This window comes from Zalophus californianus, chromosome 8 (genome assembly GCF_009762305.2).
Source record: "Zalophus californianus isolate mZalCal1 chromosome 8, mZalCal1.pri.v2, whole genome shotgun sequence".
NCBI lineage: Eukaryota > Metazoa > Chordata > Mammalia > Carnivora > Otariidae > Zalophus > Zalophus californianus.
The window spans coordinates 14,744,566-14,816,654 of record NC_045602.1 but is presented as its reverse complement, the minus strand read 5'-3'; the positions used below and the strand labels follow the sequence as shown (position 1 = coordinate 14,816,654).

Genomic DNA, 72,089 nt, shown 5'->3' with positions numbered 1-72,089 from the left:
GTGGCCTCAAGATTTCCTGCTCCAGTGGATGCCACAGACTGGGCCACCATTAGCTCTGTCCAGCTCATTGGAGAAAACAAGGCCAAAATTTTTACAATCTAATAGGCAGGGTTTATTAACTGGTTAAAATCACATAATATTGAAAATGCCTCATCACTGCCTGATTATTTTAAATATTCACTGGCATACAGAAATAAGAGTATATTCATTCGGCAGGATCATAAATGATCATACACTTGGTCAACAAGTAATTATTAGGCACCTACTATACATCAAGCACTGTGTCAGGCATTGGGATACAGTAGTAAACAAGATAGAGTCCATGACCATAGACACTTTAAAATTTAGCAGGGATGGGCGCCTGGGTGGCTCAGTTGGTTGAGCGACTGCCTTCGGCTCAGGTCATGATCCTGGAGTCCCGGGATCGAGTCCCACATCGGGCTCCCTGCTCAGCGGGGAGTCTGCTTCTCCCTCTGACCCTCTTCCCTCTCATGCTCTCTATCTCTCATTCTCTCTCTCTCAAATAAAAAAAAAAAAAAAAATTAGCAGGGATGAACTTTTGACCAGTAATTGTGAGATGGAGGTTATGAAGTAGAGGTGTAAATGCTATAGAAATGTATAAAAAAGGAGGCCTAACTTATTTTGGGATGTCAAAGAAATTTCGGTGAGGAAGTGAGTCAGGGAAAGGACTTTATACATTATTCTACCTAAACCCTCAATTACAAATAAAGCCATTTCAAGCTAGAAAGAGGAAAGGATCAGTTTGCCCCATGAATTAAAGGCTGAATGGGTAGTGGCTGACTCTATATATACTTCTCTCTCCATCTTGCTACCTATTCTCTAAATAGAATCTTCCAAAATAAGTAATGAGTTAAAAAGACTACAATAGAGGACAGGGGTGCTATAGGCAAGCCATCAAAATTGTTATGGTAAATAAATATTTGAGAACATTTAATTCAATTCAATGAAAATATAAGCAAAAGTAGACAGCATGAAGTAAAATAAATGTTAGTATACACTGACAGCACAAGTATTCCCTTTGACAGTTTAAATTCAGCTCATCTTTAAAGGCCCAGTCACTTTTTATGTTCTCCAAGAAGCCTTAGTCTGGCCATAGGCAGCTCCTCAGAACTCCAGGCACACCTGACTCTCTGCACCACTCCTATGGCATTAATTTTTATTGCATTGCCATCTTTTCATTTTCACACTGTTTTAAGCGTGAGTACAGCAGGAACTACACATCAAAGCCTTGTGCATAACCTTTAGTGCTGAGTAATAACCAAGGACTCATATCATATTATGGTAAGCAGAAATCTAAGATGGCCTTCCAAGATTCTAACCCGTAGTATATACACCATGTGTAATTCCCTCCCCTTGAGTTTGAGCAGGACTTTTGCATATGATGGGTCCCAAAGCTGAAGGGAGTTTTGCAGATGTAATTAAGGACCTTAACCAGTAGACTATGAATCAATCAAAATCAAGATTATACTAGGTGGGCCTGATCTAATCAGATTAGCTCTTTAAACAAGACTGGAAAGTTCAGAGTTTCTTCTGCTGCATTTGAAAGAGCCACCGTGTGTATATATATACCACATCTTCTAAAACTAATGACAATGTATGGTGATTAACATGACATAAAAAGAGCAATTAAAAAAAAAAGGAATGAAAGCACCACCGTGAGTTCTACAGCTGCGAGGAAATGAATTCTGCCAAAAATCATGCGAGCATGAAAGAGCACTCTTAACCTCCGATGCAACTACCATGCCAGCCAACATCTTAACTGCAGCTTCTAAGACTCTGAGCAGAGAACCCCACACAGGGTATCCACCCTACTGACCCATGGGAAATATATAAAAAGTGAGTGTTGTTTTAAGCCACTAAGTTTGTGGTAAATTATTACGCAGCAATAGAAAACTAATTCAGTATTATAATGTCTGTGCTCGTTGTGCATACCTGTGCAAGATGGTCTGGAAAGAGAAAAGCTCGTCCCTCCAAGAAAAGAGTGACAAATAGTGTATTAGTCAGTTTGGGCTGCCAAGACAAAATACAACAGACTGGGTGGCTTAAACAATAGGAATCTATTTTCTCACAGGTCTACTGATTGGAAGTCTAAGCTCAAGGTAGCAGCAGGGTTGGTTTCTGGTGAGGGTTCTCTCCTCGGTTTGTGGATGGCCTCCCCTCTCCCTGTGTCCTCTCTTGGCCTTCCCTCTGTGCAGGTGAAGGGAGAAACAGAGAGTGTCTCTCCCTCTTCTTATAAGAATACCAGTCCTATCAGATTAGGGCCCCACCCTTTATTACCTCATCTAATCTTAATTATGTCTTTAAAGGTCCTGTCTCCAAAAAGTCACAGAGAGGGCTAGGACTTTAACATATGAATGGGGGGGCAGTTCAGTCCAAAACAAAGAGGAAATGCAAATGGATGGCGGAGGTACCAGTGAGTGGCAGTGGAAAAGGAGGAAAAGGGACAGAAAACTTATAAAGGAATAAGGGCCTGATGTTTACTTGGATGTTGAAGAATAAGGAGCAACCCAAGCTAAAGCAAGATTTTCTGTCTTGGAGAGATGCAACAGGAGGGATGTAACTGGCATAAAGGAAATCATTGTTCCTTGGAGGACTGCTGTCCTTTTGTTTTGGTTTTGGAGGGAGTAATCAGGAAAAGAGGGGCAGAAACAGGGCAAGGAGTTCTGTTGAAATTAAGGAATCAGCAAGTCACACAAACAGTTGTACCTACTAGACAAGAAATACAGTCTAAAAAAAGTAAATATAAAGTTCGCATTTTAGCCAAAAAAATTGTTGATGTGCAAATAGTTACAGAACATCTTAACTGAAATTAATGAAGAACTTATGGATTTTTCTATCTTTTAAAATGTAGTTCTGGGGCCGCCTGGGTGGCTCAGTCGTTAGGCGTCTGCCTTCGGCTCAGGTCATGGTCCCAGGGTCCTGGGATCGAGCCCCGCATCGGGCTCCCTGCTCCGCGGGAAGACTGCTTCTCCCTCACCCACTCTCCCTGCTTGTGTTCCCTCTCTCGCTGTGTCTCTCTGTGTCAAATAAATAAATAAATCTTAAAAAAAAAATTCTTAAAAAAAATAAATAATAAAAAAATAAATAAAATGTAGTTCTATTTGTTTCATTTCCCAATAAAGAATCAACATATTTTAGGGGCACCTGGGTGGCTCAGTTGGTTAAGCATCTGCCTTCAGCTCAGGTCATGATCCCAGGGTCCTGGGATTGAGCCCCGTGTTGGGCCCCCTGCTTGGTGGGAGTCTGCTTCTCCCTCTCCCTCTGTACCTCCCCCCACTTGCCCTCTCTCTCTCAAATAAATAAATAAAATCTTAAAAAAAAAAAGAATCAACCTATTTTATGTTGTTCAATCCAGTTATATGTGAAAAAGTGATCAAATATAAGTTTATCAAAACTGGAAATATTTCATACAGCAGTTCTAAAGCATGTTTTATAAAACATAAACCTCACAAGGCAATCTATTATAGAGTTTTATGGTAATAAAAAATGTACATCTAGGGGTGCCTGGGCAGTGCAATCAGTTAAGCATCCGACTCGGTTTTAGCTCAAGTCATGATCTCAGGGCCCTGATCTCAGGGTCTTGAGATCGAGCTCTGCATCAGGCTCAAGATCAGGGCAGAGTCTGCTAAAATTTCTCTCTCCCTCTCCCTCTGATCCTCCCCTCTGCTCTCTCTCTCTCTAAAATAAAACAAATAAATATTTTTGAAGACGTACATCTAAGTCACTACCTGAGAGCCATAATGCCCATTACCTTACAAAAGATTCTGATCTTTTGTATCAATGAGGATAGTCTAGATCAGTGGTTCCCAAATTTGGTTGTATATTAGCGTCACTGACGGAGATTTACAAAAAACACAGATAAACAGGGTTCACCCTAGGTTAACTGAGTCCGATCCTGGTGCTGGGCCTAGATGCTTCTAAATTCAAATTATCCTCAGATAAATCTGATACATGGCTACAGTGTTGGTCTGGAACAGGTTAGTAAGACGTTTATGCTAATCTTGTGATTTGTCCTTCCGTCATCGTGAACAATTAAGTAATTCCTATTAGATGTTGCTGTTAGCCTCATAAGACAAAGGATGAAAATAAGACTTTTAAAAGTTAAGAAGTCCCTTCCTATTTACTGGCACCAATGGTGTAACCCAATCCAGGACCATCCAACTCCAAGGCATGTCCTTTCCACTATCCTGAGCTTCCTTCCAGGGTTTTAGAAACCTCATATTTCGTTCAGAAATCTCTGACTGCATTCAATGAGTATTTTCTTAGTATCTATCCATTCACAACATAAACAGACGTGAAAGCACAGTCTCTGCCTCTAAGAAGCTTAGACGTCAGTTCAGAGAAGGAGAGGAGGAGTGAGCACAGGACAGAAGCAGAGGGAGGGAACGGGGACAAACACTGGTAGGACTCTGATAAATGTGGTGACTGGTTTGAGAGAGTTTCTAGGAAAATGCCTGGGGAGGAGGGTGGGAACAAGGCTAAGGAGTAGGGCAGGGGCAGGGTCTTAGTATATCTGAATAAGGGAGAAGATAAGGAATGGCTTCCTGGAGAAAGGGAAGGGGTGTTTATAACCTGGTTCTTACAGGCAAACGCACTCCTACCACTTACGGAACAAGAACAAGAAGCAGTATGGTTAGCGTACCTTCTCTTCATCTGCCAGGATGTGCCCTCCAGCCGCACGGTCCACCCTCTGAAGGACTGGCCTGGGAAGGCTCCCCAAAGAGGTCATGGAAAAATGCTTGGAACATTTTAGGTGGAGAATTCTGGAGTCCCAGTTACGTGGAGCATGGGGTAGAATACAGAAAGGGTCAATGTGTAGGCTCTGGAAGGACAGAGGCCTTTGGCCTTAATGATTTTGTACCTCATAGTGAGAAATATGGCTAAGCAAGGCCAGAGTGGGCTCCCTAAAGCCCAGGTTGTCCAGAAGGTAGTACCTCCTCAAGTCATAATTAGATAGGATTCAGGAGACAGTGCTGGAGGAGGGAGGAAGAGGCAGGGAGAAAGGAGAGAGTAGGGGCGCCTGGGTGGCTCAGTCCGTTAAGCGGCTGCCTTTGGCTCAGGTCATGATCCCAGGGTCCTGGGATCGAGCCCATATCGGGCTCCTTGCTCAGCAGACAGCCTTCTTCTCCCTCTCCCTCTGCCTGTCTTCTACTCCCCCTGCTTGTGCTCTCTCTCTCACTCTCTCTCTCTGTGTCAAATAAATAAATAAAATCTTAAAAAAAAACAAAGAAAGAAAGGAGAGAGTTATTGGTAGAGAGAATTAACCAAAAGGCTAAAAGAGGGGTAGCAAAGAGAACGGTCATGGAGTGAGTATTCAAACTTTATTAGAAGCAGAAGATATTCATTGTTCTTGCTTCCAAGAGGGTCTTCCCTCTTATTCTCCTCCTATAACCTCTATCTCCTGAAAACCTTAACTAGTAAGTGTTTTATTGTGTCCCCACAAAATTTGTATGTTGAAGTTCTAACACCTAGCACCTCAGATTGTGGAATATTTGGAAACAGGGTTATTTCAGATGTAATCAGTTAAAATGAGGTCATATTGGAGTAAAGTTAGTCCCTAAACCAATAGGACTGTCATCCCTTGGACACAGAGACACGTGCACGGAGAGAACACAACACAAGGATGAAGGCAGAGATCGGATATTGTCAGCAAACCCCCAAAAGCTAGGCAAGGGAAGTAGAAGAGATTCTCTTCACAGCCCTGAAAGGCACCATGCCTGCCAACACCTTGATCTCAGGCTTTTAGTCTCCATAACCGTGAGACAATAAATAATTTCTGTTGTTTAAGCCACTCAGTTTGTGGTATTTTGTTACAGCAGCCCTAGCAAACTAATATACTACCCACACACCCATGTGGATGTCACCTTCTCCTGGAAGCTTTTCTCTTTCAGCCCCTCCTAAAACATCTTAATCCCACCTTCTCCCCTTTGGGCCCTGAGAGCACGGTCCTCTTAGAACAGGCACCGTATTCACTTGTGCTACAGTTACGCGTGCACCTGTCTTCTCTCTCTGATGCACTGGAAACTCTGGTCCAATTCATCATTGTATTCCTGAAATTAACACAGTGCTTGGTACAGGACAGGCATTCAACCCATGTTTGTTGGATAGAAATAATTAAAGGGAAAACTTATAAAAGAACAAAGCCTATAGGAAAATGCTCGTGGTCAGTGCTACATAAAAATCATTTTTCTTTCATATGAAGAGCTGCCTTGAGTCTCAATTATTTAGCACCTACTTTCTGAAAGGCATTGTGATAGCCCCCAGTAATGCAAAGATGAATCAGATATAGCCCACAGTTAAAAGAACTTACAGGCTGTTAAAGGACATATTCAAGTAAACAGTCACACTGTAATGTGATAGTAGTAGGTTAGAATGCAGCATAGGGTTAATTCTATGGGAATTCCAAAGCAGAAGTGCCTGACTGGTCTGAGGATCAGGATGAGGGGGGATGGGAAAGCAGTGGATGGTCAGCGACAGTGACAGCTGAGCTGGGACCAGGACTGGGCCTCCCCACTCTTTTGGGGGTGACTGTGAACACACAGGCCTCGATGGTGGATCTTAGTTCTCCCAGCAATGTTTATTTGAACAATGCAGCATTTCACTGAATAGCAGGTGATTGAGCATGAATTTACAGAGAAAGGATTGGTAGGTGGCACCTTTAAAAAACAGCCACCTCCTGCAGTCAGTGGTTACCCCAACCAGGAATGAGATCTGAAAAGGAAGCAGCAGGAGGGATGGTTACCATGAGTTTGCAACAGACTGGAATGCAGGTCAAGAAAGTGCAAGACAGAAGACAAGGAGCTGCCACTGAGAAAAGTTCATAAGGAATCGACCCAGTTCTTCAGAAAGGGTTCCTTGGGGCACATTGCTCTGCCGGCTCCTGACACTCAAGAATGACCATTCCTCCCTCATGCTTGCAATCTTGGAAGCTACGCCATTTAGCAGATAATCACACCATGAAGCAATGGCCCCTCCTTTTGCCTCTATCCCACTGGACTCACTTGTTAGGGGAGCTATAACAAAGTACCACGGACAGGGGGCTTAAACACCAGAAATTTATTTTCTCACAGTTTCAGAGGCTGGAAGTCCAAGACCAAGGTGTTGGCAGTGTTGGCTCCTTTTGAGGCCTGTCTCTTTGGCTTGTAGATGGCCTTTTGCCTGTGTCTTCACATTGTCTTCCCTCTATGTCTGTCTGTGTCCTAATCTGTTCTTCTTACAAGGACACTGGTCATATTGGGTTAGGGCCCACCCACATGACCTCATTTTATATTAATTACCTTTCTAAAGCCCCCATCTCAGATTCTGGGGTACTAGGGGTAAGGACTTCAATGTATGAATGGAGAAAGGGACATGATTCAGCCTATAGCATTAACTGAAACGGGCACTTTTGTTCTGTGTTAGACTAAGTTTTGTGTTCATGAGGAATTTCAGAATTCTGAGTGGGGAAAATTATCTCCCTGAGGCATGCTAGTGTTCCTTGGGAAGAGGTAAATGCTCCCTCAGCTAACAAATGGAGCCTGGAAGGACAGGTCCTGAAGAAGGCAGACATAGATTGATGAAGTTTAATAAGGCGTGAGCATCAAGGTCTGCCACTATGAGTCCTAGGAGCTATAGACTATTTAAAGGAGAGAAGATGCATGACTGCTATCAAGAAGCATTTCTAGATAAGTATTTCCAATAAATTGGCAAATAGATTTCAAGTAAAGAAATCTGAATATCCAGGTCTCCTGTAATGTGTTGCGATTACAGTTAATGATCTTGATAAGTATTTACTTTTATACCTAATTGTTGTATTCACAATTTTGTATTCTTTCTCTCAAGCTTCAGGCTCCCCCTCAAAACTAGATCTGCCCCATAGAAGGAGACGAAACAGATGAAATTCTTTCTCATAGCTTGGACATTGAACTGTCCAAAAATCTAGGGTGGATGGGCAGAGTTGGGGTGTCAGATATGCCATCTAAGGAGACGCAGGACAGGGTTGGAAAATGGCGAACTCAGGCAATATGTGCTCCACCTCTGGGGTCAGCCGCAGTAAGGCAGACTAGACAGCACCTCCACACTGGTGCCGTCTGTTCTTCAGGGAACTTATCTGCCTTTGAAGTATGCAGTCTGGGCCTGATAGTCACACTAAAAATTTCCACTGTAAAGACACAGAGGAAAAAAAAAAAAAAGCTTTCACTGGAAAATAGTTAAAAAGCCTATATATTGGCTCTAAAATTATTTTTCACGAGAACTAAGAGACTCTTTTTCCCGGAAACTGAATTCCCAACTCATCCAACCCAGACCTTTGTAAAATCAGACAAAGGTGACACACAGAGGACCATACAACTCATGTTTACCAAAACTGGCCTGGCCTATGCCAGGGAATAATCCCAGCTGCACAATATGCACCATGCCAAGTGCCAGGCTTAGGGGCCCCAGACCACAAGACCTATGCAAAGGAAGCTGTACCGCCTTACATCAAGGCTACTGGGATGCAAAAATCTCCTTCTCCTCACGTGATTCTGCATTCTAAATGCCCGTCCCTCTAGCGACGGCTCCATTATTCCTGGACAATGAGTTTACATTGGGAGTTTTAACTTGTGGTAATTACATCTCACCCCTCAATTTCAGCTTGGGGACTAGTTGAGAGTCAGAAATGGCTGTCAGAGAGATGAAGACCAAACATCAGATGTATTACTTAAAATAACTAGATAGGAGGAGGTGAATAAGATGGATAGTCATGGTGAACTATCTAATATTTCCTCCAAACTTCAATTTACCCATAAGCAGAGTAGACAACTCACGCCCAGCCAACCAAGTCGCCCTGGTAATCTGACCACACAGCAAAGAGAAGACCCAGAGATACTCTCTTTGTGGGTGGACACATCTGAAAGAATTGAATTTAGGAGGAGCTGAACCAAACTGTCTGCTTCCAAACTCACCCATTAGATAAATCATGTCCCTATGGGAAGAAGTGAGTAGAGACAGGAGGGCAAGAAAAGCCCAGGAGGGCCCCTCTGGCCAGAACAATGGACCCAGGGAGTGGAGGCTTCCATCATACAGTATGGGCAACAAATATCTCATGTTTAAAAAAAATGTTTTGATCTTTAGATCAAGTAACTGAATGTTCAAAAATATATCAAAAGAAGATAATCAGCGATACAAAGAGTTATGTACCAATATCCTCATTTTAACATTAGAGCAGGACAAAAGTCAAAACAATAAGGAAAAGAATATGTCTCTATTAAAATGTTTTCTAAATGTTTTTAATAAAATGAAAGACATTCGTGCTGTAATGGTGAATTTTTTAAGAGGCAACAAAAGTGTACTGCAACATAATCTCAACGCATGTTTTTTAAGTGTTTCCACAAAAAAATAAAATGGATAAAAAAATTACATAGGTGTATTTTTCTTATATTATTACATATTTTTCAAATGTTCTACAAAGAGCAAATATTATTAATATAATCAGAACAAGATTATTTCTTCAACTTGCCCAGTGTATCCAATCCACGATGTTTACTATGTGTATAAATTTCATAAAATAAAGGAATATCATACTTAAGTATCACTCTTCAGTCATGGGTTATACAAAAAGAAACCTAAACCTGTAGAGCACATTATTATATAGACAACAAATATCAACAAAAAGCCAAAAAAAAAAAAAAACCCAACAAAACAACAAACAAAAAACAAAAAAATAGCACATTACCATAAAGACAACTAATACCCATATTTCTACAATATAAAATAGAAAACATATGTTTTATCCTACTGTTGTAATCTACCTAAAAAGATGAGGATAAATATTTAATATACCTATTGATTCTAGCAAAACTAATCAATGATCAAATAAAATACTGTCTGTGAGCAAAAGCAGTATCAACATTTTTTAAAGATTTTATTTTATTTTATTTTATTTACTTATTTTATTTATTTAGAGAGAGCGTGAATAGGAGGGGCAGAGGGAGAGGGAGAGAGAGAACTTCCAGCCTACTCCAGGCTGAATGCAGCCCAACGCAGGGCTCAATCCCACAACCCCGAGATCATGACCTGAGCCAAAATCAAGAGTCGGATGCTTAACTGAATGAGCCACCCAGGAGCCCTTCAACATTTGTTTGTTTGTTTGTTTCATTTAAACTCAATTAATTAATATATAGTGTTATTATTAGTTTCAGAGGTAGAGTTCAGGGATTCATCAGTCTTATATAACACACAGTGTTTATTACATCACATGCCCTCCTTAATGCCCATCACTCAATTACCCCATCCCCCCACCCACCTCCACATAAACCACCCTCAGTTTGTTTCCTATGATTAAGAGTCTCTTATGGTTTGTCTCCCTCTCTGATTTCATCTTGTTTTATTTTTCCCTCAACATTTAATTATACATGATTAGGGTTGCCAGATAAAATAAAGTCTGTTCAATCAAATTTGAATTTCAAATAAATAACTTTTTTATTACAAGTATGTCCTTTGCAATATTTGAGAGCCCATGCAATATTTGGAACATACTTACACTAAGAAATTATTCATTATTTATCTAGAATAACAATTTAATTGGCCACCCTGAATTTTTATTTGCTCAATCTGGCAATGTTGTTCATTAAGTCATTTCAGAAAGCCACATTCTCTCCCCTAAATATCCATTACTCCAGTTCCAGCAGGGGCTAGAACAATTGAATTGACCAGAAAGCACTCATCAAACGAAAATTAGAGCTTTCTAATTCAGAGGGAAACCCTCTTAGGAAAGACACCTGAACGGATTCCATGCTTCTAAAACTTGCTGTGTATACAGCACTATAATTGCCTTTGCAAACTTCTCGCCATCCCCATTCTTGTTGCAAGTCCCAGGGAAACAAGAGCAGCAGGGAATCCAAGTGCCCTCATTTCCCAACTAAATACTAAATGGAATATGTGAGAGCCAGCCATCCTCCCCCAGCCTGAGAGCCACCCCGCTGCATTGCTGCTCCATACAACAGCTGCAGGAGGGTGGTCTGCACCAGGAGTGGTTCCTCTGCAAAGCACAGACACCAGAGAAGCCAGGGACTGCCAGGGCAATAGCTGTCATCATTGGAAGAAACAAGGAAGACACTGTCTGACTTCCCTCTTATTCCAGATATGGTTATATATTGTGATCAGAGTAAAATGGAGGCTGAACAGGACAGGAAGGGCACTTGGACAACTGATGTATTATTATCCTGTGGCTCTTATTCCATCGTATGAACAATAAATACAAATATGGAGCAAAAGATGCAGTTATTCAAACCCTCTCTATCTCACCTATAGATAAGAACTCAATCTCCAAGAAGACTTTGGTAGCCAGGTGGCTCTCTGGATCCTTTATTAAATGCTGACCCCCAAACCCCAAAAGATTTCTACCCATTGTTTGGTGCATTACTTCTAGGAAAGTTGTTTTAGAGGAAGATCAGCAACAATACTGAACTCTGAGAACCACATCAGCAGGAGCAGGAAGGAATCCAGCAAAGGACCTCCAAAGAGGACAAGTTCTGCTGTCTGACCTTTTAACTAGACGATCCACCATGCCAACAGGGACTCACAAGGGCAGCTGCAGGTTCCTCCCTGGACAATCTGCCCTCTTAATTCTCTGAGACCTGCCCCACCCCAGCAAGGAGGTTTTATAGCCTAGTGTAGAAAGTGACAAGTAGACAAGTAGACAGCAGCTTGGTTAACTCCTGCTGTTCAATCACAAAAATGGCCCTAAGACTCAAGCTAATAAATGATACATTTATAACCCTGCAATTATACATTTATTCACCCTGCAACTGTCCTATTCACCTACAATTGTCCAGCACATACAAAGTGAGGATAAGCACCAATGTCCAACAGTTTGAAATCTATACTATTAACCCAGTGCTGTTTGGATGCAAACCAAGAAATAAAAATCATGCTTTTTGTATTCTAATTCTTGTAACTTAAATATTGTTTGCTTTCAAAACGATTTGTGTATATGTGTGTGAAATTCGCATTTTGCTGCCAAGCCAACGTTATCCGCATGTGTGCATAGCATATTTTCTTTTAGCTCTTTCCTCTGTAATACTATATACTTTAGTTATATGTCATTTGCCTTAAGACCCTGTGAAAACCCTGTTTCCAGTCCTCTTCACCTAATCTGGCTTCTCAGTTGAAATTTGCTTACCTATCTAGGTTGATTGTCTCCAAATGTCCTGTGGCTGGAAGCTTCCATTCAGCCAGCCCCATACCATACCCAAAGAAGCAGAATGCTAAAGGAAATCATTCTTTGCCATTAAGAATAAATTCTATTTTCATCTTCCCAATCTTTTTTCACCGATACCAGCAAAAAAAAGAGAGGCATTATTCCATAAAGGACAATAACCAGCTGGCTTTGAAAATCCTTAAGACATTGAAAGAACATTGACATTGAAGACAGTGACATAAGACATTGAAGTGTTCTCAGCAGAACACTTCTAATAACCATTTGCAAATCAGCCTTGTTCTTAGAGACCCTAAATGTCCAGGCTCTCCAACAACACAGGCACCCACAACAGTTTGCTTCTTCCTCTCTGAATCTATGTGAGTATGAGGTGGCAAAGAATCTTTAATTCATCTTGGTTATCACTCTGTAATGTGAACGGACAGCATCTAAAGTAAGATGACTCTAACAGGCTGCTTTTCCTTCACAGAAATGAAAGTGGGGTTAATCTACTATATATCTGTACCAGGAAAATAAAACTCTATTGATATGCATTGTGAAAGGACCACCTCCCTCCTTCAGTACCCTGTTGGGGTGGGGAGTGGTCTAGAGAGAGAAAGCCTGGTTGAGTCCCTGGCTTCTACTTGCCAGAAGGACCGAAAGGGACTTTGCCTAGTGTGCGTGTCAGCTTTCTCATCTATAACACAGGAATGAAACCCTGCCTACCTCCTAGGCCCATTGTAGGAAATGAGTGAGATCATGTGAGCAAAAATATTCTACAAACTGTAATGACCCCAATAACTGCAAGTTCACAACATTTGAGCTCTAGCTACAGAGGAGTCAGTCTCTAAGGATTCGTCTCAAAGTAAAGGGCAGAAATGGTGACTTGAAAATAATGCTTTTATTTTAATCTAAGTGTTTTAAACAATGTATATCTGGACCAAGCAGATATGTTACTCTGGGGAAAAAAATAGCATGCTGGTATTTTCAGTTTGTTTATTTTATGCCACTCCTACAGAATAACACAGCCCTTCTCTCCATAAAAGCCTTTCTGGATCAATAATGTGTTTAACCTCAATGTTAAAGAGGTGTTTAAATTAGCACGTGATTCTCAAGTTCCTTCTCCCAGAGAAGTTCCACAGAGTAACCTTCTAAATATTGCTTTTGTCTGGGCCAAATCAACTTGAGATGCCAGAAATACATTACCCCAAAGCTGCATTATAAGACAGTGCCATCATAACAAAATGGTGAAAACCAGAGCAGTTTTTATTAATAACAGCAGAACCTAATTTCATTGGTTTTAATTTACCATTTTTACATTTTACTATGACATTATCCAGATATAAATTGTTATGATGAGAAGTTATTCACTAGGGACAAAAAAAAATTACAACTCTGCTTTTAAAAAAAGACTTTGCATATTATCAGTGAAGGACACACTAATAAAGATTGGTCTGGAACATTTCTCTTTATGACGATTGACTTATCAGCAATAGTTACTGCCTCAGAGTTGGAAATTACATAATTGCAAGAAACTGTAGATATTTGACTTGGCAAGAACCCTAGGTTTATCTGATTTATTTTTGTAAGAATTGGGCCCCGTGGATATTTAGAAATGTTTAATGAAAGAACAGTAGAATATAAATGAAACAAGCAAAAATCCTCTTTTCAAAGGCTTCATTTAACTCCATCGTCACTGTTGTGATAACACAAATAAACCAAAGACAAACCTTTGGTGATGGCATTGGGGAAAAGCACTGGTTTAAATTAAAACATTATGAGCTACTAACATCTGGACAGTTTCTCCCTCTTCATAATCATTCTCATCCATTCTCTGCCTACTATTTATCAGTGGGCAATGCATAATGTGACACTGAGCTTTCGAACACATGCACAGTAATGAGCACAAAACACGACGGGGCCATATTCATGTGCAGGCATGTTCTGACCTCTGCACTTGGGAAAGAGGCCATCTCTTGGAGACAGAGACAGCGAGAGAGATGGAGAGAGAGACAGAGAGATTGAGAGACAAAGAGAGACATGGAGAGACAAAGGCAAGTGTTTTGTTAACCCCAGGCTGTTCTCCTGCCTTTGGACCTCCAGTGACTGGTCAATGCTTATTACAAAGCTAATTCTCACAGAGTGCTTTGTTGTAGAATTGAAGCAAATGAGTTACATGGATGGACTAGCTGGATATAGTAAGAAAAATCAGAACACAAAGACCTGAGTTTTCACTCTGGCTGTGTCATCAACACTGTGTGACTTTAAATAAGTCCTTTCTTCTTTTTAGGCCTTGATTTCCTCATCTGTAAATTGAGTTCATTTTGCTTGATGGTATCTGAAATATCTCAAATATCATCTACTCTATTAACCCGATTTTTTTTCAGAAGCTTACTGTCCCACCAGAAATGTCATACTTCCTCCCCAATACAACAAACTATTTGTATTCACCACTATATTTACTCACTAAGTTGACTTATTTTGGCAATGCCGCCAAATAGAACTTCATCAGTAGCTAATTTTTCTGTTCTGTTCTTCTTGATTTCCCCACCTAGCATAGCTCTGAAGCATCCAAGTGTTGGTGGGCAGAGTCACATAGCAAAAGACGTTCACATTTTGGAGTCAGACCAATAAGAGTTTAGGTTTTGGTCCCTTCATTTTCTCAGAAAGTTATTTAGCTCCCATGAAACTTGAACCTACAAAGTGAGATTCCTATTTCCTTCATCACAGAGTTGTAAGGCTAAAATAAGAAAACACATAAAGCAGTCATTTGGACCTAGCAGTTTCTCAATATTATGTTTTTGTTTATAATCCACCTGCTACCTTGCAGATCCATTTTAGAAATGTCTGTATGTCCCCTCTTTCCCATCCCACAGCTTCACATTGTGAGATCAGGCCCAGCAGTGAATGGGTTAAGCAGACTCTAAAGGAAGGGAAAGCTACCCATTTCAGAAGTTAGTCATTTATCCTTCAGTCCTTCAGAAACATTTATTGAGGACCATGATGAAGCAGGACAATACCATGCATCAGAATACAAAATATAATCGAAGTGTTGTAGGAGAGACAACATATAAATGACAATTAAAGTGTCATGTAATATGTTTGATAACAGAGGGATGTACATGATGATACAGAAGCACGAAGGAGCATCTGAATCTGGTTAGAGTTGCCACTGGCTTGGTAGTTTCAAATTTCTCTTGTTTCCATTAGTAAAAGAGGAATATAGTGCTGGGTTAAATACTCTCCCTCTTGAGGCTATTTTTTAAAGCAGGGTAAAACATTATAAAAAATTGACTCCCTCCATAGGAATATAAGTAATGGGATTTTAGTTTAATACTTATTTCACAGATACCTATGCATATAAAAGGATTATTGTAAGATCCATCTGTACATTAAAACATATCAAGCTTGTGGTTTTCTCATCACTATAAAAACGTTCATGTACACAAATACTTCAAATGTCCTTAACATCTTTATATACTCAAAGTCATAAGAGTAGCAAAGTTTCTCACATCAGAATATTATTCAGATTTAATAATGAATAACTATCACATAGAACAAATCTCTTCAATGATCCAGTTGCTAACTGGCAAAATGAGCAGAACTCTAATATAATACTTAATATAAACACAGTAAATGTTGACTCTGTTTTTTAAATATTTTTTCAATAAAAAAGACCCAAGTTATTTTTAGATCCTTTGTATTTTATCTTTCATTATCTCTTGAGTAGTAAAATAATGGTTGTAGCATGTCAAAAGTTTAAAATTTTGTGTGGAAGCTATGTGGAGGTAAGAAATTGGGGCAAGAAACACTAGAGGCAGGGAGACAAGGAAGAAGGCTCTTAATTTATTTAACAAAACTATACTTGCACAGTGTTATGAGTTAGCAGTTCTAAAGCTATCTCATGTATACTTCAAAGTTGAGGAATAAATATGCTGGGGGAAGCCAAAAGAAGGAAGTTACAAGTATGAATGGAAGGTTAGACTGAACCCTGCAGAGCTGGATTGTGATTGGAGATATCAATATCAATTCATGGTTTTTAATACCATAGACAGGTAGGTAGACAAATAGATGTGTAAATAAACTTAGGTGTGTGCATGTGCTTCTGTGTGTGTGTGTGTGTGTGTGTGTGGCGTAGCCCATCCATTGGAAGGGCCTAGCAGCAATGACATACTAGAGGCAACAAGCCACTTAATGCCTACATATTGGTTTCTATATACTATAGTCCACTAAAAGGAAATAAAACTCTAGAGAAATAGCTGATTCCAGGGATGGAAGAGAAAAAGTACAAGGTAAGTCTACAGAATTCTGTTATTCTCAAAAGTAAGAAAGTGCTGAAGAATCATGGGGACATTTCAAAGGTATATAGGAACCCACTTGGATGAGTTCCAACCAGCCAAAATCTGAGCACCTAAAAAATATGATAACAAGGAATTACATCGATTGAATAAAATAAAAATATGAGTCCATACATACAGAAATGAGTAAATGCATGAAAACAGAATGCACTTTATTAAAGTAGAATGCCATCTAATAAGTAAAGAAGGAATGGAGCTAGAAAATCATCAGTGAAGCTAAAACTAGAGGTGAAAGTTGGTGAGGATGGGATATTTGCAGTCTCTCAATGTATCTTCTTGCAATTACACATTACACACAAAGGGGTGATTAACTTCACTATAAGGAAACCTGGAAGACACAAATTCAACCAAATCTTCAAACTAAAATCACCAATACTGGGACAAACTGACATTGTGATCCTTCTAATGAGATGCACTTAGAAGTACACAATACTGTGTCAGTGACATTATTCCAAAAATAAGCGACCTGAATCTAATAAAAAGGAACTGTCAGGAAAACCCAAACTGATAAGCATTTCAAAGAATATTTTGCAGGGCGCCTGGGTGGCTCAGTCGTTAAGCATCTGCCTTTGGCTCAGGTCAGGATCCCAGGGTCCTGGGATCGAGCCCTACATCGGGCTCTTTGCTCGGCGGGAAGCCTACTCCTCCCTCTCCCACTCCTCCTGCTTGTGTTCCTTCTCTCACTGTGTCTCTCTCTGTCAAATAAATAAGTAAAATTCTTTAAAAAATTAAAAATAAAAAATAAAGAATATTTTGCTAATAATTTTCAAAATGCAAGGTCGAAAACAAAACAAAACAAAGGAGAAAGGCTGAAGAATTGTACCAGAAATAGAAGATTAAAAAAGACATAAAAACTAATGTAACATGTGATTCCGGATTAGATCCTGAACAAGAAAAACGATAATTATAAGAAACATTATATTGTGACAGTTGCCAGACAGGAATAGAAACTCAGGATTAGATAATAATATTATATAAATGTTAACTTTCCTGATTTTAATAACTACATTATAGTTATGCAAGAGACCATCCTATCTTAGTAAATGCACACTGAAGTATTTAGGGGCATAAGGGACACCGTTTCTCCAACTCTGAAATTGTCAAAAAAATATTATCTATCTATCTAACTATCTATCTATCTATCATCTATCTATCATCTCTCTCTCTCTCTCTCTATCCATCCAGAAAGAATGAGGAGAAAGGGAGAAAGAATTAAATGGGATAAAGTATAAACAATCAGTGAATCTGAATAAAAGGAATTCAAGAGTCCCTTTTACTATTTACTTGTCTGTAAATTTCAAATGACAATGAAATCACCTATATCATGCATTTACTCAATGAACATAATTCTGGATCTCAATCAGTTCCAGACTGAGTAAAGAATTTATACCACTACACGAAACACCTTATGCGGGTAGAGATATTTACTGGCACTATGGTGACCCAAAAGAAGAAGTGGTCACTTCTGCTTGGGGAAATCAGTGGACCTAGTTCAGAAGTTCCTCTCAGAAGTGTTGAGGGCTGGAACTAGAGGAGGGGACAGATTCAAGAGATATTATAGAGTGGAATCAATAGAACTCAGTGACCGGATGAATGGCAGGATGGGGGAACTAGGAGAAGCTTTGCATGCCTTTTGCGTTCCTGCTCAGGTAACAGAGCTCACTGGGATAAGAAACACAGGAGAAGAAAAGATTTGAGAGGGAGAGAATTAATCCAATTTTGAACACAATGAATCATCAGGCATGATCATCAGGCAGGAATGACACCTCTGTTTACTTAGAATAGTCTCTGTCAAGATATCAAGTAGACTAACTAATCACTGAGGACATTTGGCTGAGAGTTGGAAAACCCCAAATAAGTACAATGTCATTCAAGCCTCCCATTGGTGGAAATAGGATCGGGGTCTAATTTTAGGGTCATAGAAAGCGCCTCCTCAAACCTTAGTCTGACCTCTGACACAGAAAGTCTTTCCAAGGGACACAAAGTCTTTATACTTGTGTTGTTGTTGTTGTTTTAATTCATCCAGGAAACATTTACTTCAAACATTGTACAAGGCACTGGAGATACAGAGATGATTAATTCATAGGCCCTGTCCCCCAGGGTTTATCATGGACTAGTGAAAAAGAAAAATAATTACAAATTGGTGTGCTTAGGATAAAGCCTGCACAGGATGGTGTGGAAGGGACCAGAGTATGACAGTGAACATGCAATTGGGAGCATGGCTGCTTTTGAAGATATTAAGGAAGTCAAGCTAAAAGATGCTAAGAGGTGACCCGACCAAATGTGACAGGGAAGAAGGGGTAGGGGTCTAGGATAAGTTCAGGATGGATTTTACCTGAGCTACCAGAAGGATGGTGGTGCCATCCACCGGAATAAGAACACAGGAGTAGAAGCAAGTTTTTTTGTTTTAATGGGGAGGAGGAAGCAGCCAGGAGAGGGGACTAACTGGAAAAGAAAGGAGAGGCTATTAATCTCAAAGTCAAACTCCAAAAAAACTGAAAAAAATGTCACGAATGCCAATTTTGTCCCTATGCATTACCAAAAATACCGAATGCAAGCTGGACTGGACTTGGGACTCTACTCTGAGCTGCGCAGCACAGATGGACATTCATCACTGACCTATATTTTGCAATATCGAGGGGGAGCACCTCTAGAAACAAGCTGCTTGCTCCTTAAATAGCAAACATGGATATTTTCTCACCAGGAAATCACATAGACCCCAAATCTAAAACAAGCCAAAGGAAAACAAAGAGAAAAGCCTCCTAGTCTTCTGTTCATGAGACCCTGAAGTTCAGGGCAAGGCCTTCTCTAGGTGGTCATGGGGTCCAGATAAAATCCTCCCAGAGCCCTGAAATTTGTTTATGCAGGTGAATCAGGAGGCAGGGGCCCTGGGGAGAGGATGGTTACTGAGTGCCTGCTCGGTGCCAGGCACTGTGCTTCACCCTTCATGTTCCTTGTTTCCTGTCTCTCTAGGAGGTCAGTATTATTATCATTCCTATTTCACAAATGAGGAAACAGGCTGTGAGGTTAAGCAACTTGCAGAGGCCCCTGGGCAGTGGCAACACTAATGTTCAAAGCCAAGACTGCAGATGACAAAGCTGTTTCTTTTCTCAGCAATGTGTTGCCTGTCTCATGGTGGTAAGCGTACTTGCTGGGAGCTCCTGGTGGCTGGAAGGAAGCAGGTAGGACTGCAGCCTCTGATGTGGGAAACAAAGGCAGAAGGAAATGGAGATAACATTAAATGTCCTTATAAGCTGCAGCCCATTGACAAATACCTGAGGCCGGCAGAGTATAATGCTCCTCCAGAAAGCTCCCAACTGTCTTAATTTTAATGCCTTGCTAGAGGCTAAAATAAGCTTGATCTGAGAATAGCAAGGTCTTCAGTATCCTGTGAGTCTTCTTTAGCACATGAAATTCCTTTTGGAACTTCCCTTACTTTTACTTCCCCCAACCCCGAAGTATATAATCAGTTGTTCCTCACAATCCCGGGGCAGCGGCTCTTTCTGCCCATGGGTCCCCATGCTTTAATAAAACCATCTTTTTGCACCAAAGATGTCTCAAGAATTCTTTCTTGGTGGTCAGCTCCTGACCCCAAGAACACTACTCCAAAAACTCCATCACCTCCTCACAGGAAATCACTTGAGGACAATGTAGGGGCAGTATGATGAACGTGTGTCTGGGTAGGCGTCTCATCCATCCCTTTTTTGTTGTTATTTTTTTCCTTTCTTTCTTTCTTTCTTTCTTTCTTTCTTTCTTTCTTTCTTTCTTCTTTCTTTCTTTCTTTCTTTCTTTCTTTCTTTCTTTCTTTCTTTCTTTCTTTCTTTCTTTCTTTTCTTCCTTCCTTCCTTTCTTTCTTTCTTTCTTTCTTTCTTTCTTTCTTTCTTTCTTTCTTTCTTTCTTTCTTTCTTTCTTTCTTTTCTTCCTTTCTTTTTCTTTCTCTCTTTTCTTTCTTCCTTCCTCCCTTCTTTTCTTTCTTTTTCTTTTTCTTTCTTTCTTTCTTTCTTTCTTTCTTTCTTTCTTTCTTTCTTTCTTTCTCTCTCTCTCTCTCTCTCTCTCTCTCTCTCTCTCTCTCTTTCTTTCTTTCCTTTCTTTTTCTTTCTTTCTTTCAGATAATCTAATACAGAAAACCCCTTAGTCCCTATGGTTCCTCTCAGCTGATAAAGTCCCGAAGGTTTCAGGCTTTGTTCTACTCAAAACTTGTCTCTGGAAAACAGAAGCATCATAACATCACACAGAACTGGACAGCCCAGACAGCTGCTGTGAAATCCGGTACACGTCCTCCTTCCCACACGGCAGTTCCAGGTGCAGCACTTATGTGCCATGAACATGAGGAGGGCACATACTGAAGTCCTATTTAGCACTTGGTTCATCTGACCGGCATGCAACAGGAAACTGGGTAATTTTTTTTTTTCCCTTGGATGAGGCATAGCAAGCTGATTAATGATGTGAGGGAGAGTGGGCTAAGGAGGGGAGTTCTACAAATGTTCCCTTTCTGAGAGCCATAGCAGGCATGGGAAAAGAAAGGTGTGCATTGTAAGGGGGTGGCAGGCAGCATTTGGCTAATTAGGGTTTGGTTAATGCTGGTGAGTGTCGAACATTCCTGCTAATGGCTGTTACTAATGGGAGAAATGGGATCATTTGTTAACTTTACTTAGGAAAGTGAGTGTTGAAGGCAGGATGGAGAAAAAAAGGTGAGCATGGCCCATTCTGGCTAAGCCAAATGAAAAGTGGAAAAAACTCCTCATGATTTTCTTTAAAAAAGCGAGACCCTGATTTCACACGGGTACCAAGCTCCCTCACCTTTATAAGAAAGTGGTCACCAATTTCTACTTCACCTGCCTGCTTTTCAGGCCCTTTGGCCATTTTCCAATTGACCTTTTCTCCCTGTTCAACATGCAGATTTTTAAATGGAAGCTGTCTTGGAAGCATGTGTTATTAAGACCTTACTGTGAACTGTGCTCTGTGCTTTGACTTGCATGATTTCATTCAAGTTTTACAACACAATTGTGAGATGTATATATGCATCTAATTCCTATTTTACAGATGAAAAGATTGAAGCCCAAAGCCCTAATCTACACAACTAAGTGGCACTTTTATTCTTTAAGGCTTTATGTTTTATAGAGCATCTTTACCTTTAAGACTCCCCCAGGATAATCTTTAAAACTTATTTTCTAAAGTACAAGTGTTTTTCTTCTTTTTTAAGTCTTTCCCAATCCATCTGACACATTCCATTCCAGTGTCCCACAGAAAGAGCTTCTCTGGCCTTTTGAATTCACAGCAACCCCTGAGTCATGTGGGTAATCAAGATGGACTGACCCAAGAAATATGAACTTGAAAAACAGCTTATTCTTCACTAATGAATCTGATTGGCATACTCTCTTCCCTGTATAGCCTTCCCAGAACTTGTACGTTGTAGCCAGGACCTACGTAGGTGGAAGGCTGACATAAAAGTCATCTGAGCAGAGCCTAGTATATATGCACATTGGCCTCCAGTCAATTTTTGAACAAGGAATTTCCACTTATCAGCTTTCAGCAAGAGTACTCTGCATATGCACTATGAATAGGGTTGATATGATGAGAAGCTGCTCCTTAATCATGCTCTCAGACCTGTAAAGACACGGTCTCATCCAATAGGGTTTATATTTAGAAATATGAAGACTCATTCTTTAGACCACTGAATTAACTGCATAGGATTTCAGATTGACCTGCTGTTAACCTGGGTATTGGAGAAGTTTCCTAGAGGCAGGTAGGACTGAGAATCTTGATTCTACCAATTGTCAGTTTTGTGACTTTGGACAAGTTACTTCATTCTGTCTGCTTCGTGGTTGAAAAGTAGTAAATAGTATAAAATGTGTAAAGTGTCTTTTAATTCCTAAAGATTTCAAACCATCCCTATGGCAGCAGCGTCCCAAAAGGGGAAAGAAAAAAAGTAGTCACTGCCAACCTTTGAAGACCTAAACACTTACACAGTGTTACTTCCCCAGAATTATATTAGATAAAGCAAGTCATGGACAGGCCTGAATTCAAGGGGTGGGAAACAGACTCTACTTCCTGCTGGGAATGGCTGCAAAAGAATGTGCAAAACTCAGTCAGACACAGAACCAGGTACTCTGAGCCAAACATACTATAGGTATTGCCCATGTATTTCTCCCTAAAAAACGCTCAAACTAGGTGTTATACACCTATTTTATAGACATGAAAAACAAGGCTTAGAGACAGTAAGAACTTATCTGAGATTAACCAAGTGGTTACTAGCAGATATGGATTTTAATTAGAGGTTTTACTCCAAAACCAACACTGATAACTTAGATACATACTTCAAAGGCCAATAATGAGCAATGCCTCCATTTCTATAGGAAGGAGCTAAGAAAAATATATTACTTTATCTTTACATTTATTTTTTAGGACTATTCCAAAGAAAACATCTTGAGTATATAAACTCTCTATTTAGGTGTCAAGGTGCTCCCAAGTCTGTTCAATGCCAGCCTCAACAATCTATAGAGGAGTGTCCACCACTCCTCCAAAAATGTCCAAAGACATGAATCCAAGGAACTTAGAAACAGGCTCAAACAACTCTTCATATATTACTTTTCCCAGACCATATTCTCAAAAAGTAGGAAATGTCTTTAAATCAAGTGCCAAGAGCAGCCCTAGTTAGGCCATGTTCCCAGAGATAGGTTATATCAGTTAAAGGAGTGTTGCAGGAGATTCTAAGATGACTCCTCCACAAAAAAAAGAAAAAAAAAAGCAAACAAACAAAAAAACCCTCACCTTTAAATAATTCCCTTCCCTGTGAGTACAATGGGACATTACTCCCATGACTATGTTATTGTACATGGCAAAAGGGATTTTATAGCTATAATTAAGGTTACTCATCAGTTGACTCTGAGTTAATTGAAAAGGAGATTTTCCAGGTGGGCATAACCTAATCATGTGAGTTCTTTAGAGAAAGGCAGAGAGATTCAAAACATGAGAGGAATTCAACCAAAGCAGGTTCTCCATTAATGAGATGGAGAATGTGGGGCAAGAATCTGAGAATGGCCTCTAGGAGCTGAGAGTAACCCTTGACCAAAATCCAACAACTTGGACTTCAGTCCCACAATAACAAGATACTAGATTCTGCCAACAACATAAATGGGTTTGGAAGCAGATTTTTCTCCAGAGCTTCCAGATAAGAGCCCAGCCTGGCTGACACCTTAATTTCAGCCTTAGGAGATCTTGAGCTGAGAACCCAGATGAGCCTATCTAGATTCCTGTTTTGCAAAACAGTGAGATAATAAATTGACATTGTTTTAAGCTGCTAAATGAGTATTTGTCATATAGCAGTAGAAAATGAAAACAGAAAGCTGATCCAAGTGGCAGATGGAGGCAATAGGAAAACCTGAATCTTTCCCTTTCTCCACAACACCCCTCTGTCATCTCAGACAAGGCATACCTATGTTGACTTATCTTAGGCCTGATAATCCCCAAACTATTTACTCTGTGATATGGACAGTATCCATGGCTTACTATATTAAATTTTCTATTATAGTCTTGATTTGAAATATATCATTAGGCCACATATTCCACATATTTTCATTTTCAATACCTTGCCTTATTTAGGTAGTAGAGCATTGGTCATAGGATCACAGCAATGCTCTATGCAATATTCTGTTCATAATTCACCAAAACAAAATGATAATTAACACCCATTATCATAATTCACCAAAACAAAATGATAATTAACACCCATTATCATAATTCACCAAAACAAAATGATAATTAACACCCATTATTGCTAGACACCTTATTATACTATCAGTAATCTTCACAACCTCTCTGACAGATAGATATTATTCCAATTTGGAGGTCAACAGAACTAAAGTTTGAATGGAGTTAAGTGGCCCAAAGATATTGACTAGCCGAAGTAGGATTTGAACCCAGCACAGTCTTACTCCTAAGTTCAGAACTCTATTGGAGAGTGGTGCATAGATCTATAAAATGGGCTGTGAAGAAAGAGGATTAGTGATTACTTCATGCTGGAAATGGGCAGATGGGGGATGATATCTCAAGGGTGCTAGTTTATTTTTGAAATGATGACAATATTCTAAAATTGATTGTAGTAATGGTTGTACAATTCTGTGAATACACTAAAAACCAATGAATTATACACACTTTAATTGGATGAATTTATGGTATGTTAATTATATCTAAATAAATCAGTTTTCTAAAAAGAAAACCGAGAAGGATCTTGTAGGAGAAGTTGAGGTATATAAGGCAAGGGAAGTAGATGAGGCACAGGTGTGGGCTAAATTATGGAAAGCCTTGCATATCAGGCTAATCTGACTGAAATCTGTCCATTCAAAAACAACGGTTCCCCACAAAAGGTTTTTTTTTTTTTTTAAGATTTTATTTATTTATTTGACAGGTGGGTGGAGAGAGAGAGAGAGCACGAGCAGGGGGAGTGGAAGAGGGAGAAGTAGACTCCCTGCTGAGCAGGGAGCCCAATGCAGGGCTAGATCCCAGGACCCTGGGATTATGACCTGAGCCGAAGGCAGTTGTATAACCAACTGAGCCACCCAGGCATCCCCCCACAAAGGGTTTTAAATAAGGGAGTGAAAAATCTATTAGTGTTTTAGAAAGATACCTCCAGTGGTTACATAGATGAATTTGAGAAGAGGGATGCAATACTGTAGACTAGGAGGTTGATAAAAAGACTCTTGCTTAACTCACTGAAAAGATGGACTTGACCTAAAGGTAATGGAATAGAAGGCCTAGTGTTTGAGAAACAATGCAGAGAGAAAAGAGATGTAACTTTTTAAGAGCCTGAGATAAGGAAGAAGGAGAAGTCAAAGACAACTGGGCTTTCTAGTTTGAGAGGCCAGGTTTGTAAGGATGCTGCTGCCTGGCCTTTTGTAGAGCCTGGGGGCACTGGACAGTGGAATTTTTAAGAGCTCCTAAGTCATTCTAACATGCAGCCAAGCATGTGAACCTCTGGCTTGGATTGTTCCTTTCCGGCTGAGGCTGGCAGAGGAAGGCACAGCTATTGCTTGCCAAATGCTTGTAGCCTAGCCAACAAAACATGGCTCTGCTGAACAGAGGTGAAGCCCCATCATGAGTAACTTGGGGTCTGATGGGCTGATCCAAGTTGCAGTTTCACTGATGGTGGGTTTTAATAAAACAGATAAAATTTAAGGTAAGGAGAAGACTATTTGAACTATTTGAATTCCATGGTTAACATGGAATCAGTGGGCTAGCTAGAGCTGTACTCTGAGTAGTAAAAATTCCTAACTATTCTAGTGCACTGATTATCAAAGTGTGGTTCTCACACCAGTAACATCAACTTATCTAGGTACTCTTTAGAAATTCTTGGGCTCTAATCCCAACCCAATGATCACAAACCCTGGAAATGAGGCCCAACAATCTGTGAATATTTTTTTAATTAAGTAAACTTCTTAAAAATTTTGAAATAATTATAGATTCATAGGCAATTTTAAGAAATAATACAGAACAATCCCATCACCCTTTGCCCAATAGATCCCAATGGCAACATCTTGCAAAACTGTAGTACAGTATCACAGCCAGGATATCAACATTGATACAACCAAGTTAAAAATACAGAGTTCAACTGGGTTCAACTTACACCAGAGATACAAATGTAGTGATCCAAAGGGGCATGTGCACCCCAATTATAGCAGCAATGTCCACAATAGACAAACTATGGAAAGAGCCTAAATGTCCATCAACAGATGAATGAATAAAGAAGATGTGGTATACACACACACACACACACACACACACACACACACACACACACACACACACAATGGAATATTATGCAGCCATCAAAAAATTGAAATCTTGCCATTTGCAACAACGTGGATGGAACTAGAGGGTATTATGCTAAGTGAAATAAGTCAATCAGAGAAAGACAATTATCATATGATCTCAGTAATGTGTGGAATTTGAGAAACAAGGCAAAGGATCATAGGGGAAGGGAGGGAGAAATGAAACAAGACGAAACCAGAGAGTGAGACAAACCATAAGAGACTCAATCTCAGGAAACAAACTGAGGGTTGCTGGATTTGAGGGGGCTGGGAGGGATGGGGTAGCTGGGTGATGGAATTGGGGAAGGTATGTGTTATGGTGAGCGCTGTGAATTGTGTAAGACTGATGAATCATAGACCTGTTACCCTGAAACAGACATTATATGTTAATAAAAAACACACAGAGTTCTTCCACCATCATAAGGATCTCTCATGTTGCCCTTTTGTAACCATATCCAATTCCCTCTTGCCCTCATCTGCTTCTGAAACCCTGGCCACTACTGTCCCCATTTCTATAACTTTATCATTCAACAATGTTATATAAATGGAATCAAACAGAATATAACTTTTGGGGATTGGCTTTTTTCACTCAGTATAATTCTCTGGAGAGTCATCCAGGTTGTGTGAATCAACCATTTGTTTCTTTGTATTGCTGAGTAGTAGGGATGTTTGTGTAACCATTCACCTTCAACAAGCCATCCAGGCAATTCTGATGCATGTTTGTTTTTGAGAACCACTGATCTCTAGACAAAGAACTTAAAAAGATAGGGAAGAAAAAAGGCATTTTTCTACTTCCACTTCTTACTCACTGATCTTATGGGTCTTCTCAGAGGTATGGGAAACCACTTTCTTTCATCTTCACCACTACTGTTAACACACTACTCTGTATCCTGCTTATGGTTGCTATACATTTCTTAAGGGATTGATGTATTTATTTAAGAAATATTTATTACGGTACCTCCTAGTAACTGTTCTAGGCACCATGAAGACAGCATTGGAAAAGGTATACAGGTCCCTCCTCATGAATAACTTTCAGGACAGTGAGGCCACAGGAGACAATAAACAAAGTCAGGTCAAAATAAATACCATCTGATTCCAGCCCAGCCAACCTGATGTGGCCCTCTTGAACACAGCTCCAACATGAGCACTTGGATTCTGATAGGCCCATCCAACTACATGTTTGAATCTACTGGTCACTGTGGAAAGATTTTATACTAAGGAACCTTACTTTAGCTGAGAAAGAAGATACTCAGGAAAATATTATTCATAAGAGAAAAATCCTGGAGATACTCCAAATATTCAATAGTAGGGAAATACTTATGTAAATTGCAGCAGACCCAATCTAGAGCATATGGAGTCATTAAATTAATGATTACTCAGACCAAGTAATAGCATGAAAATACCTGTGTCTAATATTATATAGAAAAAAAATCAAGATACTGAGTTATATATACTATAAAATTCTAATAATATTTTACAAAGGAAGAAAAATTAAACTTCAAACAAATGGATGAGAAAACTTTGGAAGAATATAATTGTAATTATGACTATCAGGATACTGAGTTCACAGATGCCTTCTTTTTCTGAACTTCCTAATTTTCACTAAATTTCATTATCTTTGAACCTACCTATCTACATACATATAAACATTTTAAAATATCAGTAAATGTTGACATTCTGACATGTTAGTGACTTTTGTGTCTTCACCCTCAGAGAAGAAAAGCTATGAAGGCAATAGAGCCACTTTCCACAATATTAATTTCAATAGATCAGGGTGGACATGGTGAAGATAGTCTTCCCCGTATACTGGTGCCTAGTTGTATTACTCAATATGCATCCTACATTATGAAAATCTGGCTAAAGGAGAGTTTACTAGTGTCCCCAGAAATTTTGCATAATATCACAATCTCACAAGAAAATAAGAAATAGCAGAAGGATGACCAAGTAGGAACCATGTCCCACAAATGACTCTGCAATGTCCTCTTAGCTCTGTCAAGGGAATAGGTATATTCCTCTCAGTAACCATGGCAAGAATCAAAACACATTTGCCAAAAATAGGTGAGAATGCCTATTTAGACATGTTTGTGGTATTCTACAATGTCTTTTAAGTCTTTTATGGAGCTCTTTTTAAAACAAAAATTTTATCCACAGCTAGAACTGACAATGAAAATTTCATTATAAAAACCAATTTTGGGTGATCTGGGAAAGGTACATGACAATGTCAGAACTTTGCAGTGTCTTCGCTTTATTACCAAGGTTGAATTCATGGAGAAACAAATCCAAGACAACAGAAGATATGTTGCTGTGATGGTTAATTTTATGTAACAACTGGACTGGGCTAAGGGATGCTCAGACAGCTGGTTAAACATTATTTGAGGTGTGTATATGAGGATGTTTCTGGAAGAGATTAGCATCTGAATCAGTAGACTGGTAAAGAAGATCAACCCTCACCAAGCTGGACAGACATCATCCAACCCACTGAGCGTTCAAACAGAGCAAAAAAGGTGGAGGAAAGGGGAATTCTCTCTCTCTTCTTGAGATAAAACATCCATCTTCTCCTCATGCCCTCAGACATCAGAGGTCTTCATACTCAGACCTTCAGACCCTGGGGTATAAACCAGTGGTCCCTCGGGTTTTCAGGCCTTTGACCTTGGATTGGGAGTTCACCATTGGCTCTCCTAGTTTTCAGGCCTTCAGACTCAGACTGACTCATATCACTGGTTTTCCTGGTTCTTCAGCTGACTTAGGGCATATTGTGTGACTTCCTAGCCTTCACAATCACATGAATCAGTTCCCATAATAAATGACTTCTTATATAGCTATACATCTCCTATTGGTTCTGTTTCTCTAGAGAACCCTAACACAGCAGCCTACATGTATGTGTAGTTTTCAGTGCTCAACAACAAAGTTAATAATTAGAAGGTAATGAAGAAAAACAAATCAGGAAATCTGAAAAAAATACAAATTTAATATCAACCTCAGCGCTCAGAACAAAATGGTATATTTAAATGTCAGTACATAAAATAATTCAAAACACTCATGAGGCTCATATTCTATCCTAGGCTGTGTGTTATGGGAAAAAAACAATAATCAAGGAACTTATTGAATATATGGATGCTGATTTACATGGAAGAGTCATGGAAAGACCAGAAGCAAAAGCCAAACTTGGCTGTAGACTAGAAGGACCAGTCAGAAACCAAAGACCCTTTCATTCCCTCATCTCTACAGAATCTTCTTCCTGTATTTTATAGAACACAAGTCGCAGAGCTCTCCAGCTTTTGTTGCTAACTGCTACTCTAACTTCCCACTTCCATTCTGCCCTCCTTGCTCTTTCTCCACAAGTAGGCCTAGAGTTTAGGATATGGGAAGAATCACCAAACTGACATTTGATTGATTATATATGTATATGAACAATAAGTATTTTTAAACTTCTGTTCCTACAACCAGATTGCATTGGAGATTGGAAATTTCTATTTGAACTCTCTAGTATAGATACAGCAGAATTATGAATAAAACAGTAATAGCTAGTATTTATTAATCACTTACAAATACCAGGCATTGTCTTAAGTACTTCATACTAGTTCAACTATCACAACTACCATTTGATGCCGATACCATCATTTTTCTCCATGTTGTAAATATGGAAATTGAGATTTAGGAAGATTAAACACACTTGTTCAGGATCACAGTGAGATATTGGCAGGGGTTGGATGCAGGGGACCAGTGGAGAAAGAATTCAAACCCAGGTCCTCTAAACTTGAGCCTGCATGTTTCACTTTCTGGAAGACCCCTTGGAGAACTTTGCTTAAAGCTGTCAAAAACTTCTGATTTTCAAACAAAGTTATCAACTCCAATTAAGAGAGGTAGAAATCTGCCTTAGTTTGTGATGGTTTGACCAACTCAGGCTTGTATGTGAGTCTGTTATCTAAAGCTTGGGTGAAGATAAAATCAGAGCCATAAAATGTATTACATTAATAGACCCTGTAAATCAGAGTTGGGGGCTGGATTTTACATATTTTCTGTGTGTATAGAAGAGGGACAAATGTGTGTTTAAAAGTTCAAGGATGGGGCAAATGGCAAGAAAGGCAGTGAAAGTATCATTCATACATACACTGTATCTGGCCATAGGGAGAATGCTTTGAATTTGTGACATAGAAATGGCCTTGGCATTGTGAAAGAAACATCCAACGTTAAAACTAAAAACAAGTCTAAACTTCATGTCTAGAATGAAATCTCAGCTGTCAAAAATAGTCCGCAGATTGCAAAAAGTTCTCCAAAATCTGTCGAGATGAACAATAATAAATGATTGGGTCCAGAAATGAGTTTACCATTCATTTTGGCACTGCCAGAAGATGTACAGCCACAGTGGGGTTTATATAATGAGTAATATAGTAATGTTTAAAAAGAAAGAAGCAGTAATATCGATATTGCTTCATATTAAACATTTTAACATTGTTTAGACATCATTTCCTAAAAACTCTAAGAATGGTTATGAGTGGATATACTCAAATATGAAGAAATACTATTGCTTTTTTTTATAGTCACATATTCAGAGTCAGTTTGTTACTATGGAATCACATATGATGTCATAAATTTGACATTCTAAATGCAAACCTAGGCAGAGCAACAGAAACAACAGGAAATGGAGCTGGGGAGAGGAAAACCTGCATAACAACAAAAGAAATTCAGGACTTAAAAGAAATGAGTCAAACATCTTTGAAACAGAAAAAGAAGGTGAGTGAATTAAATGTCCTAGAATCTTGCCAAAGAGCTAAGGAAATGTAGACATCAACAAATGTAGATATCATTACCTCTGGGAATGTTCTGCAATAATTAAATCACTTCAGATAATGACTACATGTGGAGTAAAGGGAAGGAAAATAAAGAATATGAAGAATGGAGAAAAATGAGATTAAAGCATTCAGAATCAGTCAATCTAATAATTCAGCATTTGTATGCTCGTATGTTAGTGGCAAGAGGTGAAAACACTCTTGCTATCTTTGGAGAATGCACAACCTAGTAGGAAAGAGAATACATAAAGTACAATTCAGGGCTCAGTAAAAAGTATGTACAAAAGACACAGGCAACACAAAGGAATGTTTAACTCTGGGAACTTCTCCCAGGTCATACTGAGCTGGATTTTGAAGAACATTAAAGAGAAGAGGAGGTTAGAAGGAAATAGGGTGATATGTAGGCAAATACAGGCATTTAGCACAAGCGAACATAGAGATAAAAGTGTACTGTGGAGGGCAAGTTGGGGGTAGACAGGATACACCATGAGACCCTTGGTCTGTAAAACCAGTACCCAGAAATGAAGCATAATTATATTTATGTTTTATAAATATCACTTTAAATAGATGGGGTTGATGGATCTAGAAGTTGGGAGGATATGAGGTTATGAAATCTAATCAAAAGTCTACAATTCTAAGAATGCAGGCCCATAATGATCTGAGATCTGGAACAAGGCAATGATAATAGGGATGGAGAAAAGGGATTGAGTTTCAAATCTCTTTTGCAGTTATAAGTGACAGGATTTTATGGTTAGGGATGTAGGGAGTGGCTGGAAGGATTTTAGGATCTAGTTCTAGGACCACACAGCTCTGCAGTCATAGACTCAATCATCCAGGAAACACTAATACAAAAAGAGTATTATGCACAGACTGCTCCTGAGCACATTGGTCTAAGCGAGAAGATGAGTTCTTAAAACAGAGAAATAACACTAATCTTGATCGCAATACAGCTACCGAATTAGCATGAAACAATACAAATTGTTTTTCCCACAATCGAAAATGAACGTATTTGAATACTGTCCATGACAAGAATCATCTCCCTGTGCCCTCCTACATAGTCTTCCCTATTAGTTTATTCATGAGAAACCTCCTTTCACTCTAGCTGGTATGAATAATTAGAAAATATGTACAGAAGGCAGGACTGTCAATGGATCTGCACAGGATTAAGAACCTTGATTTTAAAAATCAAGCTAATATTGGTGAGACTTAGATCCACAGAAGATTGGAGTTAGGGTTTATTGAGTAAACAAACAAAAAAAGTTTCAACTCTACATGGCCAAAGGAAAAGTTCCTTAAGTATCAACCTTCAGAGCAGTAGAGAAAATAAAAGTTATTCTGTGTGAGCAATTTCACATTTAAATCAAAATCCTGCTGAGCTCTGGAAAATTTTCCAATTGCATTTCGCCTGATATCGTTTTTTTTAATGATAGATGCCTCATGACTTAAATCTATAAACCAACAAATTTCTATATTAAAAATTATTTAGGGGCACCTGGGTGGCTCAGTCGTTAAGCGTCTGCCTTCGGCTCAGGTCATGATCCCAGCATCCTGGGATCGAGCTCCGCATTAGGCTCCCTGCTCCGCGGGAAGCCTGCTTCTCCCTCTCCCACTCCCCCTGCTTGTGTTCCCTCTCTCACTGTGTCTCTCTCTCTGTCAAATAAATAAATAAAATCTTTAAAAAAACTGTTTATATAGTTCTCTGATATGTGTTATTTTTATTAATGTCTGTAGAACAAAGGGAAATGTCTAGAATTTATATATATATATATATATATATATATTTTATATTGGCAAAAAGACAAATTCTAATTTTTATTCATCCTTTTATTCCCAAACTCAAGGTTTCTAATCCTCCTGAGATTAATTAATAAACATTCTTTATTTCCATATTAAGAATGAGACTGGATCGAGGAACTCAAAAGACAGCCTAGACACAGAGAAAAGAAAGGATTCTGAGAAATCAGGAGTTCGTCTGAGCACTCAGGTGAGCTGACCTCTTTAGAGTTGGCAAGAGAATTAAAGAGGAGAAAGCACAACAGAAAATTTAAGGGGGCAGGAAAGTTCTGGGAGAGAAGACTGAGCTGCCAAGATTTCTATTAAGGGATACCTCATGTCCTCATGGAGAGGTTAAGGACAAACCAGGAGAAGCTGGTCTCTGCCTTCCCCACCAGTATACATCCCCACAGTCATCTTCTCTGCTCAGCCTATGGGAGGAGACTGGTCTTTGTTCAGATCAGGGAGGGAAGGGGAGTCTGGCCATCGCATTGATCATTTTCTGCACAATCTTTCAGATGAGGCGTGCAGTCAATCCGAATCACTTGCTGAGATGTTGCCCCATGCGAGGTCACTCGTCGTGTAGACGCTGCCTTTGTGCAGCTGAGGGAACAGTACCTCTTGGCCCCTGCCACACAATACGTATTTATATTCACATGTGCCTGTTGTGGGAGCAGGGCCGGCAGATCACCATGATCAGGGTGAGCAGAGATCAAACTACTGATTTTGGAGGGGAACCACAGGCAATCTGGGTGAGGGGAAGGATATGGGGAATAGAAACTTCCACTTGCCTCTCCATAGTGTCTTCCAGTCTGATTCCTCCCAAAGAAAATGCTAGAGTGCTCTACTCCCCCTTAGGCAGCTGCTTGGGAGCCCTGGTGCAGCTTCACTTAGGTGGTGGCTGCTCTCATCTTTGTAGTGTGCTAAAAAATGGTAAATATGTCATCTTAGCTTCAGCTAACAGGCTTAACCTTAAGGGAAGAAGAGGGAAAAAGGTCAGAAAAATGGTCAACTCTACTATGTTCCATAAAAGAAGAGTCACAGGTGAAAAAATATGAGATATCAGATTTGTTTCTTAGTTTTGGATTCTCCTCCAGGTGGATCTCCACTTTTTGCTCATTACAGAATTTAGGATTGGGCCAGAGCTAGAATAGTACATAAGGGTCAACGTTGAATTAAGGTCATATAGGACAGGGACCTTCTCATTGGGTTCTGCTATGTTCAGCTTGAAATGGTTGTTTTGTACGCACAGGCATGGCAGGAGTGGGTGGTGGGGTATTACATCCCCGGGTCTCTTCTTTCCTCCAAAGGGATCACAGGAATTATCATTGCCAAAGACTGATTCGCAAGGGTACCTTGTGCGAAATCAGTGGTCCCGAACTTCACGAAGCCCATCCACAAGAGATCCATCAATAGACGAACCCAGAAGCAAGAGCACCAGTCTTAAGGTAGAGATGGGAGATGAAATGAAGGAGAACATGATATAATAATGATGATGATAATGATAATAATAATAGTTAACATTTATTGATGCTTTCTATGTGCCAGGCCCTGTTCTATGTACTTTACATGTTTTAGCTAAATCAGTCATCATTAAAACAAAAAAGACAAACCCATAAGCCCCATTCTACAGTTGAGAAAATTGAAACACAGAGTAATTTGCCTAAGATCTCACATTAATAACACTAATTGAGGTAGATTAAAACCCAGGGTCACTAAGTCTATAAGTTGTACACTAACTTAATGATTAAGCCCTTTGACTTCTCCGTCCTTCCTTCATTTATTCAACAACTATTTACTGAGTAATCAAGCCTTAGAAGACAGGATGGACCGTGTTTATAGCAGCAATGTCCACAATAGCCAAACTATGGAAAGAGCCCAGATGTCCATCAACAGATGAATGGATAAAGAAAATGTGGTATATATATACAACAGAATACTACTCAACCATCAAAAAAAAAAAAAGAAATCTTGCCATTCGCAATGACGTGGATAGAACTAAAGGGTATTATGCTAAGCAGAATAAGTCAATTAGAGAGAGACAATTATCATACGATCTCACTCATATGTGGAATTTAAGAAACAAAACAGAGGATCATAGGGGAAGGGAGGGAAAAATAAAACAAGATGAGATCCGAGAGGGAGACAAACCATAAGAGACTCTTAATCATAGGAAACAAACTGAGGGTTGGTGGAGGGGAGGAGAGTAGGGGGATGGGGTAACTGGATGATGGACATTAAGGAGGGCTCATGATGTAATGAGCACTGGGTATTATATAAGACTGATGAATCACTGAACTCTATCTCTGAAACTAATAATATACTATATGTTAATTAATTGGATTTAAACTAAAAAAAGAAGAAGAAGAAGGGGTGGAAAAATCAACCAAGTAGATAAATTGTTGAAAAATATTAGATTGTGTGGTGCTTTGGTCCCTTAACTAGGCCTGGCGCCATGAGAGGAAAATGTTAGTTTTGAGATTAAGTTTTTGGATGCAGAGAGAGAGTGACACAGACCTCGCCACTGGGAGAACACGTATCTCTGTGAAATGTGGCTCAATAGTCTAACCAAGAATATGCCTTTTGAAATACATGAAACAATCATAAAAACTGAAATACAGGTGCCTAATAATTTATTGCACACCTTAGTAAAAGTATTTTTCTCTAGAATCCTTCTTTTTTATTTAGGAAGAGGATTCTCTCCAAATGAGCTCCACTGGCACACAGAGTTCTGAAGGCAATGAGAAGATACTTGGTTCTCCAGTCTACCAACATTCCCAGCAATCACTTCATTAATCACAGGAGAAATGTAGAAAGAGATACCTCCAGGTGTTTTGTAGAGTCTGATGGTGGGAACATCTGGTCTAGTTGTTCACAGAGTTAACTGGAGGTCACAGATGAAGGCAGTAGTAAGCAAGGACCTTTACTCAAGCCCTCTATCCTACCTGGAGGTCTCTGAGCAAATATAAGAGAAGCAAGCAACAGTGCTTTGCAAACTACAGGCCAGCTGCCTAAGAGCAAGGAAGAATACCTGTGCCCTATCAACTCCAGAAAAAAAAAAAAATGCAAGGTGCTGATGGGGGAAGGTAGGGGAAAATAAAATAGGTCTATCTCTGTGTCCGTGTAACAGAAATATCCAATAACTGGGGCCCTGAAACATCTGAGCCCCTTCGAGCCCTACTGAAAGGAGCTATGATGAACCAGGATCCAACTAAGGGCTAAGAATGGAACACTGGGAAGGGGAAGGCTTCTTGACTCCTGCTGGACAGAGATGGGGACAGGTGAGCATCTAACTCAGACTCCCACTTTCTTGCTTCAGCTCCCCAGTAGCTCCACGACCTCCCGGACTTCATCCACCTCCCCCAGCCAGCAAGAGTCCCTGAAGCAGCTGTCAGAGCGGCCCTCGCCGCCCACGCCACCTTTGCCTTCCACTCCACCCATGCCTCTCGACTCACGTCCTCCCACCCCGCCAGAGCCCTATAGCTCTTCCCGGCGCAGCACCAAGATGCACGAGAATCCCGAAGCCTGGGCTCACGGCATCGTGCGGGATATCCGGGACTCCACGCAGCAACGGGGTTACCCGCGCACGCCCCCCACCGAATGGAAGCCCTATAGCCAGCGCAGATCGACCTACTCCCAGCTAGACCGGGACTGTCTGTCGGAACTGCCTCGGCAGCATCAGCAACGGGAGGAAGAGGAGGATGACGAGGAAGCCTACTGGGCCTCCGTGAAAACTCTGTATGAGAAGATCCCGAGCTGCTCCCGCCCCCGACCGGTGAGCAGGGCCCACCGACCTGGTACTGGAAACTCCCCTCTGTGCAACCCTGCAAACCTGAGTCTCCCTTCTCTCCAATGTGTAGTGAAGTCCTGAGCAGACCCCTGCTTCTCCCCTACCCCTGCAGCTTCAGGAGTTGGGAGGGAATACGAGCCCTTGGCTGTCTCCAGCATCACAGTGCTCCAAGCGGGGCCTAGATGTTTTCTTCCCACCTTGCCCTGATGAGCCCCTTTTCTGATCCCTTTGGTCTGTGTGACTGACTCTCCTCCCATTGGCGCCCCTCTCTGCAGCCCAAACCCAAGAATGCCATCACCATCGCTGTGTCATCTCGGGCGCTTTTCAACATGGTGGACGGCAGGAAAATCTACGAGGAAGAGGGTCTAGAAAAGTACATGGAGTATCAACTCAACAACGAAAATGTCATCCTGACCCCAGGGCCCGCGTTCCACTTTGTTAAGGTACCCTGCAAAACTGTGTTTGGAATGTCAGGACCCTGGATGGAGACGGAAGGACCCAGGCAGACCCTTGGGATCTCATCCAGTTTCCCTTATATTTCCCGATTCCCCCATTGTAATTCTTGCCCTTTTCAAATTGACCTCAGGTCAGCTTATGCTTCCACAGAGGCTCCCAGAGTGGTGAGGAAGGGCCTCCAGTTCTAGATTTGGGATGTTGAGAAGGCGCTCAGTGGAGTTCTAATCATGACACCTGTAAGAAACACCTTTGTTCCCTTCCTAGGAGTGGTAACCGGAAGTGATAATGAGTTTACAATCCCAGCAGTAGAAACAAAATGCCTCATTAAAATGAGATGGAATTTACTTGAGCTGCTTTTGCCCCAAACATAACATGTTAAGAAGATCAAGATGATCTTGATTGGCATTGGGGGGGGGCATGATTTTAATAGAAAAAGTAAGGTTCTCTGAACTTACGCTGAAATGTATAGCACTTGTAACACTGATACCCTATATAACTTAGACAAATAACAACCAGGCAGAAAAAAATGACACCTACAAGTTGTGAGTAGAAAGTACTTATGGGGCATGGTAGAAGCATGGGAGGAAGCCGCTAACCTATTCTAAAGACTCATATTTAAAAAATAGACAAAGTGCATTGGTAGCACATATCCTAAAATTGGAACAATACAGAGACCATTAGCATGACTCCTGTGCAAGGATAACATGCTAATTCACGAAATATTCTATATTCTATATTTTCACAATAAATAATAGTCACCCGATGATCAAGAAAAGAAAAGCAGATTTTAGGAATTAAAAAAAAAGACAAGCTTGAAAGTCTTGGCCTGATCCTTCTCTCTACCTGCCCCACAGACAGAATTCTAGAAAACCACATGTCATAACAATTTTCAACAAACATTGCCTAGCCATTCAGCAAACATTAACGAGGTGCTGTATAAAAGAGGCTGGAAATAGAGAAATGAATGGCATAACCCTGCCTTAAAAGAGCCATAGTCTCTCAGTGAAGAGTCTCCAGAGTTTGAATTTGACACCAATGATGTCGTTTCTCTCCAGACTCCAGACTCCAACAGTCACCTTGCCTGGTCCTCTTTACATGCGCTTACGTTTGTAACCTGCAGGCACTGCAGCATGTCAATGCTAGACTCCGTGAGCTGTATCCTAATGAACAGGACTTATTTGATATTGTACTGATGACTAATAACCATGCCCAAGTGGGAGTGCGGCTTATAAACAGCGTCAATCACTATGGTAAGTAAAATAAATACCATGTGGAAGAACAGCTTGCTGCTCTGGGAGAGAGAAGCCATGTTATTTTGCTGACTGTGGCCTAACTAATGCAGTGTCTTTGATACTGACACCCCTTCTGCCTGAGGAATGTTTATTTGCCCATGTCAGAGAAAGAGAGGCTATGTTCATTTTTAACTTTAGCACAGAGTTGGGCCCAAAGCTCCGGACTTAACTTGTCAAGTGTGAATTTCAAAGTCTTAATCCCAGCTCCTGCAATATGCTTCTCTGTTTTATGTTTTTCACTTCTGAACTTGACTTCAAGAAGCCATCTACCCAGAGGCTTTCTCTGTGTGATCAAACTTCTTGCTCACCACAGATCTGTGTTTAAGGTTTATGGGTTTTCACCTTTCCTTTCCACTCTTACAATCTGATTCTCCCTGACCGCTCTCCCTTACACATCAAATCCACACCCATGTCAGCAAAACTGTCTTTGTTCCTTTACATGGAAATTTTGACTGACTCTAGTTTCCTCATAGCATTTCCATCAGTGTGTTGGATTCTTTAAGAGAAAATCCCCAATTTCCTGTTATGGAATTACATGACTTGTTATTTGGGGACCTTTAGATTATTTTCTAAGTGACCTATCCAGGCTTATGAGTATGTCAAGTCAAAGTAAGGTTGAACTTTGGCATATTTAAATTCAAGGTTTAAAGTGGGCATGGTTATAAATAAACAAGATGTATTACAACTTATGAGTTTTACATTATCCTAATTATAAAGCTTATGTCTAAGGGGCACATGAATGGCTCAGTCAGTTAGGCATCTGCCTTCGGCTCACGTCATGATCCCAGGGTCCTGGGATTAAGTCCTGAGCAGAGAGCCTGCTTCTCCCTCTCCCTCTCCCTCTACCGCTCCTCCTGCTTGTGTTCTCTCTCTCTCTCTGTCAAATAAATAAGTAAAATCTTTTAAAATTAAAAAAAGGCTGATGTCTGAGACATATTTTTTAAAAAAGGTTTGTCTTTCAAAAACAGCTTTTCATAGTATTATGACATGGAAAGAGAACACAGATGAAAAGTTTAGTATAGATGAGTAGATAATCACTCAGTAAACAGCAGCTATTATATTTTACAACACACAATCTTGCACAATTTAGTAGGTAACTTAGGTCTATCTATCCCTCACCAAACTGAGCCCAACAAGGCTAGCGGCATAAGGAAACATAGTTATCTACCTATCAATTCTGCTAATGAGTTGATTGAGCTCCATCTTCTCATGCAGCCTTATTCATGGAATAACAGCCTTTCACCCGGAAGAGTTAGTTGGTTCCTTCCCTTCTCTGGGTGTTGAAGGCAATTTGTATCTCCCTCTGCTGTGGCCTGTTACATTATCATTCTGTTTTACATGCCTGACTGCTCAGTGGACTGTGATCTCCTTAAGAAGGGGGAAGATGTTTTAACTCTTTCTGAAGTCCCCAATGCCACCAAATAATTTCTGATCATATATTAATATTAATTTATAATATTATTTAAGGGTTTGTGGAATACACTTTTGTGCCACTTATGTCCAGTGTTGGCTTTAGTGAAAAACTGAGAGTATTTCATTAATACCATAGCAAACACTTCCACCCCAATTGTCGGTGGACCCTATCTACTCTGTGAGTCCATACAGAGGAAAAACAACTGACTAGACTCGAAATTCTGCTTTATATCATGTGCAGCTACCCAGTTTATTATGAATCTAAAAACACTTTGAATGGGTATATACTATTTATATGCATAATGTTATACTTTATTTAACTACTCTCAAATCATTAAACAGTGTTCTGCTTTTATAAATTATCCTGAACTGAGACCTTTCCACATAAATCTTTATCAGAGTTTCAGATTATTCCTTTAGAATAAAACTAACAAAAAGGTCAAAAGGTATAAACAGTTACATTTCTTGTTACATATTGTCAAATTACTTTCTAGGTAGTTTGTACCAATTTATACTTTCATCTAAAGTGAAAATGGGTGACTATTTTATAAAACTTTCACCAATATCTAGCATTTGTTTTTTAATTGTTGTTGATTTAAAAGACATTTAATGGTATTTTAATATTTCGTCTCCTAAATAATTACATTTAAAATTTCAAGTCAAGGGACACCTGGGTGGCTCAATCAGTTAAGCAGCCAGCTCTTGGTTTTGGCTCTGGTCATGATTTGGGGGTCACGGGATCAAGCCCTGACTCAAGCTAGAAGTCTGCCTGAGGATTCTCTCTCTCTCCCTTTCCCTCTGCCGCTCCCCCACCCCACTGCTCATGGTTGCTTTCTCTCTCTTTCAAATAAATAAATCTTTAAAAATAAATAAATAAATACAATTTCAAGTCAAGAAAGAAACAATTTCAGACCTGTTGTTTTTAGAAAACAGTTTAAATCCTAGCACTGCTTGTCATTACTATTACACTGTTCCTGAAGAAATACAGAAATGGTACTTAAAATAGAGTCACATTAACTATCTCTTTCAACAAATGAATAGCCTACGGTTGAATTAAAAGAACTCTGTCTAGTCTAGACAAGAGTCAGTATGAATCAGTGGGCTTAGACAAGTCTTTATGTCTCAGTTTCCTTTTCTGTAATGATGAAAATAATGCCTATCATACAATTGTTGTGAGAGCAAATTGGCATGGTCTATGTAGACATACTTAATAAAAAATAGCTTTTTCATATATAACATAGCAATTTTTCAATATTAGTGCTACAAAGGTAATTCTAAAACCTCAATAAGCATTCACTTATTCCTAAGATAACTTTGGTTTACATTTACAGTAAGTATATTGTCTTTAGTCTCTGACATAACACAGTCTTTCTTGCCCAATAATAGGCTTATTAATTGACCGCTTCTGTCTGACTGGTGGAAAAAGCCCCATTGGCTATTTGAAGGCATATCTTACCAACTTGTATCTTTCTGCAGATTCTGAAAAAGTACAAGAAGCAATACAAGAAGGTATTCATTTGGTTTTATCCCTCAAGTTAATAAAGAGGTTTGCACTAGTGTTGACTTTCATTGGGCTTCATATATGATTATGTGGCTTATGTCTTTGTTAAATTTTCTGCTAAGGTGATTCCACAAGTAGCAGCCCCTAAATCTGTCTTTTAGAGCTTTGACCTTCTTGGAGGTGGACATTCTCAGTGATTGTCCTACATCCCATTTTACACTTTCCCATCTATTATAGAAATGGAGGCAGTGTGTAAACAATTGTTTTGAGATGTGTGGTTATAAAGAGCAATTGAGTCATCAGGTTAGATGGGAAAAAAAATTTTTCAAGGTCTGGGAGGACCTTTTTTTTTTTTCTTTTTTTAATCATTAAAATGGTAGAAGAAACTGATGCCCCTGAGAAGAGTATTAATAAATCTCCATGGTCTGCCAGGGATCGCCTCTGCAACAATGTTTGATGGAGCCAAAGACATGGCTTACTGTGACACACAGCTCCGTGTGGCCTTTGATGGGGATGCCGTCCTCTTCTCTGACGAATCTGAACATATTGCCAAGGAGCACGGGCTGGACAAATTCTTTCAACATGAAACAATGTTTGAGAATAAGCCTCTTGCTCAGGTAGGTTCAGTGAGTTCTAATTAATTTTCATTTACTTATTTTCCAACATATAGATATACATATTTTAAATTATTTCAGGCAGCCACTCTTCATTTCTTATCCTTTATACTTTGCTCCCTTTCATGAACTCCTCATTTTGAAACACCCACTGCCCACTCGGGTTTTTGTTTGTTTTGTTTTGTTTTGTTTTAGCATTCTTTTATCTATCCTTTTTGGAAGTGTTTCTATGATCTTCTCATGATAATGAGTTCACCTCCAAATTACAAGTGATAGAAGTAATATAGCTTACCAGTAAGCTATTTCTACATAATAAGTTCTCAGAATAGTAAAGTGATTTCCAATAGGTCAGTAAACATTTGTGGACCTCTCTGCCCATAAACCTCAAACTCACTAACACATTACTTAACTGAGAAAATTTGCACAAATGAGAGCTCAAATTGAATCAAAATAATGAGCCCCAAACAAGTTCAAGCTATGAACACCTAATCAAAATGAAACTGAATATTTAGGTTTTTTGGAATCAATCCGTGAACTGAAGTGTTAAAGTCACAGTGTAAAATGAACAAAACTTACAACTTCTGAACCAAAGGAAATCTGAAACATCAAAATATTCTTCAAATTGAATCTGAACTGATAGATTATTTAGTTTTAATCTAAGAATTGTACCAAAGAATTGGTCTTTTTTCTCAACTCTTCTTGAATGTAAGATAAACTTAAATGTTGTTATTTTTATTAGACTTATAAAAGTATAAATAGAAAACAGAAAGCTGAAGTGTTTCACTAACTCACCTCATGTTACAGCAAGTGATATTTAAACTGTGTGTGTGTGTGCGTGTGTGTGTGTGTGTGTTTTAATCAGAACTGTTGAGGTGTAATTTATATACAGTAAAATTCATAATTTTTAGTGGATGCTTCTAAGAGTTTTGACAAATGTATACAGTTATGAAACCATTACCAAACTCAAAATACTCATTATACTCACAAAATTCCCTCCTGTCTCTCTGTAACCATCCGACTCTGCTATCTCCAGGACCTCTCCCCTACTAATCTGATTTCTGTCCCTATAGTTTTGCCTTTTCCAGATGTCACATAAATGGAACCACACAGGATACAATCTTTTGAATCTGACTTCTTTTATTTAGCATAATGCATTTGAGATACATCCATATCATTCCATGTATTAGTAGTGTCTGTTCCTTTTTATTGTTGAGTCTCTTCTATGGAGGTACCATATTTTCTTTATCCATTTACTTGTTGGAGGATATTTAGGTTGTTTCCAATTTTTGGCATTTATAAACAAAGCCATTTTAAGCATTTGCTTACAGTGTTCTGTATAAACTTAAGATCTGATTTCTCTTAGATAAATACCTAGGAGTAAGATTACTAGGTCACATGGTATATGTGTCACTAGGTCATATATTTAACTTTATAAGATACTTCCAAAGTATTTTCCCAGGTGACCAGACCACTTTGCATTATTCCAAATAGCACTATACGTGAGATTTTGTTGCTCTGTATTTTGTACTGGTAAGTCGTTTTCTGTTTGCTTCTTTTAAGCTGTTCTAGTGGTTGTGTAATGGTATCTCATTGTGGTTTTAATTTGCATTTCTCTAATGACAAATGATATTGAACATGTTATCAGGTGTTTATCTGCCATCGTTGGTACTCTTTGGCAAATATATCTGTTCAAATCTCTTGCTCATTTGTACCGGGTTTATTATTGAAGTTTGAGAGTTCTTAACATATTCTGGATAGAAGTCCTTTATCAGATGTGTTTTGCAAATAAAAAGCATGTCTTTTTATTCTTTTTATATCTTTCAGTGTATTTTGATGAACAGAAACTTACAATTTTGATGAAGTTCAATTTGTCAGTTAATTCTTTTATGAATTGTGCTTTTAATGTCATATCTAAAAACTGTCAAAGTCACATACATTTCCTATGTTTTTGTACAAAATTTTATAATTTTAGTGTTTTTTAAGGATTATGACCTATTTTGAATTAACTTTTGTATTTGTGCAAAGTATTGGTTAAGTTCAATTTACTGCTTATGGATATCCTAATTGTTCTAGCATTATTTGTGGAAAAGAATGGCTTTCTATTCCTTTAACATAGGTGTCTATGCTTTTACCAATATCACACTGTCTTGATTAGTGCAGTTTTATAGTAAGTCTTGAGATCAGGTAGTGTGAGTTCTTCAATTGTGTTATTTTTAATTCTTTTGGATACTCTGATTCTTTTGCATTTTTATACAGATTTAACAGCTAGCTTGTGCATTCCTGGAAAAAAAAAATCCTGCTGGAATTTTGATTATGATTGTGTTGAATTTTTAGCTTAATCTTGGGGAGGGGGATGTCTTAATATCAAGTCTTTCAGTCCATGGACATGATATATCTCTCCATTTATTTAGGTCATCTTTGATTTTTTTCATCAGTGTTTTGAATGTTTTTGTATACAGATATCACACGTACTTTGTTAGATTTCTACCTAAGTATTTCATAATTGTTGGTGTTATTGTGAATGATATTTTAAAGTTTTGATTTCCAATCTGTTTGTTGCAATATGCAGAAATACAACTGGTTTTTGCATATCAACTTTGCATTTTACAACTTTGTTAAATTCACTAGTTAGTATAGTAAAATTTTTGTAGATTATGTGAGATTTTCTCCATAGACAATACTATGAATAAAAACACTTATTTCTATGTTTCCATTCTGTATGTCTTTTAATTATCTTTCTTGCCTTATTACCTTTGCTAGTGCATTCAGTACAGTATTCAACAAGAGTCATAAGAGGACGCATCCTTGCCTTGTCCCTGAACTTCGGGGCAGATCATTCACTCTTTGACTACTAAGTATATATAGAGAATATATTTTGTGTGATTTCAGTTCTTTAAATTTGCTGAGGAGTGTTTTACGTCCAGAATATGGCCTATCATGGTGAATGTTTCATGTGTACTTGAGAAGAATGTTGATTCTGTGTTGTTGAGTAGTCAAAAATGTCAGTTAGCTTAAGTTGACAGTGCATTAGTCAGGTAATATTGCCCAGGTTTTCCAAATTGTCAATGATTTTCTATCTATTTCTATCCACTATTGAGGAGGCAGTGTTGAAGTCTTCAAGTATATTTTGAGGATTAATCTATTTCTCCTTTTAATTATATTCATTTTGCTTCATGTATTTTTAATCTCTTTTGCTTACTGCCCAAATATTTAGGATCGTTATATCTTCTTGGTGAAATAATCCCTTTTCATTATGTAACGTCTCTCTGTCTGATAGTCATATAAACACTCCAGCTTTTTGCTTTTTGTTTGTTTTTTGGACTGGTGTTTGTATTGTATATATTTTCTATAATTTTTACTTTTAACCTATTATGTTTTTACATTTAGATTGTTTCTATATTTAAATTGGCTCTCTTGTAGATTATATATATATATATACACATATATATATAGTTCGTGTTGCTTTTTTTGTACAATTGACAATCTCTGTGTTTTAATTGCTATTTTTAGACCTTTTACATTTAATGTGATCATTACTCTGGTTGGATTGCAATCTATCATCTTCCTCCTTTTTTCTATATGTTCCATCTGTTGTTTGTTTTTCCTTTTCTTACTTTTTGCTTTTGGATTTATTGTAGGTACTTTATGTTTCCAGGATTCCATTTTATCTCCACTATTGACTTATAACTCATTTTAAGTTTTCCAGTGATTACCCTAGGATTGACAGCATACAACTTTAAGTAATCACAGTCTATTTTCAAACAATATAATGCCACATCATGTATAGTGTAAGAATCTTACAACAGTGTACTCTCAACCCCTTCCTCCCATATTTTGTGCTATTGTCACACATTTTATTTTCACCTATGCTATTAACTCACAATACCTTGCTATTATTTTTTATTTGACTAATCAATTATTTAGAATTAATATGGATAAGATAAAAAATATGTCTTTTGTATTCATCTTCATTGTAACCATTTCCAGGGATCTTCATTTCTTTGTGTAAATCCAGCTTTCTCCCTTGTGTCATAATCAGTTTGCCAGAAAACCATATTTTAACACTGTACGTAGAACTGATATGCTGTTACCAAAAGTTCTGCTTTTCTTTGCCTCAAAAACTCCTTATTCTCCTTCATTTTTGAAAAATATTTTATTTTGACTGGATATAGTTTTTTGCATTTACTGTATTTTTATTTCAGCACTTTGAAAATACCCATCCATTATTTTCTGATTTCCGTAATGGTCTCCAATCCCACTTCCAGTGGTGGAGGGTTTTTTTCTTTCCCTTTCCCCCACAGTGCTGGAGGGTTTTTTTCTTTCCCTTTCCCTTTTTCTTTCCCTTTCCCCCCTAGACGTGACAGTGTTCGAAGCCCTTCTGCTGGCAATGTAAGACTTTTGTTACTTAGGAAACATGGGGCAAGGTGGAGTTTTAGTCTTTTCTCATAGTGGTAGCTGCTCCTGTCCTCCAGTCTGCACTACCAAGGAGTGCATTCTCTCATTTCCCATCCTGCCTACAGTCTTTCTCATAAACGACTAGTAAAGTCCATGAAAAAAAAAGCCTGTAAGAGAGTGTTTTGGGTCTGTGACTTTCAAGGCTTCTTTGCTCTCTTATTAGTCCAGATTTGGCCTTTATCAATATGCTTTTTTTTAAATTATCTCAGTCTTTCATACTTGCTTCTATGGTATCTGGTATGGCATCCTCCATTGCTTTGCCAAAGATGTGCCAGTTCTTGAATTCCATATGTCCTTGAAGAGAACCTTAGATTTTCCCTTAGATTTTTTTCTTTACATTTCATGTTAGTCTGTTGTCCTATTGCCTCAGCTCTCTAATGGGCTCAATAAATGCTATGATTTTTTTTTAGATTATCTTGGTTTTTCTTTTTAAGATAGGAATATCATCAGTCTTTCCAACTTTCTACATCCTAGGCACATTCTAAATGTTTTAAGTCATACAGCTTCTCAAAAAAGTATTTTTTAGTAACTTTACCTATTTCTATATTTTTATTGACAAATTACATACCTGTACTGCTGCACAAATGTTTAAATTATAAAACATACCCAAAAATAGAAATAAGAAAGGATGATATGGATACCTGGTTTGAATATGGTGACATAAACAGGCTGGTCCCTATTTATTCCCTTTGGAAACTACTTAAAAGCAGCAAGAAGAATTGTATTCCTCTATGTTTTAAAGCCAAACTAGTCATGAGTTGGGTGACTACTGCCAATAGTCATTATACCCCCTTTGCTGCTATTGCCAAAAAAAAAAAAAAAAAAAGTTAATAGTTTTTTCCCATATATATAGAGATACAGATATTTCACCTTTAAAAAGTGAATTTTATTTGTTTTTTCCCCTGATATATGCTGACAGAGAAACAGTGATCTAAATAATGTTTAGATCTAAATAGACAAATGATCATCTAAATAAGCCATGTTTATTAAAAAACAGTGTGTTTCCTGAACAGCAGAGAAGAAGGGATCTTTTGAATTATGAAATAAAATCAGATTTAGAATATTATCCTTGACCTTTGCCATAAGCCCTCTGTTGTTCCAAGGAAAACCAATCTGCTTCAGTGATGAGTAATAAAAACAGAACCAGCACAGAATATAAGCAAAGATACTGAGAAAAAGGCAAAGAAGGGAATAATAAGAGATGCAGATCTCTCACTAGAAATAGTAGCCAAAGTATAGGTAAAAATTGTGACTAAACATTTACGATAACTTTTAAAAACTTAAAAAAGCAAGTCAGGGTCATAAAGTAGAAATGTAAGAATCAGGGGAGAGATGGTAAAAAGTTAAATGGTAGAACTCTGGAAATGAGTAGAACTGAAAAATAAGATTTGAGAGAGAAAAATGACAGAAAATAGATCACAGGTAAAGAAAATCCAACATATGCATAACTGGAATCCCTGAAGAAAAACATCGACATTATGTTCTGAGGGGAGGAGGAGAGGGTTGTATGTGGTAAATACAAAGATGCAAATGTATATAAAAATATAAACCAAGAAAACACCTTAAATTGTCAGAAGATTTTAATGCATACATTAAACTATTAAAAGAAATGGAACAAAATGATCATCATTAAGACGTGCCCTACTAAAATTTTTTGACATCAAAGATGAGGTAATTCTTTGGGCAGCCTTCACATATGAGTGGGGAAAAAAAAATCAAGCTGTCCTCAGTCTTTTCCCACAGCAGTACTCAATAGCAAAAGACAGTGGAGCACTACTTATAAAAAATCTAAGAAAACGGAAAGAAAATCTAAATCACTGATTCTATATCCAGCTAAAAGTTCATTTAGGTAAAAAGAAAACAGATCAACAGTTTAAAATATCAGGGATTGTTATTTCCATAAGATTTTCTTGAGAAAACTAGAAGACAACAGTTTGGCCAATATGTAGATGACTAGAAACACAAATGGACCTATAGCACAGAATATATTTAATCACAGAACTAAAACTTAAACATTTGTAGGGAATAGGGTGGCAGGAAAGAAAGCACATATTATGTGTTCTAACAATGGAGAAATTACATAACTAATGAAAACTGGGAAAATGTGGAGGAAAAAGACCTAAGGAAGAGTAAGTATGTTTATATCTTCAGTTATAATAAGTAATCAAAGGATAAGATGTAAAGGTGATAAACAGAAATGTAAGAATCTTTAATAATGAAAATATAACCACTGAGAAAGAGGAAGCAAGTAAAATTGGATGGTTGCAGAAGAAATCGAGGATAAGAGAGAGGTGAAGAAGTACTGTAATTTCATTATTTCTCACTGTAAAAAATAATAGATCCTGGATTTAAAAAAAAAAAGGGACTAACAGTACTATAAAAAGTTACAGTTACAAAGGTAACCAATAGAAGGAAATAATACAAACCTTCCTAAATCTTAGACGAAGCACACATACACACGTGCACAAAGAAAATAAACACCCAATGAACAATCCTTTAAAATATTTAAACAAGGAAAATGCAATAAAAATCATAAGAAAGAACCATTATCACATATATTTGTAATACCAATAAATTTAAATGGCCTAAAACTCAACTTTGTTTTAAAAATTAAGACTTCCAGATTGGAACACATAGCAGAATCCAGATCTTGCTCTATTCCAGAGAAACAGCTAAAACTAAGTGTTCAGAAAGGTTGAAGATAAAAGTAAGTGTGAAGATACACACAGGTAATTGTAAATATAGGACAAGGCTAGATTCGAGCCAAGAAGACACTGAACTAGATAAAGGAGTATACTTCATAATACTAAAGTGTGCAATTCAGAAAAATAAAACTAAAATAGTTCTTTTGGTGATTAACCAAACTTTATTTAGAGTATCCCATTTAGCCATGGATAATTTATGTCTGTTGCCCTTTTACTTTTTATAGAAGCTTTCACTCTCAAAACATCAGTGTTTAGATAATAAAATATATGGTCATCCTACACTTATTCTAGGAATGCAAGGATAGTTCCATACAAGGAAATATACTCACATAAATGCAAGGAGTTTCAGGACTGTTCCATTGGCCTTAGAATACTGCATGTCTAATGCAGTACTATAACCTTTTATAACCTCTTGTGAGCCTCTGCCTTTTCAGCATTCACTTCCTTTAGCTCACTGGATCACAGCTGTGACATATGTTCCTTTTACAGGGTCCCTTAAAAGGCTTTCTGGAAGATTTAGGCAGACTGCAAAAGAAGTTTTATGCCAAAGATGAACGGTTACTTTGCCCTATCAGGACCTACCTGGTTACAGCCAGGAGTGCAGCCAGTTCAGGCGCCCGAGTGCTGAAAACCCTTCGCCGCTGGGGTCTAGAGATAGACGAAGCTCTTTTCCTTGCTGGAGCCCCCAAAGGTCCCATTTTGGTGAAGATAAGGCCCCACATTTTCTTTGATGACCACATGTTCCACATTGAAGGGGCACAGAAGCTCGGCACCATCACAGCTCATGTACCTTATGGCATTAGTCAAAAAATGAACAATTAGGGATGGGGAGGAGAAATAAAGCAGGAAGTCCGGTATTACAGAAGCCACTTCTTGTGGATCTCTAGGGTGATTACATAGGTATTTCAGAAGACTGGACCAGAACCTAGTTCATTTGGGAAGGTTTCCTCTTGTTTCTCTTGAAAACATTTTGAACCCTCAAGTTACCTTCAAGCTACATCTCCGTGAGCTGCCAGTGCTGTTGAACACAACTCACCTACCCTTGTGTGTAAGTCATACTAACGACTCTTTAGGATAAGTTTATAACTAGAATGCTTGAATGCTGAAAGGGCTAAAGCCTAGTTAGTTTTACAAAGCATTGCTCATTTTTGGATGTTAGTAGATAGAATGAATTGTTACCCATCATCATCGCAGAACATTGGTCTTCAAAGAAGGAAAGAGAAGGGTTAAACACACTCTTGAAAATTAGAGTTTTTTATTGTTGCCTCTGTGACCAGCCTTTTAATCAATGCAAAATTAGAAGGTCACTCCATCTGCAAAACTATACCAATCTGACACTGCTCATTCAGAAGTAAATCAGCAGGTTATTCATATAGGGCACTTTCTATCTAAGATGAGCTCTAGACAGAAGCTCCTGGGAAAGCTTCTTCGAAGCTTACCTGGTGGGTGCAGTGCCTGTGCGCCACAGGACTTCGGATTTGAAGTCTCTGGCTCTGGGCCTGGCAGGTAGGTCCAATGATTACATGGAAAACAATGCCTTGGCCACCACTTCAAAATGTAACGTGAAGTGTAATGTCCTAGCCTTTCCCTGTTACCATTCTTTTATTTTTGTTTTGTTTTCAAGAAACACTGTTTTTTAACCATAATCTACTGCATAATAGCCACAGTGAGCTGGTTATTTTCATGCCACCTCATTTTCTTACAAACCAAATGTTTGCAACAGAATAGTATTATTACCTTATTTTTTAATCAATGAAGAACTTAAGATTCACAAAGAAAAAGTAGCTCGTCCAATAATGTGCAGCTAATAAATGGCAGAACTAAGATTCAAAATCAGGTCTTACTTCAAAAGCTATAATCTATTTTCTCTGTGTTATATAGCCTTCCACATCAAGTTGTTCTTATTAATTCCATGGCCATAGGACCCATCCTGAAAAGATTAGTCATTCCATCATTCTGTGATTAAACTACACAGCAGTTACATAGCAGATCTGGGGATGTCCCTCCTCCTTCCCTCTTCATGCCCTCTCTCGTTCCTTCTACCCCCACCTCTCTCTCTAGTGCATGCATATATACATACTCCACCCCAGCTCTAGTTCAAGAAGACTGCTGCTGATACATAGCTTTTGCTCTGCTTCTTAATTTGAGGTAAGCCAGTGCAAAATGTATCAGTCATGACACTCACTGAGTACCTACTGTTTTCTAGGCATTCTCCAGTGTGAAGACCACGAGGAAACTCAGACATAATCCCATCCTTTAGGGAATTTAAAACCTCGAACAATCCGTAGAGTAAGTCAAGCACGCAAACTGATATAGTCAACACTAGAGGGCTGTTTGTTCTCAGTGCCAAGAAGCGAGGGTCACACAGGAAGTTGAGGCAGAGATCTGCATGGGCTGGAGGTGATCAGACAACAGAACTGAGGTGAACTTTGAAGGATGGGAAAAATACAGATAGATTGAAAAAGAAAGAGGAAGCAGATGCACTCCGGGATCAGTGAGTTTGAGAGGCAGCTTCAAATTACAGAAAGGGTGGAATAAAGGTCCATCCCTGGTGATTTCTGCTCTGGTGCCTTGTGGAATCCCCCAGGACAGTGCTCCTTCCCACCTGTGAGCTCCATCTCCAGCACTCACATGAAACCTTCTTCTGGCATTCTAATCCTCTTCTATTTGTAATGTGACTGTTCACGGCATGTTACATCCTTCCCAAACGTACAGGAGTGGAGGAGAGTTTATCAAAATAATCTAGGGAGTTTATTTCAAACTATACAGGTTGTGTGTCTCTTCTCTTGTCCTGAAGATTCTAGAATGGGGGCTGTGGCCGGGGAGGTCTCTGTCTCTGTACCAGACAATAAGCACCTCGAGGGCAGAAATGGTGTCCTATTTCTGTGTGACTCTCACAGGGCATGGGGCCTCGCACATATCTGATGGGTGAGTAGATGAATGAATGAGGACTTGAGAAGAGCTTGGTCTAAAAACTATGAAGTTTGCCGCTTGAAGATGGGTCCCTGTGGCAATAAGCCCTGACATTTTTCAATCACTTTATAGTGCACAAAGCACTTTCCCTTCCATGATTAATTTAATCGTCTCCTGGAGGAGGTGTGGAAGCACTTGTGAATAGGCCTACTCAGAAGTCTGTGTCTAGACTAAGTCCAGGCTTTCCCACTACATCTCTACCAGTATCAAATAAGACCACTGGAGGATGACTTTTGCTATAGAGATCAATGCCATAATGGTTTTCAGTTCTCAGGCTGTAGTCCACGAACCAGCAGCGTCGGAATCACCTGGGAACTTTTTAGAAATGCAAAGTCTCAGGTCCCATCTGGAACCTATTGAACTCTAAACTCGGGTACTGGGACCCTTCAATTTTGGGGACAGGGTCGGGGGGAGAGGGTTGTGCTGTTTTTACGAGCTCCCACTGAGCTCTGCAGGGGATTCTGATACTAAGCTAACATCTGAGAACCACTGGTCCATTCTGTTTCGGACTGGTTCACGTTGCTAAGTTCTTCGCCTCATCATAATAAAAAAGAGCTCTTCCTCAGACTCCAGAGGGTAGGAACCACTCATTCTCCTGAGGGCGAAAGGAAACTGCACTGAGGGTAACAAGTCCCAGGGATCCTTAACGGAAAACACACTAAGCAAGCCCTGATATGTGGGATTTGTAAATTCAAAATATTCATAAGGCATCCCCACCGGGTCGACCACCACCACTCTGGGGCCTGTGCTCACCCTCCACGGGCCGGCTCCACCGAGTCACCGCGACTCCGGGTGCTGTACTGCCCTAACCAATCCGGTGCCCTCGGAAGGAAAACTACAAGTCCCAGCATGCCCCACGCCGCCCCGTCATGCGGCAACAGGCCCCGCCCCAGAGTTCTTCCCGTGCAGGTGGCAGCCTAGGCACCGGGCGCGCGGCGACTCCGGAAGTCCCGCGCGGGGGCCGGTGGGCCCTCGGCCCCGGCGGCCATGGCCATAGCTACAGTAGCGGCGCTCCTGGCCGCACTGGGTGGGGCCCTGTGGCTGGCGGCCCGGCGGTTCGTGGGGCCCAGTGTCCAGCGGCTGCACGGAGGGGGCAACTCGGGCCTCATGCACGGGAAGACCGTGCTGATCACTGGGGCGAACAGCGGCCTGGGCCGCGCCACGGCAGCCGAGCTGCTGCGCCTGGGGGCGAGGGTGATCATGGGCTGCCGCGACCGCGACCGCGCCGAGGAGGCGGCGGGTCAGCTCCGCCGCGAGCTCTGCCAGGCCGGGGGCCCCGAGCCGGGCTCTGACGCCGGCGAGGCAGGCGAGCTCGTCGTCAAGGAGTTGGACCTCGCCTCGCTGCGCTCGGTGCGCGCCTTCTGTCAGGAGATGCTCCAGGTGTGGGGCTCCGGGAACCAGCTGGAGATCCGGGACGGGCGCGGGCCTCGGCGGCTGGCGAGGAGGGGCCGGGGGCTGAGCGGGGGAGGAGGGGCCGGGGGGGGGGCAGGGGGTGGTACCGCCCAGAGTCCGGGGGGTGTGACCTTGGGAAAGACCGAGCCTAAGAGTCAAAACCGTCGAATGGTATGAGGACTTGGGAGTGCAGGCTGGGGAAATTGGTGGGAAAGGCCTCTGTTTTCCAAAGATGCTTAGAAAACAATGGCCCCGAGAGGAAAATTAGCCAGTTTCTGAATATTTCCTTTTGTTATGTGAGGATGGCCCAGGGGGAGATCCGCCAGATCTTCGGATTGTTTGTTTCTGTGTCTGAAGTCCGTGCACCAAGTCATCTTCCAGAGCCTGGGAGCCAGAGACCTTGAAGCATTTTTTTACCTCTTCTGCTGGGGTAGGAAGTTTAGCTCTCTGACACCAGTAGATTCATTAGCACCAGCTCCTTAAACAGTCTCTGGCCTGATTTCTAAATAGATTGGAGCTAGGAATCCCAGTACCCATGTGCTCTAAACGGGGACAGAAATAAATATAATACTTAGTATTTATTGAAGGTTTCCTATGTGCCAGGAGCTATTCCAAGAATTTCAGATACTTAAAAAAAATTTTTTTAATGAAATTAAAGGGGCTTTGGCTATTATTGTCATTGAATCCTCAGTAACCCTGATAGGTTTGTTTTTTTTTTTTAAGATTGTATTTATTTATTTGACAGAGAGAGAGCGAGAGAGGGAACACAAGCAGGGGGAGTGGGAGAGGGAGAAACAGGCCTCCCACTGAGCAGAGAGCCTGATGCAGGGTTCATCCCAGGACCCTGGGATCATGACCTGAGCCAAGGCAGTCAATGACTGAGCCACGCAGGCGCCCCTGGGCATTATTATCCCCATTTTACAAAGTTAGGAAACAAAGGCATAGGTAAGCCAAATAATTTGCCCAGGATTTGTCCAAAGCCCTTTCTTTCTATACCCCTGCTGCCTGCCTATGAGGTGTAGGAATCTTTGTTTAGATGATAAATATTCCACTGAGGTGGATGTCCTCTGTTGAAATTGAGGTAGAAGAGTTTCCTGCAGAAGTGACTTGCAAAAGGGCATATAGAAGAGTGAAATTTAAAAATCGCTGGTGTGAGAAAGGTGCCCATATGAAATGGAGTCTCTTGAGTCTACAGCTTAGGTTCCCAAACTTTCTAATTTTTTCATGATGCCAGTAGGCCAAAGGAAGTATCTATCGGTTTATTAAGCAATTAGGTCCAAACAACCTAATAAGTATTTATGTCCTAACAACTTAGTAGCTGTTTGAGAAAATAATATACATAATTGAAAGAAAAAAGATACTCCATTCTTCAATAATCATAATTACTAATGGGAAATGTGCACCTGTTGTTTAGTGCATCACCTTCTCAGTCTTTGGAATCAGATTGAAAATGTCCACCCCCGTGTCTTGTTCTAAGTTGATATTTAACATAGTACTTGCATTTTACGAAAAACTCAGCTTTACAAAGATAGGACACCATTGAAAGGAATTTAGCACAATTTAATGTTGAAGGTGTGAACTCTGTGAGGCTCTGGGGCACCTTGATGCACAGTTTGGAAACTTGCAGATACAGAGAGGTTTTCTGTTTGTCTCTTTGTCTTAATGGCTAGTATTTCATTATCAGGTAAAACAGGTTAAGAAATAAATAATACTAGTGTATAAAAGATTTTGAAGCATTAAAAGTGGGTCTTCCTGTTGTTCATTAAAAATGTAGTAGATGAGTCCGGGTATACTTCTCATTTCAGACCCTTAAGGCATTTTATTACTTTGGCCACTTGAGACAGAACCAATTAAAAGTTAAGGAGATAAACTTTACTAAGTTTCTTTCTGCCTCTGAAGTCCAGTGACTATAAGCAGATTTTTTTTTTAAATGGAAGTATAAATTTCCCACAGGTTGGTATTCATGGTATTTATGTCATTTATCTCCTAGAATTTAAAAAATAGTGAATGATAAAGTCTTAAAATAACACAAGCCCAGCAAAGAATGATGGCTCGGAAATGATTAATACAGGAAACTCTTCCAAAGGATTAGTGAAAAAAGAACACTCCTTTCTTTCCCCCACGGGTGAACTTTTGCCTTCTTTTTGAAGTTGACTGTTGGAAAAGCCAAAGGTGCTTAGACAGACGGAATGATAAATAGTTAATCCTCTGGCAGGTAGGCTGTGATAACAGTTGTGAAATTTAACACATTTTTCTTTTTACTTACACTTGGCAAAAGGGCCAGTGAAATTTGAAATTTGACCTCAAATTAATTTAATCATAGGTCATCACTGTGTCTTTACACCTGGAACATGTTGTACATTTCTTTTTCTCTGCCCATCAAAAGAGACAGAGAGGAGCCCGGAAAGAGCTAGGGAAAACCAACTTAACATGAATTAAGGAACGAAAAGACTTCCTTTTGAGGACAGTCTAAATTTTAGCATTTAACTCTGGAGAAATGCAGGAGGGTACAAAGTGTAAAATTCTGACTATAATAGATCCCCTAAGCTGGGGGTCCTTCAGAGTTTGAAAGAGGTAGATTTTATATAGGGAAAAAAAGAATGGAATTCTAAATTTATAGTAGAGGTTAAAGGCGTTTGTTGGTCCTAACTCCTCTCTAAATGTCCTTTGCTGTTACTGTGAGACTTAGTATTTATGATTCATTGCTTTGTTTCTGCTATTTTTTATTACCTAATCAATTTTTTTCTTAACGTTTCTTTGATTTAGTCATGATGTTCTCTCCAGTTTTAATTGGCATCCCTGACCCTTTCTATTGCGTGCTCCATCCCCATGGTACCATTTACCCTTAGAAAAGTACAGAATGAAGCAGTACTAGTTTGCCCCTGGTGTTGATAATAGCAGCTCTGGGAATAAATCATGCTGACCTGCCTTCTGCCATATTTCCACTTCCTAGCTCACATCGACTCTTTAGCTATGATGTGAAACTCCCAGTTAGAAAAGCAAGCTAGCTTACTAACTAAAAACAGGGGCATTGGTGTCAGAAGATTTCATCTTCCAGTTTTTGTTTGCCACCCAAGAGCCCTGTGATACTGCACAAATCACCTCACTTGGGTGCTTAGTTTGCTCACAGCGTTGGTGAGGGTAGATGAGAGAGCATGTGAAAAGCACGAGGCCAGTCCTCCATTAAACATGCAAGTCTTTCCACTCCCCACCTCCCAATTGTTGAAAACCCACAGAGGCACTTTATGGAATTTTAGTAATTTGTAAGAACTTTTAAAAATTTCATTGTAGGCCTGTATTCATAATTGCCCCATTCTCTTTTTAACATTTAAAGGAAGAACCTAGACTGGATGTCTTAATCAACAACGCAGGGATCTTCCAGTGCCCTTATATGAAGACCGAAGATGGGTTTGAGATGCAGTTTGGAGTGAACCATCTGGGGCACTTCCTACTCACCAATCTTCTCCTTGGACTCCTCAAAAGTTCAGCTCCCAGCAGGATTGTGGTAGTTTCTTCCAAACTTTATAAATATGGAGACATCAACTTTGAAGACTTGAACAGTGAACAGAGCTATAATAAAAGCTTTTGTTATAGTCGGAGCAAACTGGCTAACATTCTTTTTACCAGAGAACTAGCCCGTCGCTTAGAAGGTACAAACGTGACTGTCAATGTATTACACCCTGGTATTGTGCGGACTAATCTTGGCAGGCACATACACATTCCACTGTTGGTCAAACCACTTTTCAATTTGGTGTCATGGGCTTTTTTCAAAACCCCAGTAGAAGGGGCCCAGACTTCAGTTTATTTAGCCTCTTCACCTGAGGTAGAAGGTGTGTCAGGAAAGTACTTTGGAGATTGTAAAGAGGTAGAACTCTTGCCCAAAGCTATGGATGAGTCTGTTGCAAGAAAACTCTGGGATATCAGTGAAGTAATGGTTGGCATATTAAAATAGGAACAAGGAGTGAAAGAGCTATTTATAACACTGGCTGCCAGTTCTGTCTGTAATCAGAAATGGTGTGGCTTGAGTACTTGCTACTCGAAAACAGTTTTGGTTTTACACTAATACTGCTGAGAGGTACATAACGGATATTTCGAAGTTACTCAAAAGTTATTTTTTGGAGAACATAAAATTTCAGAACAGATGTCTTAAATATATAATAAGCATAATGAATAGTAAAATGAGCAGTATAATTATCATATACTTTAGAAATTATAATTGAGCAAGCATGGATTACAAATATTAAAGAATCCAGTGACTTAAACACCTTGAGAAGTTTTTCAAATATCTTTTGAGTTTCATGGCCAAAATATTAATTATTTTTATTGCAGTGCCGGTTTTTGTGTGAAAATAACATGCCTGTTGTATGCACAGTTCTTGGAATAAATTTAATGATGCAAATTCTTAATTGTGTATTTTTTTTACAAGTTTCACTGAAATGAGTCCTTTATCATCTTATTAACCTCCACTGATCTTGGTATGCCCACTGTCCTTTCTTCCCACATATCTTGCATGCTGCAGTAAGAAGTAATATTTCTAAAACCTAAATCTGTGTCATGGTGTCATGTGCCTGCTTAAAAATATGTGGTGGCTTCCAATTGCCCATAACAGTGGGTTTCCGGCCTTTTTTTGTTAAGCTGCAGAATTCATTCTTCAAAAGAAGTCTCAAATACAGAATCTAGATGGGTGAAACAGGTCATAACAATATTGCAGGGGTAAAGTCTCCCTATAAATATGTTCCTTTTGCCAGTTCCTGAAAGGACTTTGCAGAATATGGTAATTTACAAACCATTTTCATTTAAAGTTTTATAAACTCCTTAATATATATATGAGACTGTCCATGAGCTGGCAACAGGCTTACCTTGTCCTCTTAGTGCTGTCCAGTAGAACTGTCTGCAATGATAAAAATAATTGTGTCCACACTGTCCTATATGGTACACTTCAGACTTGTGGTTATTGAGTACTTGAAATATGACAACTGAATTTCTAATCTTATTTAATGTTAATTTAAATTTAAATAGGCACATGTGCCTAGTGACTACTGTCTTAGCACATCTCTATTCGTTGCACTGTATAACCCTGTCCTCAGTATAGACCATACTTGTCTCTTGGCCTTTCCTTATATTCTTTGAATCCCTATAGGCGGAACCAGTCCTTTTTCTACTTTGTTTTAATTGAGCTTAGCAGCTTTACTAATTATTAAAAATCCAGTTGGGTAATTAGAATAAAAATTCTCCAAGGAAAGATTTTATTCTTTTATTATATTCTTATTAGTTTTCCTTCCCCAAGTATCAAGAATCGTACCTGACACACAGTAAACATTGAATAATGATGTTTGAATGAATAAATATTGAATCAGTGGTGTGCACATAAAAATAATAGTCTGAATAGGTATATTTTAGGTATCTGTTAAAGCATCAAAAATAATTAGTAATTCTTTGTCTTAACCACCTATTATTGGAAAAAGGAATTATGACAGTAAAGGATAGACAGTACTGCACTGAATTTAATGGCCATTTTGGTCAGGAGTAATCCTCGATTGGTTATTGCTTTTAAGACTTTTTATATTACCTGGTTATCAGTTCTTTTTGAGAATGGCAGGATCTTGGCAGATCATACAGAAGATCTGTTTTCCGTTAGAGCATTGGGTTGTGAATATGAGAAACATTTAGTGTTTGTACTATCACAGGTGTGACTTTGCAGGTGTAGTGGGTATATCTGCATCATGTTCTTTGAAATGTATTTTTAAAAAATAGTCCTACAAAGAGACTTGCTGAACTTAGAAATATGGGCAGGAAATACACCAGAATGCAACTTGGAAAAATGGAAGCTAATAAATCTGTCCTACACCTCGACTTCATTAAAAAGAGCGCTTTAAAAAAAAAAATGCTTTTTTTTTTTCTTTTTTATTCAGTTAATACCATCTTTTCTGGCTACATTTTGATACCTGATGCTTTTCAGGGGAGTTGGGCCTTTTGTAAGAGTTGAGCCTTTCAGAGTTCTTGTTTGTGGCACCATAATAAAATAGGATATATTAATTTATGATGGAAAACTAGAAGCTCATCTGGAAACACCAACTATTTAGGTAAAATGAGCTGCCATTTGGAAGATGTCCTTCCCACCTGTGTTAGATGGAATCGAGGACTAATAGCTATAGTATGACTAGTTGGATTTTGAAGATTATTAAAACTTTCTGTTCTGCTGACTTTTGTTACATTGATACTTATTCTCACCCTTAGCAAAATATTCATAGAAGGATAAAATGTGCCAGATAATGGACTCATTGAGCTGGAAACCCATTTTCATGTTGGTTTCTGGCTTCATCTTTGGAAATGTTGACTTCTATTTCAAGCAACTTGTTCTGAAAAGAAGTGAGATTATAACTCTTCTATCTCAACTCTACCAGTAGAGTAACAATTTTTTTAGGAGGTTCCCAGTAGCATTTATCTGGGATGGGGATCTCAGGGCGTAAACACACCACCACTTTGGGTTTGATTAACAGCTCCACCGCTCAGTTCTCCCTGCCACATGGGCAAGATACTTCACCACCCCTCAGCTTCTGTTTTCCTGGCTTTGTCACTGAGATAATCCTTTAAAGGATTGCCCAGTGAATAAATTAGCAGAGTATATAAAGCATTTAGCAAAGTGCCTGGCACATGATGGGCACTCATCCCTTTCCCCTTCCCCAGTGCACCTGATCATTACTATTAATAGTAACAGCAATTAGTAACAGTAATGTTTACAAGAGTAGGTATGATGGAAACAAAACTAAACCAAGGGTCAGCAAACTTTTTATGAAAGTCCAGACTGTAAATATTTAAAGTTACTAGGCCATATACAATCTGTTACATGTTCTTTTTTTTTTTCTTTTACAACCTTCAAAAATGTAAAAACCATTCTTAGCTCATGCAGGCCATACCATTATACTGATGCAACAGTCTAATGGACTTTTTTTTGTCTTTCAGGCACTGTGCATGGTAGCAGTTCTTGTGTGTACTGTAATTCAAGTTTCTTAATTTGGCTCCTGTTGTTTCTCCATACCATTTCTAATCTTGTATGACTATTTGTTTGCAGACCCAGGAAGTCTAGAGAATGTATTTTTTAAATCTCTCCTTTCAGCTATCGATTCTGGTATGAGGAAATCATAGTTATCCGCCTTCATCTCTCTCCCCTCACAAACCTGCTGGGCCTGGCCTGAGATCTGAGAGAATCTCTATTTGAATATTTAATTGATTCCAAATGTCCTAAGGAAGGCTGAAGAGAGAACATGTTACTAATCACCCTTCAGGAGCTTGGCCCCCACAGACAGCTTCAGATGTTTCTTTCACAGAGCTTATCTGGACAATAGGGAGTTAAATTAGTTACAGGTTAACATGGAGGAAGGTAGTTTATGCCTAAAGGAAAGTTAGGTGGAATGCTCCTTTTTATGCAGACAGTAAGGAAGAGTTTTTGCGAAATTAGATGTTTAACCCAAGTACAGAGAATCACCTTTAACAAACCATTGCCTAACGGACTTACTACAATAATTCCTTTTTTTTTTTTTTTTTTTGGAAAACGTACTGACACCCCATCGCATGCAAATGCTCTAAGCTGGTAGGCTACCCTCCAGCACACCCTAGGCACCGTCAGTCTCACCTGTTGCGTCATATATTTAGGAAGAGAGTTGTGCAGCTTTCAGTTATTCACTTAACAAATATTCATTGAATGCCTATTATGTGCCAGGCATTATTCTAGGCTTTGGGGACGCAGGAGGCAACAAGGAAAACCCAACCAAACCTGTGTGTGTGTTAGCTGTGCTTGTTATTAACCATCATACAAGTTATTCATCATAATACAAACCAATGAAATACGAGTACAAAGAAAAAGAATTTCTGTGAAAAGTAAGCTGAGTGCTTTCTAAAAACTAAACGAAGGCAAATCACTAGAAACACTATTGAATAAAGTTTCATAACAACCGTCAAATACTAAAAATAGATACAGCAAAAATCTAAAAGGTGTCTATTTAGTGCTTTACAAGTGACTTTAAACTTTGACCCCATTTTAAAGATACAAAACCGGGAAATAATAGACTATACTGCTTAAGTGAGTATAATGCAAGAAGATGGAATTCCAAGTGAACTCATATTCAAAAAAAAAAAAAAAACAGAGAAAAGCCCTTAGCCTTGCATCAGAAGATAGGCAAATGAATGAATGTGCCATATGTTTCAAGTTCAGATAATAAATCCCGGGTGCATATGATTCATCTTTATGATTTCCTTCTTTAATCAACTTGTTCATGTAACCAACCAATTCTAAATAAGAGGGCTAATACCATATAAAATAGAGCTATCACTGACATCAGAAAAGTTTCAGTTTGGAGGAATTGACAATAAATGTGCTCTGCATAGTGAGTCATATTTTCCCAAAGGCTCCTCATCTAAATTTGAGATATACATATTTTTAGTGCCCCAATATACCTAATTGATTATTGGATTTAATTGGTCCTAACTGTTTTTGCAGCCTAAGATTTATTTTCATCATCAACCCCGTGTTTGTTTCTCTTCTTCATTTAAAGCTCCTACTAATGGTGTTAAATAGGTAAGTTCCTGAATATTTAAGTGATTTTTTTTTCAGTATGTCATTTTACCTTTAGAAGTTGCCATGTTACATATGACATATGACAACCTGGTCTGTCCTCAGTTGCAAGTTTTAAAGTCTCTTCAAAAAACAACAACAAAAAAGAAGATGCTGACTTCCTTTATAAATTCTGACTTAAAAAAATACTTGTACCTTTTTTTTTCTTCAAGGGGGTATACCCCATAGTCTAGATAGTTATCCAGTTATTAGCAGGATGGTTTTAAATCCTAATGGTAACTTTTCTGCTACTATAAGAGAGGTGAGATGAATGAGTAAATATGAGTTTAAGTTGTAAACATATTCAAAAGATCATTATCTGTACAGACCTACATATAGTGTTGGCATTTTAGGAATATCTTTAAGTTGTACACATGGTTTGAGGAAATGCTCAGCACAGAGAAATACATAATCATTATTAGTTTGTGAAAAAAGCAAAGCAAGTTTCTGCCACCAACCCATGAAAGCACAGGAAATGGCTTCATGTAGTAGGTGTTGGAGTCTGAGCATTCTGTTGACAGAAGCGGGTTCTACCCAGGGGTTTTGTGTTAATGTAATCAAACACTTCAGAGCTGCAGCCTAGCAAGCTCAAGTCCACCCACCTCAGAGTTTATCTTTAGCTCATCTGGAAGAGTTTATTTTAAACACTGAACATTGTTTGCTGCTGTTGAAATGAAAGTGAGAGAGTTACAAGCTTTCTTCCACTGCCATCTGGCAGATTTACTGATGGATCGGGTTCTTTAATCCATGTAGTCCCGTGTGTGGGAGCTATTGTCTTTGTGTTGATCATGCAGCTGGCTTGGCTGAACTTTAAAAAGCTCACACAAAGCTATCAAGAGCCATCCTATAGATAAATGAAGTTGGGGGTGTTGCAAAAGTCAATGGAGCCTTTTGCAGGAGGGTGGAGAAGGCTTGGAGGTATACTTTTCATTCTCCTCTGAACATATACTTTAAAATCTATAGCTCTCTTCGTGACCCGTAAAAGAGGAAGAAAACCATATCGGAATATTTTAAAAGAAATAATTGAAGCTACAAAGAAGTGACTATAGCTAAATTAGAAAAGTATGCAGCAGAGTAGAATGGAAAGGAACAGCAGATTTAGGGGGGTCTATAACTCATTACAGTAAATGTGGGATCGTGAGGAGTCAAATGAGTGTACTCTTCAGTGGGGATTTGTCCTGTTTTTTGTTTTTGTTTTTGCACTACATGTCATATTGGGACAGTCAAAAATACACACATCATGTACCTAATCCTTAGTTATAGGCTTTTGGGGGTATGGAACGATGTAGGATCTCACTCAGTACATTACATTGAGTATAATTCATGACTAGTTCCAGTGCATAATTCTTACCGTAACCGCAAATGCATACACATGCATTAAGAGATTGCATGTGAATGATGGGCTAAGTGCAAAGGAGGATACCTTCAATATACCCTATATTAAGTTTATAAGAGCACAAGAAGACATAGGAAATATCTTGGATATGTTCGATTGGCGTTCAGTTTTCTTTCCTAACAATGAAAACAAGGAACTACATGGCACACATTCTGGATGGAAACCAGTCTCCTACAAATAGGTGCCCTAGCATGAGATTTGGAAGGGAGGATTAAAAGGAGGCCTTCTCTCTACTGTTTTTGGCTATCTTCTGGTAGTCCTGGAAACAGAGTTGCTTCTTTTATTCAGTTTTGGTTTTCTTGTTTCGTTTTGTGTTTTGATGATAAGAGGCAATTGAGGTAGACCCTGTAGTTCTGTGTCCTCTCGCTTCTCCCTGGGTGTTGAGAGGAGGTTACAGTGGTAGCGGCATCCTGATTCTGGTTTCCCGATCCCAGAATCAGAGCGGTGGTCTCCTAACTAAGCATTTCTGTCAGCATCCTCCAGGTCCCCACCTTCCCGACCACGGCAGAAGGAGCAGCTTCCTCTTACAGGTCAGCTCTGTAGTACTTCAGCATTCGTTCTTCTTAGTGTAACCCAACCCACTCTTTCAGCCCTTCTCATGATTTTGTAGTTGGGTACAAACTTTGTTGTAGGTTGGAGTCTGAGCAAAATCACATGATTTCGTAGTTGTAGGTAACTACAACTTTACCATATTCTATCCCTTTCTCCTTAAAATATCTGGGAGGATTCTGTTTCCTATTTAAGAAACAACAACAACAACAAAACAGATTAATAGGATGACTGACCAGAGAGAAGAAGCATAACGTTTCAAATAAAAACCACCTTGTCAATGAGCAAGCAATGGCAGAGACAGAAGATACAAAGAAATTGAGCGTTACAGCTTGAAAGGGTGGAGGCTGAGGAAGGAGAGGCCAGCCATCACGGTATTTCTTTGGTGAAATCACTAACCTACAACGCTTGGGCCCTAGCTTAGCAGCTTCACATATTTGAACTCATCAAAATGTCAGTTGACAATGTGAAACTACCAAAGGAACTGGAAACCTACCAAAGAAATTTGGGTAGCACACAGTATCCCAGTGAGGAGATCCATGTGGGGAACCAAATTATAGCCAGAAATTTGATTAGCTTTATAGGGTCAGAGAGAGGAAGTTCATTCTGTCGGAGGTTGAACGTTTGGTGACATTAGCAGTGATACCCGTATTAGGTGAATTCATAAGCAAGTGCTTTATGTGCTGGATGATCATGGTTCTTGAAGTGGGCCTTGTAAGGATGTGTTCTGTTGTTGCCGACTATGCCACCTTCTAAGCGACGTTTTCTTTTTTTAAATATGTGTTTATCACCTAAATATTGCTGCTAGTCTGCCTCAGGAAACATTTCTCCACTATTATACCCCACAGAGAAGTAAAAGGGGCCAAGTGAATTAGCCACACTCAGAGACACAGGTAGGGGTAAAGGAATATATTATTCATAGTTGGAAAGGCTGACATGTGACAGAGTATCTGTGAATCTTTCCTAATATGAAATTTCTGGTGAACAGATTAATTTATCACAGCTGTTTTCCATTTAGGAAAAATGTAATAAATACTAGGCTTCCTTCAGCAGGCAATTTGATTAAGATTGTAGAATGACGTGTGATGGATAATCCCGTATAAGTGTTTTGGGCAGTGTGAATGGATTAGAAAGACATTCATAACTGAAACCCTGGCTACCCTAGGAATATTTATTTCTATTTATCTGCTGCAAATCAAGTCAGAGAATTAAAGGTAAGAGGGGACTCAAAGGCTAGATGTGAGTTTTTAAGAAGCAGACTATAGTGCATTGAAGGCAAGAACATGTTTGAACATTTTCTGCTTCCTGCTAACATCTGGCACAGGGCTATAATATATCAGTTACTCACAAGATATTAGATTGATTATTTAATTGGTTATTTAATGACCAAAAACTAAGGTGTCTACCATCCTATTGATGGCCAGGTGAGATGGAGCCTATTTAACTGGACTGACAGATAGTCTCTTCCTACACCTTGGAGAATAAGCTCAACCTTCACAGGGAGCAGAGGGCTCTTTTAGCTTGTGACAGAAATGCTGGATTATCCTGTACACTCTTACTCAAAACATGGAATGATACATATGAAAGAGCCTTGAGTAAGTGTGCCATCATTTTTGACAGCTATAGTCAATAGTAATTGGGACTTCATAGGAGGGAAAATAGAATGTCAAACAAAGAAAGCTCACAGGCTAGGGGCGCCTGGGTGGCTCAGTTGGTTAAGCCACTGCCTTCGGCTCAGGTCATGATCCTGGAGTCCCTGGATCGAGTTCCGCATCGGACTCCCTGCTCGGCAGGGAGTCGGCTTCTCCCTCTGACCCTCCCCCATCTCATGTGCTTTCTCTCTCTCTCTCATTCTCTCTCTCTCAAATAAATAAATAAAAATCTTTAAAAGAAATAAAAAAATAATAAAAAATAATAAGAAAAAGAAAGCTCACAGTCTAAAAATATTTAATCCTCCCACAGATTCCCCTAGAAACATCTATATAGTTCATTCGAATTATTGACTAGTGCCTTACAGTTCTTTCTGCAGATTCCTCTGGATTCCAGTAAATAGTCTGCCTTCAGTTGATGAGAGAGGATTTGCCAAAACTAACACAATTAATTCTGCTACAAACAGTTTGTATTTACTGTGGCTCATAATTAATTTTCAAATAAGTATATGTGCATGAAAAAAAAAATAAAGAGGGCTTATTTTCTTTTTAAAATAATGCCACCATTCTTGCAAATCCCTAAGATCATCAATTCATAGGACAAATTAGGAGATGTGATTAAACTCACTAGAGAAAGTTCTTTCTAGAATAATTATTATTTATGGGAGATATTTCACATATATTATCTCTAATCCTTGTAACAACACTGTGAGGGAATCTTAGTCCTAATTTGCAGATAAGGGAAGAGAGTTTCAGAAAGTCTAAGTGATTTGCCTCGAAACTGATAGGCCCAGACTTTGAACCAAAATTTTTCAGATTTTAGAAGCTTTGGCTCCTTCCTACCAGTGTACACTTCTTTTAGTGAACTAAAATAAGGTCCATAGAAAAACTTAAAATTGTCTCTAAAACCAAAACTTAATAGTAGATATTTCATTTTCATATTTATAATTATTGTTTTTCTCAGTCTGTTCCTTTAATATATTCATTTTCTAGAGTAGATAATATTTTAAATATGGTTACTTCTGCCTGATGGGTCAAGAATGTGTTAATTTTTTTTCATTGACTACTATATTTAGTTTCTCTGTCAACACAAGTTAATTGAAAAGGTTTCTGCATAATATCCCTAAGTGTAAATTATTTATCAGGGTGGTTAAAAAAACCAGTGCCCCATCCAGAGTGTTGGTTTCCTGCCAAAGGGATATATATATCATCTTTCATGGGTTTGCTGAAATTGCACAAACAATCAAATGTCTGAGTTAAATCATAATGCAATGATCAAAAGAGCTGTATTACTGTACTTTATAGTAAATGCATCCATTTCTTTTGAAATAAAGCAGTTTTAACTCTCCAACATCTGCTGAAAATTCAGAGATTATACACACCCAATTAGTGAAAATCCTCTAAAGAGTTCAAACACTTAGAATAGTTTTCCCACTTTGCAATTGATAACACATTTGATATATCAATATTATTTCATGTAAAATTTTCTGAATAAAGTAAGAGGTGACAAGGAAAATACTTTTTGTGTTTCATTTTCAAAAAGATTATTTGAGGGAACTTTGGCTTCTGGAAATGACAGTCTAGGTTACTTAGACGACTACTTAAGGGCAAATGACAATTCTGGATAAAAATAGAAAAAATATGCAAACAAGGTGGTGAGAAATTTTAGATCAAAATCAGGCAAACATGAAGTAAGAATCCTAGAAGTTAAGAGAGAAGGCAAAATTACCTTTGCCCAGAGGATATTTGTCTCCTTAGCAGAATCAATGATGAATGTGAAGTTTTGTTATGCTTGTCCAGAACCTGAAGGAGGATAAAAGTGAAAGTGTGCACAAAATCTGGGATTCGGTACACACTCACACAAATTCACATTAAGCTGGGATTCGGAAGGACTCCACACTCATGGTAAGTAGGAGCAAGAACTAACGTTGAATTATTCTCCCACCTGTCCCATGGAACAGGGGAGTTGTTTTCCCACTGAGCGGAAGAGGGAGCATATAAAAGAAGAGAAAACCCATCACTGGAAGGAAGGCTAAGCCCTAGTCCCCAGGCAGAAGTTCACACTGATTTCACCAGAGCAATCCAAGGTAAGCTCAAACCATCAATTTGGCCTAAAGTCATTTAGGACTGGCAGTGCCCTAGATGACCAGCAGAAGGGACCTTCATAAAAGGGCTGGGACAACCTCCATAATTAATTTTTTTTCAAAGTCGATAAGTAGCTAAGGTACACGCACCCGTACCATGAGTAAGAATAAGCAGCACTGATCCAAGAATTTCAGATATGGGAATTATCAGACATAGATGAGGTAATAACTATGTTTACTGTGCTCAGAAAAATAAAAATGAGCTTGAAAGTTTCATCAGAGAAACTACAAAAGTGACAACTTTTAGAACTATGTAACACTTCTAGAAATGAATTTATTGGTATATTTTTTGAGGAGAGGGAGAGGGGAGAGAGAATCTCAAGCAGGCTCCACGCTCTGCACAGAGCCTAATGTGAGAACCCGATCTGATCCAAAACAGAGTCAGATGCTTAATCGACTGAGCCATCCAGGCGCCCCTAAAAATATATTATTTTCTATCAACCACATTTCTTGATCTTTCCCCTAAAATGTCCATTCTTATGTCTCCCTTTGCAGTTTCCTGCATTATTTCTTCTTATCTGTCTCTTTAGTTTATTACTTCTCTCTTCTGCTATGTTCAATCAGCAGCAAATCCACTTTCTGAATTTTTCATTTGTTAGAATTTTGTTATAAATTATATTTGTTATAACTTGCACACACCCATGCTCGCTCTCTCAAAAAAAATATATTTTTATTGGAGTTACAGAAAGAACACAAAGAGAGATAGGGACAGAGGCAAACTTTGAAGAGATGGTGACAGAGAATTTTCCAGAACTGATGAAAAACAATACTCCACAACTTCAACAAGCCTAACTCTAAAAGGAGTACTACAAAGGCACGCACTGAAAACTTAGGTCCACACAACAAACTGCACAACAGATATTTAGAGCAGCCTTACTCCTGAGTGCCAAAACTTTGAAGCAATCAAGATGTACTTCAGTAGGTAAATGGTCAAGTAAACTGTGGTACATCCAAACAATGTAATGTTACTGAGCACTAAAAAGAAATGAGATCTCAAGCCACAGGAAGACACAGAGGGACCTTCAGTGGATATTGTTAAGTGAAAGACGTCAATCTGGAAAGGCCACATCCGAAATATATACCCATGTGAAAGATATGTAATGGACTGAATGCAACTAACTGCCAACCTAGAATTCCACACTCAAAGTATAGATCCAGAAGGGTTGTAAAATAAAAACGTGAACAAACATAAACATACCAAAATGGAGAGGACCACCACAGCTGAACCCCATAGAGGACATTCTAAACAATTCACTTCAGGCACAAGGAAAGTAATTCCAGATGGAAGTCCTGAGGAGATAAGACCAAAGAAAATATTAAGTATAAAATGGATAATTATATTAGAAAATAAGAATTCTAGGAACATTTATTGTATAAAGATAATAACTTGAAAGATAGGCTTAATATACCTGATAAGATTTAAGCAGAAATCAGGAATGCGTGAGCTGAGTTAAAGTGTACTAAAGGTTTTCCATTATCCAGGAGTAAGATTAAAAAGACAAGATTGGTATTAAAGGATGCATGGTGTACTAAAGAATAATCACTGAAATACTTTTTAAAAGTCATAATCTCCAAACTAATACAGCAGGACACACACACACACACACACACACACACACACACCCCAGAATAAAAATCATCTTTCTAGGAGCGCCTGGCTGGCTCAGTTAGAAGAGCATCCAAAAGACTCTTGATCTCAGGGTTGTGAGTTTGAACCCCATGTTGCACGTAGAGATTACTTAAATAAATAAAAAGTTAAATCTGAAAAACAAACTGAGGGTTTCTAGAGGGGAGGGGGTGGGAGGATGGGTTAGCCTGGTGATGGGTATTAAAGAGGGCACGTTCTGTGTGCAGCATTGGTGGTATAGTGGTGAGCATAGCTGCCTTCCAAAAAGGGCACGTTCTGCATGGAGCACTGGGTGTTATACGCAAATAATGAATCATGGAACACTACATCAAAAACTAATGATGTAATGTATGGTGATTAACATAATGTAATAAAAAATATTGAAAATAAAAAAATAATCTTTTAAAAAGAAGATTAGAAATAAGAAAAAGAGAAGAAAACGTGAGACAAATATAGGACACAAAATAATATAGTAGATTTAACCCAAAATGTATAGTTATAATAAATGTAAGTGATCAAATACTCTTGTAACAAAAACAAAGATTTTTAGACTGTTTTTTTAATGTAGTTATGCACTGTTTCAAGAGATACATCTTAAATGTAACTATAAAGATATTGAAAGCAAAAGAAAGTAAAAAGATGCATCAGAAATAAAAAAGGGTCACCAAATGAAAACTGACATAACTCTAATGTAAAACTGAACCCCAAAAAAATCATTATAGGTAAAGAAGGTCACTTCATAATGATAAAGGTTTTAATTCACCAGGAAGATATGACAGTTTTTTCAAACATTGCATGAACCTAATTGTATGAAAATTCAAAATTATAGAGCCTCAAAATATACAAAGCAAAAAGCAGAAAAGCATATCTACTGTCATAGTGCTTTTCTTTTTTTTAACCCATATCACTCAGTAGTTGATACAGAGAGCTGACCAAATGTCAGTGGCCTGCAGGAGATTTGAACAATAATTTGATTAACAAAGTTAATTTAATGGACAGCTACAAAACACTGCACTCAACAGTTGAATAATGCATGAACTTTCAAGCATATGCAGAAGAATTTCAAAGTGCTTTTATATTGGGGTATAAAGCAAGTTTTGATATATCTCATGAATTTGAGATCATATAGAATGTATTCACCAGGGGCGCCTGCGTGGCTCAGTCGTTAAGCGTCTGCCTTCGGCTCAGGTCATGATACCGGGGTCCTGGGATCGAGCCCCATATCCGGCTCCCTGCTCAGTGGGAGGCCTGCTTCTCCCTCTCCCACTCCCTCTGCTTGTGTTCCCTCTCTCACTGTGTCTCTGGCAAATAAATAAAATCTTAAAAAAAAAGAATGTATTCCCCAATCACAATGCAGTTAAAATAAACATCAGGAACTAAATAATAATCAGAAATTCTCTTACATTTCAAAATTAAGAAATATACTTCTAAATTATCAATGGATCAAATGAGAAATCAATATAGAAATTTTTAAATATTTTGAAAAAATGATAATAAAATTATAGCCTTGAATGAATATATTAAATATATTAAAAATAGAGAATAGTTAAAAATAGACAAAAATAGAGAATAATTGGGAATCAATGCATTCATTTCTAGAGGCTAAAGAAAGTACAGCAAATATTAGCTCAAGGAAAGTGAAAAAAATTAAACATAAGAGCAGATAGTGAATGAAATAGAAAATAAATTTATAATAGAGAAAATCAACAATGCTGGATCTTCGAAAAGATTCATGAAACTGGCCTACCTTTTGTAGAGAAGCCACAAATAAATAAAAAAAAGTCACTTAGAGCCCTTCAAGTGCTCACAGAATCTTCAAGATCTTTCCTACTTTCACTAATTATGTCTGTGAGGCTCTCCCAAGTTCCGCCTGTTATCTAGTCCCCAAAACCACATAACCTTTATATGTAGTTATTTATTTTATGCCATTCCACTTCTAGGTACCAAAATTTCTTCTGCTTCTCCATTGCTGCGAAACAAAATGCTCTAGAACTTAGTTACTTAAAATAATAGAAACCACGCATTTTGCTCATGAGTTGGCAATTTGAAACTGGGCTCTGCGTGGGGGGCTCATCCCCTTTCCTCTTGGCATTAGCTGGGCCCCGAGCTGGTTTGGGGGTATGCAGTACATGTAGGTGCAGAGGGCCTCATGCTCATAAGAGGGCCCATGGTTGGGTTTAAATGCTCTGTAGTCTCTTTCTTCAACTTCTTAATAATTTTATCTTTGAATTTGTGTTTTATAAGTGAAATCTGATGGGACAATGAAATGTATGGGAAAGGCTTTGGAGCCTAAGGCTGCATGTAGCTTAGCCTCTGCCACCTCCCGGCATCCTGAGGAGAGTTACTGGCTGCCCGACCGTTGCCTCCAGCAGGTACCCACCTGAACCAACCCTATTCTCGCAGGGTGCCCAGGTACCTTTGGGGGTCTGCACTCACTTGGCATTTTCCCTGTGCCAAAGGACACATGATATTAAATAGCAAACAACAACGACAACAGTAAAAATCCATAACAGGTCAACCAAGATGCCTTAAGTAAAAGAAAAAAAAGGTTTTCTCCTACTTTAAGAACATGGTCTCTGAATTTTCAGTTGCACCAGGCCCTACAAATTATGTAGCC

At 38.9% G+C, this 72,089-nt stretch overlaps 2 protein-coding genes and 1 non-coding gene across 6 annotated transcripts; all 3 read left to right on the top strand.

The window, feature by feature from the left end:
• Positions 1 to 30,955: 30,955 nt before the first annotated feature.
• Positions 30,956 to 49,996, top strand: NT5C1B (5'-nucleotidase, cytosolic IB). Of its 4 annotated transcripts, none has more exons than XM_027622767.2 (10): positions 30,956 to 31,076; positions 33,027 to 33,116; positions 33,424 to 33,606; positions 34,216 to 34,353; positions 36,225 to 36,680; positions 36,971 to 37,138; positions 38,272 to 38,401; positions 41,243 to 41,365; positions 41,790 to 41,974; positions 49,621 to 49,996. In XM_027622767.2, exons 1-10 carry the CDS (start codon positions 31,044 to 31,046, stop codon positions 49,951 to 49,953), a joined length of 1,839 nt encoding a protein of 612 aa, XP_027478568.2. In that variant the 5' UTR covers positions 30,956 to 31,043; the 3' UTR covers positions 49,954 to 49,996. The 4 variants fall into 4 exon arrangements, with proteins under 4 accessions (XP_027478568.2, XP_027478571.2, XP_027478572.2 ...); XM_027622768.2 differs by having other exon boundaries at positions 30,957 to 31,076; positions 32,974 to 33,116; XM_027622770.2 differs by lacking the exon at positions 33,424 to 33,606.
• Positions 37,783 to 37,885, top strand: LOC113938775. Its single transcript, XR_003524982.1, has one exon. It is a non-coding gene; the product is annotated as a U6 spliceosomal RNA (small nuclear RNA).
• A 3,002-nt stretch (positions 49,997 to 52,998) lies between the features above and the next one.
• RDH14 (retinol dehydrogenase 14) lies at positions 52,999 to 57,898 on the top strand. The gene is made up of 2 exons (XM_027622772.2): positions 52,999 to 53,484; positions 56,831 to 57,898. The coding sequence occupies exons 1-2, from the start codon at positions 53,092 to 53,094 to the stop codon at positions 57,446 to 57,448; spliced, it is 1,011 nt and encodes a 336-aa protein (XP_027478573.1). The 5' UTR covers positions 52,999 to 53,091; the 3' UTR covers positions 57,449 to 57,898.
• Positions 57,899 to 72,089: the final 14,191 nt, after the last annotated feature.

Excerpts from the sequence above, each read along its gene's own strand:
- NT5C1B (XM_027622767.2), top strand. The coding sequence starts at position 31,044 with ATGAGTCAAACATCTTTGAAACAGAAAAAGAAG. Across the intron at positions 33,117-33,423 it reads GAGTTCGTCTGAGCACTCAG|ATGAGGCGTGCAGTCAATCC; the intron begins GTGAGCTGACCT and ends ACAATCTTTCAG. Across the intron at positions 37,139-38,271 it reads CCGCGTTCCACTTTGTTAAG|GCACTGCAGCATGTCAATGC; the intron begins GTACCCTGCAAA and ends TGTAACCTGCAG.
- RDH14 (XM_027622772.2), top strand. The coding sequence starts at position 53,092 with ATGGCCATAGCTACAGTAGCGGCGCTCCTGGCCGCACTGGGTGGGGCC. Across the intron at positions 53,485-56,830 it reads TCTGTCAGGAGATGCTCCAG|GAAGAACCTAGACTGGATGT; the intron begins GTGTGGGGCTCC and ends TAACATTTAAAG.